The 72089-nt window shown below is 43.0% G+C and overlaps 3 protein-coding genes across 3 annotated transcripts in view; 1 reads left to right on the top strand and 2 right to left on the bottom strand.

The window, feature by feature from the left end:
* The window catches only part of mchr2b (melanin concentrating hormone receptor 2b), a gene marked incomplete at its 3' end in the record, with an annotated part of 3841 nt that extends 3616 nt beyond the window's left edge, over positions 1-225 (top strand). The window contains exon 2 of the mRNA XM_084549442.1: positions 1-225. This exon is cut by the window's left edge and continues 415 nt beyond it. Coding sequence (XP_084405568.1) covers positions 1-225 — 225 coding nt within the window.
* Positions 226-35568: 35343 nt separating this feature from the next.
* Positions 35569-53192, bottom strand: tspan17 (tetraspanin 17). The gene is made up of 8 exons (XM_084549557.1): positions 52221-53192; positions 43555-43605; positions 41082-41228; positions 40191-40361; positions 39575-39700; positions 39286-39333; positions 37637-37753; positions 35569-37375 (listed from the first exon to the last, which is right to left on the bottom strand). The coding sequence occupies exons 1-8, from the start codon at positions 52305-52307 to the stop codon at positions 37310-37312; spliced, it is 813 nt and encodes a 270-aa protein (XP_084405683.1). The 5' UTR covers positions 52308-53192; the 3' UTR covers positions 35569-37309.
* Positions 53193-54826: 1634 nt separating this feature from the next.
* synpo (synaptopodin) lies at positions 54827-70678 on the bottom strand. Its single transcript, XM_084549702.1, has 4 exons — positions 70541-70678; positions 65953-67115; positions 59768-61854; positions 54827-57973 (listed from the first exon to the last, which is right to left on the bottom strand). The coding sequence occupies exons 2-4, from the start codon at positions 66125-66127 to the stop codon at positions 56639-56641; spliced, it is 3597 nt and encodes a 1198-aa protein (XP_084405828.1). The 5' UTR covers positions 66128-67115; positions 70541-70678; the 3' UTR covers positions 54827-56638.
* Between the last annotated feature and the right edge of the window lie 1411 nt (positions 70679-72089).

The following is a 72089-nucleotide window of genomic DNA, read 5'->3' as shown; positions in this document are numbered from 1 at the left end:
CCGACCGTTGCGTTCGTCTACGCGTACAACATCAGCATCTGCCTCAGCTACTCCCACAGCTGCATCAACCCGCTCATGTTGCTCATCTTCGCCCAGAACTACCGCGAGCGCCTCTGCCGCAGGAACGCGCTGCACAGCTCCCAGCACTCGTCCAAGGTCACGGTGGTCAAAATGGACGGCTCGAGCACGACAAACGACCCCAACTATCGCTCCACCGTCATCTAATCAGAAAGAGCCCCTTTCTTGTACATACACATGTAAATGTTTTGCTGCTTACCACAAAAGGAAGTAGGTCAAAAGAGCGGTGTTGTCTGCGAAGTAAACTGATACCACAAAAAAAAAAGAGTCGGCTCGAAAGCACGAGCGGTCAACTCAGCTGCCGCCGCCGCCGCCGCCGCCGACTGGGAGCTTTCCATTAACCTTTATCAACCGCGGGCTACATCTTGTGCCACGCTGGTCTGTGACAGCGCTGAAGTGCAGCTTGAGAGCTCTACGGCGGGCAAACATTAGCATTGTTGAGTGTGTGTGTGAAATGTTGTGATATTTAGGAGTCTTTCACTAGGTGGGAGCACGAGTATGAGCCAACTCCCCGAGGGCGTATGAGGATATCCAAATCCACCACACAGCTGTATGAGCAGCTTGATGGATAAATTTAGAAGTGCGCGCTGTAACGTCTTCGGTCGGAACAGATGTGAACAGCAGCGAGACAATTACCAGCACCACTCTAATTCTGATTAGGGTTAATGATTTGTAACCAACAGCTTTAATAATGGTTAATACATCATTTACTAACAGTTCATAGCCGGGTCAACCAGGTCAGCTCTTATTGAAGGTAATAGATTCATTAATTAGGCTTATAACGGTTCATCCTTCACTTACACACGCTGTCAGATGTAGTTTTCACACCTTAGAAGCTCAAATTATTATTTATTTGTCTCAGAAAAGAGTATTCATTAACCATTTCTAAAGCGTTAGTCACAAATGATAAAACTTAAGCATTTTTAGATTGTGGCACTCAGTTATCTAATGTGTATTATTATTATTTTTTATTGCTGATAGAAATGGAAAGCACTTAAACACCATTTTATGGCACTTTCACAGCCGTCAGTTATTAGAAACACAGTTAAATTGTGTCTCTTACTTTGTAATTCTCGTGACAGCCCATTCAACAAACATTCAAAGCCTGTTACTAATGTAATTACAAATCGCTGTACAAGGAACTGTGTCTGTCTCTTGAGCGTTCGATAATGACTCTAACGCCGCCAGTAATGGGAGTGAGCGGTTATAGCGCGGAGTTTGATGAGACGTGTTTGTTTTAAAGGTCGTACTTAAAGAGGAACGCATTTTGTGCTGGGCGGAACATCTGTTTGTTTTTGACTAAACTGCAGCAAAATGCAGCTTAAAAAAAAAAAAAAAACTCCAGCCTCCACAGCCGACGTCTCACCGAAATCTAGAGTCTTTCAGATCATTAACGTACGCCCGTCCAAAACAATATTCATCAGGACTTCATGTCTTTCATGCCTGTTTGTTCTCAAGCCTCCAGAGCTGGGGATACTATAATCTGAGCTACACAAGCGCTGTTATCCCGTTATCAGATGGGGATCAACTAAAGGAAGTCTTCTAAAGGCACGAACACGCACATAAATAGACAAGCGTACAACTGACAGACTTATTACTTGGGAGAAGCTTTGCTTTAACGATGGCGATACTACACAGCATAGGATCTCATGTTTCGATGTAGAAATATGGTGTGTGTTTTCGGTGTCTGGTGGTTGTCTGACGTTTTGGTGTTTATCCTACAATGTATTTTTAATGTCTTCTTCAGATTCTGACTTTGACGTGTGTTTTTGCGAGCTTTCTTCACAAATCACAAATGACAAACAGAGTTGGGCTGCAGGCAACAAAGACACAGTGAAGGGCAGGCAGCGGTGCTCTCGCGTCATTTGCCTGATTTGCATAATGAAAAGTGAGATGAAATGTACGGGAAAATTGTATTTGCGTCAGCTTTTGTCACCTGACTCATCTGGAAAGAGCGTGGTAAGAATTTGCAGGAGCATATCAGGAGTGACCTGATAATTATTGAATTGTCAGTGAGCAGTTGAATCACTCTGAACTGAGGAGTGTGTAGTAGCAAATACTGTGGTGGAGAGTTGGTCTGGAGCCACCCCGTTGGAAACTGATCACGCTCTGGCAAAGATCTGCTGGGTCAGTCGCCAGCTATGCCAGGCTAGCACAAACTAGTCATCAGATATAAACCCCAATCACACCCAACCTGAACCAAAATACAATCAGCCACAACATTAAAACCAGTGACAGAAGAAGTGAATCACACTGACCATCTTGTGTGAATGCAATGTTTTGCTGGGAAACGTTTAGACCTGGCATTCGTGTGGATGTTACTTAGACACGTACCACCCACTCAGACCAGACTAGACACCCCCACCCCATAGCAATGACACTCCTTGATGGCAGCAGCCATCTCCAGCAGGATGCAGCCTGACACACACACAAAACTACATGAAGAACAGAACAAGGTGTTGACCTGGCCTTAGGGCTGGGCGATAAAACGATAACGATATCTATCGCAATAGACACGTGATCGATATCAATAGAAACTACGTTCGATAGAATGTTCGATAATTTCACTTGAACTCCGTTTGAGAAAAAAAACCCAAGCCAGAACTGCAAGTCATTCTGGGGGATGTAGGCAGAGGAAGGGCTTTAGCCTCTCGACCTATCAAGGCCCAGCTAAGCCAGGTTGGTGGCATCAACAACAACAACAACAACAACAAAAAAAACGGCGTGGAGTAAAAGGATATGAGTGCGACAGCGCGAGAGGAAATTGTAGATAAAAAAGGAAAGGTCACGTCACCAGTTTGGCAATATTTTGGTTATTTTAAGTCAGACAAGAGTCAGACCGTCTGCAAACTTTGTTTATCTGCCGGCCGAGTGAGTGGCTGCTGACTCTCGGTTAAACAGGGATCCACGAGCAGCGGTTATGAGTCGGTTAAGTTTTGTTTCTCTGCATATTGTGCGTAAGTGAGTGAGTGTCTGAATGCCTTAGTTTGCTAGTGGTCAAGTCGGGTAGTACGTTTTGTTTCTCTGCCGAGTGAGATGAAAGATGTTTGGATGGTGCCGTTTATTGATTATATATCAATCAAACGCGGTAGGACTCAACTGAGCCGGTTAAATAGACTCTAGATTCATGATTCGTCTTTGATGGCCGGTTATATGAGCCGAATCTTTTTTTCCACCGCGACTGATTATTAATGTCATTGTTATCATTTTAAAAAAATTAAAGTGACGGGTAAAAATGGGTTATGACGGGATTTTTATGACCCTGTCAGTCAAAATGACAGACAACGAAAAAGTCTGGAGCAACCTCTGATCAAGAGGTACACGGCAGCAGTGCCGTACGACAAAACGTCAAAGCGATATAAAGAAATAACGGACGCAGTGGCGTATCATTTAGCAAAGGACATGCTCCCGCTCAGCACAGTTGAGAAGTCCGGGTAGAATAGGTTAAAAAAAAAAACGAATCAATAATTATCGATATCGACTGATATGAAACATTTTTCAGCCATATCACCCAGCCCTACCTGGCCTCCAAATTTACTAGATCCCAAACTGATCAAGTATCTGTGGGATGATCCACAGAGTACCCTCCCCTCAACCCATAGGACCCAAAGGCCTCCACTGACAACACTGTGTTTCCAGACACCACAGGACACCCTCAGAAGACCCATGTCCATTCTCTGATGAGTCAAAACTGGAAACCTACACAATATTAGGAAGGTGGTCATAATGTTATGCCTGATTGGCCTAACAAGATACGTATGGCTATATTGGGGAAAAAATACTGTGGAGAATCAGAGAGAACGTTAATTATCAGTTCATACCTGATCCCTTTGTCATTCGTTACTCTGTATTTTACCATGTTTTGTTGTACCGTATTGTAAAGTGCTACCAAGTTTACAGTGCCTCTGGATACTTAAATGTGATACACCGTGTGTCCTGTACATAGATCACCACGCACCGTCATACGTGGTTGTCCGTGCCCTGTGCGCTTTGATCAAGACTGGATTACCCGCTGGGCCCCGGGAATCATACGTTCTGTGGAAGTTAATATTTGATATAAACTGAACAATGTGAGGTTAGGGAACAAATGCCACAATGGATCACAATAATCGAGGCTGACTGTTTGAGGGAAACGGGAGAGGAACAGCGGTCTACCAAGTCTTACGTTTTGTTGACTCCTTCATCTACCCTGACCTCCTCTCTCTCACTCTCTATCTATCTCTATCTCTCTCTGGGATTTGGGACATCTATATCGCCACACTGCTACAACAAGAGTAATAAGCCACAAGGGGGCTTTGTCAGATATTGTGTTTGGACATTTGCGGAAATAACTGCTGCTTAATTGGGAGGACGGTTTCATTTTCACAGCTCGAGGAAGACAAGGCGGGATAATAAACTGACCTTTACGTGTGAAATTGGTGGAGTTTCCTTTTAATCCTTCTGTCGATAATCCCGCTTACATGCTGCATATTCCTGAACAAATCTGAGTGCAATCAAGAGCTTATTTTTGTCCCTGGGGACCCCATATTGGGTAAATCCAGCCCTGACTTTGATATGAGTGTTTGATATTGTTTTTTTTTTTAATGTGGCTGTGATGTTACTGTATTGAGCAGCCGATGAAGTCCCTCAAAGCTTACGTGGTTCTTGCGCTGACGTTACCGGTCATAACGTATAATTTCACAGCGTATGAGTGATCTAAACATAAAGATTTCAGAGATATTGTAAAGTGTCCTTGTGTACTTCTGAATGTTTTCCTGTAGTCGTCAATGGAGAAACTGCAGCCTGTACTTTCTCTAATTTAATAGAGGTCACACAAACCGCTACAGAGACTTCTTTCAGTTTTTATTTCATACGCCGGGGCTCTTGTTTCTTACTTTAATGACCATGAAGAACGCCTGGATGAGAATCAGACTCGCTGATTGGTGCAGCGGTAATGCTTCACATGTATGTTTGACTGTCCTCAGCCACGACAAGCAAAAACACTCTGCCATTTGCAGTGTTTCTCACGATACTGGGAAAAGCCAAGGGCCGGTTGAAAATAAACAAGTGGGACTGCTACTTGTAGGACTATCATGGATGTCCATTTGCCCTCAGGTTTATCTGATGCACGGCATTCCTGAAGCCGGAGTCAGAGCTGGGACAGCAAACAAAAGCGAACCCGGATGAGACCTCGACATTCTCCGATTCTCGCGTTAGCAACATCTGATTCAAGCTGCGGAGAATTTCGGCAGCTTAATTAAATTCCGTCTGAAGTCATGATAGCAATTTTGTGTTGCCGTGTTTCGAAGGTTCAGCACACGGTCCAAGAACATCATCAGGGAAGGCGAGAGAGCAGCTTTTTTGTTTTTCCATATTAAAAGAAATTGCCTCAAGCGTTTGGTGTAGAGGAGGGAGAAATGCCACCCTCACGTCTGTCTGGTTAGACCAGCGTAATCTAAACACGGAGAAAACAGCCAAACTGGCTCAGATCAGCGTTAGCCACACTCCTGCAAAAACCACAAGCAGAACGTCCAGAGAAGTCACTGCTTAATCAGAAACAGGCACAAATGTTAAGTCACTTAAGTTATTACATTTCTGTTCGTACACAGATATTTAACAGAATTAATCAGTGTCCGTTTAAACTATATAAATACATATTTAAACCTCTGGACGGAGCCAGGCTATTCCTCCCTGTTTCCTGTCTGTTCAACTGTCTGCTGGCTGCAGCTGCACGGACAGAAGACTGTTATCAGTGTTTTCATCCCGAGCTCAGAAAGAAAGTGATTAAGAGTATTTCTGAAAATGTCAAAGTCTTTCAGCCCTGCCAGGACGTAATTAGATATCGAACTGTCGACCTTAATTAAAGTGGCGGGACGGGATCAGCTAAAGACAATCACCTCATAGAAGAAAAATCCAGACATAATTAAATGGCCAAATCTGAGATTTATTTTGCAATTAAACTTTTCTTTTTTTCTTTTCATATCTCTGCCTGAAATCATGACACAGACATGTCCAGCAAAATACAAAGAAGCGGCTGAGAGAGAAGACGGGTCCATTCTCTGTGTATATATATATTTAAATCTGTACCTTCCTGAGGAAAATGTACATTTTAATTCTGAATGGGAACTGGTTTTATTCCAATAAAAGTGAAAAGGGTTCCTGCTCTTTTTTTGTGCATGGAAACTTGCCTCTGTCAGCTCTTTTTGAATATGACTTCCAGCTCTTTATACAAAGTGAAATCTTACAGCGTGTGATGCCGTGTATAAGATGTAAGACGTCCATTATTAAAGGTGTAAGAGTTCAACGTGTCACCCTGAGGTTCTCTTCTTATTCATTGTGCAAGCAGCACCTGCTCTGCACCAAAAACACTTTCTGAGATTGATTCAGTACGGGGCTGGACAGCAGTTCTTTTGTGATCTGGGCTAACATTTAAATCACATGATTTTCTGCACACCTCTCGTCTGCAGCGACTCCCCCCCCCCCAATCTATCCTAGTGGAGCAGATCAGTCCAAGCCTCAATGGAGAAAACATGAATCAAATTTTTATTCTTTACACTCAAGCCTGGATAAAAGAAGCCAAACTTTTCTATCCCCCAACATTACAAGAAGAACGACCGTCACGAAATCATAAAAGGTGCACATCTGACAAATTTTCCACTCGACCGCTGAAACATTAAAGAGGAGCCCAGAACGCATAATAAGTGGACTGGCTTTACGGTCATTACGAGTTATGCCTGGTGAACGTGCACCGACTGTGAAAACACTTGTTAACTCTGAAATGCAGCAATACTCACTACAACTGAGATGACATTTGAGAATACTGCCCAGTGGAAGAAGTGGAAAAAGTGGAAGTGTGGGCGTCTCCTAATTTTTATTTTTTATACATTTCTCCTCATCCGCCATCAGCACGCAAACTACATTTGGCCGTGCTCCCCCGTATCGCTGCTATTTCTGTGTAGTCACACAGTTTTGCCAATGATGACTCACGGGCCTTAATGACTAAAATGAGATTTTGATTAATTTTAATAAACTAAGGAAAGTGCTGATTATATTGTACATTGTTCTTATTGTCAATTGCCATTGTTGTCTCAAAAAAGCACACTGTTAACTGGTACCGCAACTGTTCTGAGTTAGCCCTGTTTGAACTTCCTGCTGTAAATAAAGACTCTGTTTCACTTTGCTTCACTACAGATCATAGGATACATGAACTTAAATGTACTTTATAGCTCATTCCCCCAGATTATCCAGTTGGCCATTCAGTTTAATGTGTTGTTTTACTTCAACATTTATTATCTAATGTACTTCTCCACTTCACGGTGTATTCATTCATTTATTCGTCTTTGGTATCATCAGGACCGCTTGTCCTGGGAACCTGTCCCAGCTGTCATCAGGCGAGAAGTGGGGTGCACCCTGGACAGGTCACCGCAGAGAGACAGACAACCATTCACACTCACATTCACACCTACAGCCAATTTAAAATCACCAATGAACCTAACGACCATGTCTTTGGACGGTGAGAGGAAGCCGGATCTGGGAGCTTTGGCTAAAAACAACAACAATAAACGACATTCGCTACTGTAAAGTCCCTGTCCTTGTGCTACCAGTTGTTGTTTACAGTCAGGCGCCCCTTTTGGCAGCTCAGATGCGCTGTTGTGTTGTGTTCCAGTGGTGGTTGTTACCGGCTGCTTCATGTTTACAGAGACTGTGTTCATGAAGAAAAAAAAACATTAATTCGATCATTCATTCAGTCCTTCGTTCATTCAATTATTTTCTTTTTTTAATCATTACTATTATTATTTTCATTCATCCAACATCTTTCATTCTGCTTTCCTAGTCCTGTTCCCATTATGTCATTAATATAGGGAGTTTGATGTGAAGACAAAACAGTTCATTGTATCTGCCTCTACTCTCTGACCTGAGTTGCTGTTCTTAGTATTCCCAACCCTCGCCATTGACTTTAATCTGAAATAGCATTACAAAACAAAACCAAAGGCCACGAGAGTTAAATTTGTCTATAAGACGACCCAAAGACTCTCATGTTAAATAAACACGTGTCTGCCTGCCGTCGAATGTGCAAGATACAGCTAAAAATCCTAATTTGATCTTCTTGTATTTCAGGATCAAAGTGGTGCAACGACCCCCTCAGCGGGCAGAAGTGTCCTATGTGGACATCTATTTTTATATTGAGTCCAGGTCACCACATGTCCAGAGAGATATTTGACTTTTCAGTCCTGCTCTACAAACAGTATACCAGCTAGTTCTGCTATAAGTTCGGCTGGACGGCTTAGACCAATCTCTGACAAAAAGCAACCAAAGACAAATAACCTTCCTGCTCTACAATCTGTTCCTTATAATCACGTAGGCTACAGGAGGCTTAGCCATGCTACTGACATTATTCTATAGGCGTCAATATCACTCCACAGTAGTGAAAAATGGTTTGTCTTTGCCGCTCTGTTTGGCTAAATTAATCTTACAGGGTGAAGTAACATACTCTAAGTGACTCATTTCACACACTGGCGTATCAGCCGCACAGCAGTCAATCACCCTCTCATCAGAGCTCCTGTCTGCCTCCTTGTCAATAACCCTATACCAGCTGTGTTCAAAGACGAATGATTATTGGAGATCGTTATTTTTTAGTCCGTTGTTGGTGGAAGTAGCTTCAAGTATGATTCATTTACACTGGTATGCTTAAAGGGTTTGCATTGTTACCTTCATACCTTCAGCGGGAACCACTGAGCTGGGGCCTGATTGCCACAGACTGGAGTGCACAAAACTGGAGACTATGGACGGACTGACTAACACAACGTTGGTTCTGGTCCTTTAACAAGATTTGCTGACAACCAGAAAAGCACCCCTAGACACTCTTCTTGTTACTTTAAGCGCTTGAAAGAACGGACGCCAGAAACATGTCTTCTACGACTCCGTTTCACTTAGACAGCTCCAGTGGAAAAGATTATTGTATGAACGCATGTGTACTGTGTTGATATTTGGCACAAGTCAGGTGTGTCGTTGTCCAAGAAGTGACAAGACTAAGCTACAGTTGGATGGCGGTTGAAGGAAAGATTTTGAAGACAGAGACAGCAGCAAGCGTCGGCAGACATTTCAAGTGAGCGGTGAGCAGAGGACCCGAAAGCTGAACCACCACCACCACCGTGATAAAAAAGAGCATGTTGGACATGCTGCTGCAGTGAGAGGAGTATACTTGTTGCTTGTCGCCTGAACGAGCTCACAGGGTTTACTTCACGGCTGGTAAGTGAATATGAGCCACACTTGTTGTGTGTGTGTGATATGAAAAACCACAACGATGCAGATGCTCTAAAAACTGAAATGAATTATACAGCAGGGCATTTGGAAACTTTAAGTAAATGGACTACACTGCACCACCGAGCAAAAAAACAAACAAATAAATAAATGAGATGCTGCTGTTGGTGAGGACAGATTAGTAACATTTACATGCACACCAACGGACTGATTCCTCCACAATCACATCCTCACTGTTGTGAATACTTCGACTTCGACTTAGATAAACTTTATTGATCCACAAGGGAAATTGCTTGGTTACATACAAAACGCTCTTTACATTTCAAATGTCATCAGCACTCATGCTGTTAAAACTTAAGTGAAAAACATTTCATTCTCTCTCTCTCTCTCTCTCACACACTATATATATATATATATATAAAGAGTGCAACTGAGAAGTGTGGTCAAGTCAATAGAACTGGAGGGGGGGCACGACTTCAGTGTGATCAGCTGTACGATAATAATCACAGCGAGGGCAGGAGGCAAGAATAAGCTGGTTCATCACACCTTTGAAGGTAAATAGCTGATGGGCCATGGCATTATAATCCCTCACACACGAAGGGAATAACTTTGATTATCTCATGAAAATGAAAATGTTGTACGTCAAGGTCTGGAATATATTGGGTGTTGGAGCATCTCCAAAATTACTCAGCCTGCGGGGTGCTCCCGGTCTTACAACGGACCATAAACCACGACCTGGCGACAGGTAAGTTATCTGCTGCGCTCCCAACTTGCGGCTTAAAGGGACTACAAGGCTCTGCTGCTAATGCCTCGGTGCCGGATCCCACAGGGCACCTCCGGAGCTCTCGTTGAGTCCGTGCCTCTGCGTGTAGGAGCAGTTTTGGCACCACACTGGGAACCAACATCATTACCAGGCGGGGGGTGAAGCTCAAATTAAGTGATTGTGGGAGGTGTTCTCAAAAAGCCCGATTTTAAAGCGTGTAAAACATCAGTTTGGTGTGAATGGAAAGCCCAAAAGCAGAAAAAATGTATTTTTCCTTCATCAGCGCGGACACAGCTTAAAACCCCAGATTACATGCAAGTGGTCACTAATCAGATTTTCCGCTTCTCCTCTGCCACAGAGATACTGCTCTGGGTCTTTAAACCCCTCTCGCATATCTCTGTTGTTCATTGTTTGCTTTTATCAGAGCTCAGGCTCTTTTTTTTTTTTTTTTTTCCTTTCCTACCAATTCTTCAGAATTTGAAAACTCACATTCCAGCTCTCTTGTCGGGCATCCCAGAGACCGTCTTGTGATGTTGTTTGAATTTTGTTCCTTCTCAAATGTTCCCAAATATGTTCACTGGGGCTGAGGTCTTGTGACTGCTGACGGAAAGCCATGCGAGCAACACTTGTTGCTATTCCTTGGGCTTTAAATAGCTTTCAAGCATGTTTAGGCCTATTGTCTTGCTGGAAATGAAATCCCCCGTAACACCAGACAGGAGGGGACTTAACTGCTTCCACAGGACAGAGCTGCCCGTCCCTTTCATCTGTGTGGGGATGATCCTTGGAAAGTCACCAGTTCTGGATATACCAACCCAACCCTCCCATACTCCCTTGAAGGGGTTTGACTGTGCATAATAAGCACTTTTGCAGCCAACTGGCTCTTTTCACACTCGCTGATTCCACGGACCAAAATGAAAGACAGTCTTTCAGCTGTCAAATTCAGGTATTCTTTTATCTCCCATTAAATCCACAGATCGCCTGTCGTCTTTTGACAGCAGCAGCATGTTAAGTCAGTTTGATTTGTACATCTCCTTGCCATTACTATCGTGCGATAATTATCTTTTCTTCGGCTTGTTGTCAGTTGAAGATGTTTTTTAAAAATTGTTCCAGAAGGAGCGGCCCTTTAAACTACGCTGCTCTGGCCCTGAAAAGCTTTTTAGCACTCAAGAGAACAATATAAAACAAAACAACAAACAACAATTTAGATGCACTAAAAAATCCCTGATTCAGTTTTCTCCCCGCACCCTCCGCTTTCCCTCCTCGAGCTTCAGTTCCGTGCATAAATCCGTTCAATTAGGCTTCTCCATCAATCATTAGAAGCCAAACTCGTTTAGTTTTGTCTTCCGTAGTGGCAAATACCGGCAGACGACACACAGGACATGCTGCAGCTACCCAATAACACCAACACACAAACTCATCCTGGTCTAATGCATCTCAGAAGATTAGATTACACTCCTTCAAACTCACTCAGCCCAATATCTATAGTGAGAATTTAAACGTTCAACTGTAGGGCATTTGTAATGACTGTGGAATCAATTTAAATACACGGGCAGCTTGTTTCAGTCAGATTAATCAATGTTAATCAATTGAATGAGTCTGCAGTGACAGACGGAGCAGCCCCACGCAGCCTTAGAACATGATTTTCACTTACAGTAAAACTAATTTCTACACTGCAAGTCTAAAAAAAACGACAACAACAAAACATTTTCCAGTTTAAATGACAAAACAAATCACTCATCACTGAGAAGTAGGGGTTGTACCGACTGGTCGACTTTACTCCTGTGCCATGACGCCTCCTAGAAGACCGGTGAGGAGCCCAGAGGGTCACTGCAGTAAACTAGCACCGGTTCATCAAGTGTGTGGAAATACTTCACTAAAGATGAAGCACATTCTACCGTGATATGCAGAATATGTAAGTCAGTCCTGAAATACAACATACAGTAAGTACTACTGCAATTCACACCATCTGAAAAAGCATCCGCTAACGCTAGCTAGTAAGATTCACATATTACAAGTGTCAGGCTGATGGTGTTTATGGTGTTGGCGTGGGCTGTGGCCGACAGTAGCTCGTGTTCAAGCTTCAGTTACCTTGCAGAAAAGCTTCTGTAGCTTCTTTTTACGATATGTATTCAGGTCAAGAATATAGATTTCATTGTTGCAAAGCATTACCTTCTACTGTGTGTTTATGTGTGACGTCATCGACTAGTTGACGTCGACTCAACTTTCACCACATATTTTAAAAAATCGTTCAACCCCTCCTGAGAAGTAAAGAAAACATATACTCTACCCTTAAAGGGGAATTACCGTTTTTTTTACAACCTGGACCTTATTTCTGGCATAAAATACGATCATTTACGCACCCATATAACTTCAGAAGGAGTTGTTCAGAAGATATTTAGATCCAGCAGTGCGCCGCGTATATCCATATAGTGGGAGTGACTGGGGCACCGAAAAGCAGCCTCTAAATAACGCATTATCTGCCGTGGAACTCGTTCATTTCACCAATATAGAGAGCCGAAGTCCCGCCCCCTCTACTTCCGGGTTATGGGACCTATCTTTCGAAAAAATATGAACAGCAGTCTATGGCGAAAGATAAATTATTTTCTAGTCCCGATCGACTTGTGCCTTGGATTATACATATGCTGTTTTTCAGAATAAAAAATGATTTTATATGTCAAGAATGTCACAGTTTGTCGCAAGATAGTTAAGTAAAACGCTATGGAAAATACGTAATTAAACGAACTACAAGTCCCGCATGCTGGCGCGTACAGAACCGACCAAAACTCCCTTCGTGTAACTACAGCTCTCGACATGACCAGATTTATAATGATTTTCACCTCGTTTGATGCTTCTGCCTTCGTCCTGGAAGAAGACGGTAAAGCTCAACAAGGAGACAGCCATAGTTCTCTAGGGATCTCTAGAGAGATGTAGTTCACTAAGCGATCTCATACAAAACCTAATGTTGTTCAGCTTATTTACGTCAAATAATTTATCTCTTGACGTGAAAAATTATCTTTTAAATTCACACACATCATATGTGAAATTCATGCCACAATTCGATCGGGACCAAAAAATAATTATTATCTCTCCATAGACTGCCGTTCATATTTTTTCGAAAGATAGGTCCCATAACCCGGAAGTAGGGGGGCGGGACTTCGCCTCTCTATTTCGTTATGATACGTTAGTGATGTTCCCCATTGAGTCTGGAGTTACCTGTTATCATCATCCAGGGTCTGTAGATTGACCTACTAACTTCTGACCTGGATGATGTCATCTCTGAGCGCCGCGCACACCCTCGAAGGTCGGCTTGTTTACCTGTAATTTGCTACTGCTAGTTTTTTGCAACATGGCTCAATATTTTTCCGATTCTGAGGTTGTGGATGACGACTTTGTTTATGATGGACGTCCTTACCATTTTGAGCCAGAGTATCGGATGAGGAGCTCGTTGAAAGGAGGATGCGGAGGCAGAGAGAGGAACAGCTGGCCAAAGAACAACAAACCACTGCATGTCTGCGAATAGATAACAGGTAACTCCAGACTCAACGGGAAATAGCACTAGCGTATCATAACAAAATATTGGTGAAATGAACGATTTTCACAGATAATGCGTTATTTAGAGGCTTCGTATCGGTGCCCCAGTCACTCCCACTATATGGATATACGCGGCGCTCTGCTGGATCTAAATATCTTCCGAACGACTCCAAATGACACCAAAGTTATATGGGTGAGTAAACGATTGTATTTTATGCCAGAAATAAGGTCCAGGTTGTAAAAAAACGGTAGTTCCCCTTTAATATGCATGGCCTATGCAGTAAAACACAATATCAACCCACCTTTAATGTGTGGACATTAATACGATAAGAACAGAGTTTTTTTGTCCTAAATGAAAAGTGCCCTCTGAGAGGAATGTCCGATCGTTATCTTTGTAGTTACTAGAAAAATGATTCTGGGATTAAAAGCGAAGCTGCTGGAATGTAGTTAATTGTCTGCATCAGTGATCCACACTGGAAGCTGTTTGTGCCGAGGCTCATAAACTTGAAAGCATAAGTCATGCCCTCATTCGTGTGACATAATGAAGAGCCACGTACTGATAAACACCTTCCCGCGGGGCTCGCCTGAGAGGAATCAACAGTTACAAAGCAAAGCCTGTATATCCAGTTTCACGCACTCTGAAATAAAAGAAATATAGAACTCCGTGTTGAAAGAAGGTTTTGTGAAATCCCTGCATGACCTAAGGATCGATAAAGTGTACTGTGGTCTCATGAAGACTTTAAACAAAATCACACCCGCTAGTAAGTAAGTCCTGTCTGTGGTTCTTACTGAGCATGCAGTAAGGACTGAGGCAGTAAACAGAATATTGTTTGGCAGTGTTTTCAAGCAAGGTCAAGTACACAAGGTTTGATACATCGTGGTCCAGCCATATAAATAATGAGTAAATGCAACATGGCAGCATTGAGTTTGTCTGTAAAGGAATGGTTTGTGAACATCTTTAATCACTTCTAAAAACCATTGCTGCGTGACCCTGAGGCTGTTTCTGTGGAACATTCTCAACGATATCATTTGATTAGATATTTGCTTTGTACATATTGCATAGTTCCCCCCGTGGAGTTGTACTTCCCACGAAGAAAACGTGCCTGAGAAGATATCTGATTTGAGTTTGAAGTTGTGAAATTAAGATAAAGACGAATACGCAGCCAAATGAAATAGAAGGTCTGTTGTTTTTGTCTAGAAATGGAACAGTTTAAATGGGAATAAATTAAATCACAGCAGGAATTCAGAATAACAAACCAACAAGCTGGCCCGTGGTGGGTTTGTTAGGTTTGTCAGTGAAAGGGTTAATCAATTAAGGGAATGTTCCAGGCGATCTAATGTGCACAAGCCATTAATCGTTTTGCCTTACAAGCACATACTTCATAAAAAGTTTGAGAGAAGCAAAAGATTCAAACTAGAATTGAGTTTGTCTTTCACTCTGCCAAGGCAGAGAGGGGTGTTATGGGAAACCGTGAGAAAACCGTAAGTAAACTACACAAAAGCACAAAAACAGCAAAATGAATGTAAGTTTACAATCCCCACATTGGCTTATGTGTAGCCCTGCAGGCCACTGAAGACTAGTACTTTTTAAAAAAATAAATTAATTAAAAGAAGAATACCGCAACACCCAAAACAAATAGGGGGATTGACAGCAGGAAAGTGGATTATTGTTATTATTATTATGAAACAGTATAATTGCAGCCATCCAGGGCTGACAGCAATTCCTTTTAGCACCTGTAAGTTGGTCGAAAACTGCACCAGGTTAGTGTTATGCAACAAATTAGTAATTCAAACTGAGGTAAGAGCTGGTTCAGAGGGTAGACCACATAATGAAAAATTGCAGTGATAAAGTGCTGCTCAGGCTCAGACACATGAAAAAAAAAACTGCTACCTCTTTGCTTCGTCTGTGTCAGCACCAATGAGTGTATATTAAAGAGGTCAGTACCTCAAACGCTACTTCTTTATGCAAAGGCACGGGCTCACTACTGCTCCCACTTTGTTCTGAGAGTTTAAACAAAAGCACAGTGAAGTCACAAACAGGAATAATTGTACTTGAAAGATTCAAAAAATTCACAATCAACTTTCCTTTGACACCACCCAGACACGTTCTGTTTTCATTTGCTGTATTTCCTGTGATAAGTCACTATAAGCGCACTGTCGAGATGTATATCTTGCCAAGTTTCAAGTTGTGCATATGTAGCTGATCCCCGGGGGTCGGTGATCCGACATCTCCTTCTACTAAGGGCTGTGACACACCAATCCGACACCCGTTGGCGTCTGTGCTCCTTGTGTCCTGACCTGTTGGCACTACTCGGACTCATGTAGGCGGCTTATTGGCAGACTGAGCACGTTCATCGTCATCATCTCGTTTGAACGTTCCAGTGCACAAAATATCTTTACAACAACATGGCTGCTTGAGATGAAAAAAAAAAAGTCAGCCATCTAATCAGTGTGTTTCAGGAGAGGCCAGTTCTTTACGATGGTCTGTAATTCTTCCCAACCTCCTAGCAAGTCCTAGCTCGTCGGTTTTCCCGCTTTTGAATACAAACTACTGCCACCTGCTGGTTTGGAGAATCACTTCCTCTCACGTGGATGGGTTTGGGTTCGGATTAGGGTTAGGTTTAGGGTTATGTGTCCGGACATTACAAATTACCTGTACAAAGACGACAACAATTATCCTGCTAGATAAATAGCTAGCTACACTGACTGCTTGCCAGCTTTCAAAAGTCCTCATAGACCATAATATGGTTCGTTGATTGTTCACAGTAATGAGGAAAGTTTTGTTTCAATAGCGCTTGCCTTTTCCAAATGGCTTTTATTGGCGACTGTGTGTAACAAACCATCTTGTTTATCAGATTAACTGAAATGTCCGGCATCTTTCAAATAGCTATTCGGGACTGTGACATTACGCCCAATGCTCCTCATTAAGGAGCAGCTCACAACATTTTCCCACAGCACTTCCTTTCAACTGCTCTGCTCACAGAAGTTTCTCTAACGCAAGTGTTTTCAAGTCACGTAAAGTTACCCACGGAACAAACACATCTAATAGGTAGCTAATGCATCATAAATCTATCCCCATAAACACTCACTCCAACAACTGCTGAAATCATTTCTCTGACATCCTGGAGGTATTGGAAGAATCCTCTTCAATTTGTCATACCGCTTCAAAGGCTCACCAGAATATCTCCAGCAGCTTTAAACGCATTAGCTAACATGCTCTTATTGACGCCAATGAATCTAGTTACTTTCTCTGATTAAGCGATTCTCAGTCTGGGTGAGCAGCAGTGGGCCTTCCAGTCATCAAGCAGCACTGTGTGGGATGCTAATGCTGGGTGAAATAACTGAGATTGAATATTGATCAGGTGCTTGTATACAGCCCAGAGGCACCTCAATATAATCACTTCCACACTTGCTCTGTCTCCTTCTGAGCGTGCCTGATGGAGTGATGACAGAGGATGCAACCGCACCGCACGAGGTGTGGTTTGTCATAATTCAATGCCCGCACACCCGCACACATACAGACACGTAGGAGAGCAAGATCAGGTTACACTCGAAGGCTGGTCCAGATGCATCATATTTTAATCGTTTTAATCATCTGTATGTACGAAGGTGTGAGATTGTAGATTAAATATCAGGGAAATGATTGAGTGTGCTGAAATTGAAACGAATTAGACTCCCTCCTCTGGATCCAGACTTTTTTTTTCTTACATCTGCACAGCACAAGCTTAATTGAACTGTGTCAGCAGTGCTAAAAAAATAAATAAATAAAAAAAAGCGCCACTGAAAAAGAGAGTGTCTGAGAGGCATATTGATTAGCTGCCCCTGGACAAAAGGATTCTCCTCATCACACTTCCAGGCATCGCCTCCCACAGGGTATCCATCTTAATGGAATATGACAACCCTCAGCCATATCAAAACTAAATCTGGACATTGATTTTGACGTTCAATTTCTATGCTGAAAAACACTTTTCCGCTTTCATAAGTGCAGCGAGAGGCAGGGTGGTTTGTCTTGCTGAGAGGGACTCCCGCTGTGGCCTTCCACTGTGCATGCTGGAAGCCGGGGCCGACTGCTGGTAAATACATGTTCGACAAAGTTTCTTTTCGTGGTTTGTATATTATTTTCTGTTAAACTCCATACCACCATGCCAATACAGGTAGTCATGAATAGATTTAAAGCAAGAGGCTTTTCAAAGAACAACAATTAAAATGTCAGCTTCTGTTTGTTGTCGATAGGAACTGTGGATCCAATAGTTACCTTTTTTTTTTTTATTTCTAACTGTAATAGTGTTCCCTTCAGAAAATAAATTCGCATAAAGGATACTTTTGTGGCTTTATTGTGGTACTGGAGGGAGACACAAAGTCATGGGGATAAAAGAAGTGACAAGCAGCAAAGAGCCACTTGAGCAACTGTAGTTAGGGCCATGGCCTCTGTAAAAAGGGATGCCAGAGCCTCCTCCACAGCAGCGAGGACTACAGCCTTGGTTCACGACGCGCCCGCTCAACCAGGCGGCCTATCAGGAAAAATGTATAGTCTGAGTCATAATGCTCCGCCAAGGGAAGGAATATGGTTTCAGCCATTGGCTCGCACCTAAGGAGGCAGTAAAAGACCGGAGGACGAAAGCTTTGGCAGCAGAAACCAATAGACCAGCTTTAATAGTGTATGAATCAGCTCTGAAGAATAAAGAATAGATACAGCCAAGGTTGGCGTGCTCATGCATTGTATAGTATACATGAGAGAAAGCTAGTACTTTAAATCAAAATTGTTGACCTATTTGACGTGTTTCAAAAAGTAGACATAACTAGACTAGGCTATTGAGCTTCTTTCACTTGATGTCTACAATATAAGCAATATATATATATATATATATATATATATATATATATATATATATATATATATATATATATATATATATATATATATACCTGTATATATATATATATATATAAGATAACCTTAACAATTTATTCAGTGGAAAAAGTAAACCCTGTGCCCTAGAAATAATTTCTTGTAGGTGTTTTGTAAGAGCATCCGCCAGTCTCTTTGTGGGCACTCTTCCATTAAAAATTCCTTCAGTTGCAAGAGCTCTTCTTGCATGTATTGCCTGTTTCAAATTCCTCAAAAGCACAAACTCAGCAAACCTCCATTTCTTCCCCACTGTGGGACAAGTTAAAGGATTATCTAATCTTACTTATTGGACTCTCTAGTGTGCTTAGGATGATTATCTTATAGAAAGGTTTACTCCTGGTTCAACTTCAACCTGCAGACAGCTGGCCTTATAGTATCTTTGAGCACCATTGCTGGTCTCATTAGATTTTGAGCTCCCAACATGTAGTATCAGGCATCACATATAGGATATGAGGCAGCACCCACAGAAAAATAAATGACTGCATGCTGCCCAGCCCCTGAGGCGGCAAAGCATCTCCAAACCATTAAATTTTAACCACAAAGCTTCACAGCTGGTGTGAGTTTCTTCTTCTAAAACGCTGTCTCTGCTCTGAGCCAAACATGTCTACTGTTACTGTGACCAAACAAATATGCCAAAAGCAGAGACTTTTTTTTCCTGGTACTCCTTCCAGACCAGTCACATTTGTAAAATCTCTTTCTGATTGGAGACACATGCACGGTGACAGTGAGAGTTAACAGAAGAGTTACCTGCAGATCCTGTCAGGAAATTCAGGGCGTCTTGGTGACTTAATTTTGCAACATTGCTCTTGGGCTGAATTGTCAGGGTTGACCATGGCTGCAGAAATGGGTAGATGTTTGAAAAGTTTCTGTAGATGATTTTTTTTTCTTCCAGTAGAATTATGTATTTCAAAGAATCCATAGCCAGGCATCCACTAACTTTCTTTCCTCCATAGGTCTTGTCACAATGACACCACACACTTTAATAGCAAAAAGAACAACAGAACCTGAATGTTATAGGTTTAGACAAGACAGGTTCCTGTCCTTAACAAACTTCTATCGTCATTTTCACTTCATCTCAAACGTACAAATTTTTTTTCCCACAAAATTTGATTTTTTGGGGGGCATCTTAATAAAAGCCCCTAATTAGGATGCTATCCCAACTATTAAAAACTATTTAAACAGTATATGGCACATGAAATAAGAGCATGTGGTTTGTACCAGTCCGTCTTTAAACACGGATATTGGATTTAGCGAAAAATAGCTGCAGCCTGTGCCGTTCATGTACATTAATACTAAACATAAGCTTTTGAAACGTGGTATTCTATGGACAAATGTAGGTAAGATTAAAAAAAGCAACGGCAAATAAAACGGATTTTAAGAAAACTGTAGAAAACTGAAGAACTTAGCTAGCTAGCGCTTATACAGTTAAGCTAGTTAACGGTACGCCTGGAGTCGTTTCCTCCGGTTCTGACTAATTCCCTTTAAATAATTATAAACCTCCATGGTCTAGAAAATCAAGAGCACAAAAATCTGGTTTTCAAAAGTCGCAGTAACGTAACATTTTATTAGGGAACAACACAAATAGCTTCACATGCTACGCGAGTGCCGTTTTTTCTGTCAGGTTAAATTACAGAGAAGGTGAGCGGCGGTGTGTGTGGAGGTTGAATGTTTGAAACGTGCAAAAATATTTCAGATTCTTTATGAGACCATCGCGGAGTAAATTAGACCCAGGCGGGCCGCCATTGTATTAACATTGTATGGGAAGCCCTGCATTGGTATGTGGGACATGTGTGTTTGAGTCCAGCTCTCTTTAATGCATGCAGCAGTTTATGCAGATACTCTTAAAATATTACTCTCATGTTCTTCTGAGGGAGAGGACTGTTTCTACAGCTGAATCTCATGAATTGCTTGGTTTCTAGTAAGCAGGGTATGCGGTATGAGTTGACTCAGTTGACAAAAAAAAATAAATCATGGAGGGCTTCAAATTAAAGTGTAAAAGGCATCGAAAACATATGTGAAGTCACGCATTTTGCACATGGCAGAGAAAGGGTAGAAGTGCATTGGGTAATTCATGTCATTTATATCATGTCTACTCAAGGACGGTGGTATATAGCGAACCTTAAATGATTCTTATTTGTCACTCAGACAAACAACATGTGTAGTGAAATGGGGCGTTACAAGAGGGAATTAGAAAAAGAAATGTAAGGGTAGGTGTGTAATTACTAAAATGGGCTTCGGCCTAGTGTTCGGGCTGTCTGAGTGTATAGAAATGTCACGAGGTAAACAATTCCATAACATTTCATCCACTGCCTGCGTTCAAACAAACAACACACGACGGTACGGTTCATTCTTGACCTTTAAAACTGCAGCTGAAAAATATGTGACAAAGTTGAAACCGCCAGAAACCCCTCGAAATGGAGCTAACCGCAGTGTTTACTCAAATGGTATGTTGCACTGTCTGAGCGTGTTCACGTGGGGGTCTTTTCGCAGCGCCGCATGCGCTTCTTTACCCCCCTTCGCTTTCTGACCGCTACAAAGGTCCCTTTCAGCCAGGTTGTCAGTGTTTGGGCGTCCATCCCACACACACAAAAAAAGAGTAACTCAGTTCATGCATCACTCAGCTTCAGCAGCTATTAGTCCACAACTTAGCTCAAACCAAACTCAAAGGGAGCGTGATTACATTTTCTTGTAGTGCTAAGGTGGAAGATTAACAAATCTGCACAACTAAAGAGGGCGAGGAAGCAGTTGGAGGTTTATAATCACCTGTTTCTCTCTAATATGATTAAGTAGAACTTGTTGGCGGCTGAATATGTTACGTAAGCTTGCCTTGATGATATATAGAGGAACGATGATTATTATGAGCATACGGCTGTGCAGATAGGATTCCATATTTCACGGCAAATAAACCTTAAACTCTTTGATACATGAAGTGTGTGAGAAACTCTTATTGGATTTCCGTTTTAGAGGTTTTAGCTGAGTGCCAATGGCTGCTTTGTTCATGGTGAAGTTTAACAGGATTAATATCCTGGAAATGTGGACATTAACTTGTTAATTAACATGATTCAAGGCCTTTAGAAGGTTTTACTTTCACAGCCTAATTCTTCTGTATTGCCCGAGTGAGACAAGACTTTTATGCAGTGTTAATTTGTGTGCTTAGAAGAACAATGGGTCTCACAAAGACCAACAGTAAGAAAGGTGAATTAAAGACACGCTGTAAGTGTTGTATACCGGTCAGACAGTGGAGTATGTTACATTCAGAGATGCAGGGATTCGGCTTTTCTGCTACCAGTTCTGATACTTGGCATTCAGAGATCAGTAGTTGCGGTATGATATTATGAGTCATGTTGCTGTGGAACTGAAATTGAGTCAGCAGATGAATCAAGGGCAGAGGCAGGAGAACAAGAGTGATAAACACACGGTATTTAGTATGGATTTGGTGCATCTCACTAACACACAATCAGCTTACTTAGGTTGGTATCTTAGCCGATAGTTAGATTTTATTTGTCTAAAGGTCTTTCTCTCTGGGAGTTTAAGGGGAAGATCGATAATGAGGAGATAACTGATTAGCAAATAGATTGGAAACAGGGGCCAAATGCTGGGCTGCTTCAGTTTAAGGTTAAAACAAGACTCAGAAATGCAAACGTTAGCACACCAACCAATGCTGATGTTGTGCAGGCATGGTGTTAGCTTGTTAGCATGCTAATATTAACAAAATACAGCAGAGACTAATGGAAAATATCCATTATGCAAGAACATATTGGAGAATTTTTTATTTTTTTACCTAATTGTGGTGATAGATTTAAATTACACCGATCAGCCACAGGTCACCGGTTCGAATCCATGGGTCGGCTGGCCTTTCTGTGTGGAGTTTGCATGTTCTCCCTGTGTCTGCGTGGGTTCTCTCCGGGTACTCCAGCTTCCTCCCACCATCCAAAGACATGCTCATTGGGTTAATTGGTGATTCTAAATTGGCCGTAGGTGTGCGTGTGAGTGTGAATGGTTGTCTGTCTCTCTGTGTTAGCCCTGCGAAGGACTGGCGACCTGTCCAGGGTGTACCCCTGCCTCTCGCCCGATGACAGCTGGGATAGGCTCCAGCAGACCCCCGCGACCCTTAACAGGACTAACCGGGTATAGAAAATGAATGAATGAATGAACGATCAGCCACAACATTAAAACCACTGAGAGGCAAAGTGAATAACATTGACCATGTTGTGACAATACAATGTTCTGCTGGGAAACTTTTGGACCTGGCATTCGTGTGGATGTTACTTAGACATGTAGCACCCACCTAGACCAGACCAGGCACCCCCACCCCATAGCAATGACACTCCTTGATGGCAGCAGCCATCCCCAGCAGGATGCAGCCTGACAGGCACACACACAAAAAGGGTTTAACTAAAAAAAACATGAAGAACAGAACAAGGTGTTGACCTGGCCTCCAAATTCCTTAGATCCCAAACTGATCAAAGTATCTGTGGGATGATCCACAGAGGCCCCTCCCCTCAACCCATACTAACAACAGGGAGACCTACACAATATTAGGACATAATATAATGCCTGATCGTGTATATATAAATGACCATAAGGGTGGCACAGCAGTGCGGCAGTAGTAGTAGTAGTGTTTTGCAGTGACACCTCACATTAAGAAGGTTCTGGGTTTCCGCCCATAGGCTGTGGCCTTTCTGTAATAGACTGGGTGCCCAATACAAGAAAATGTCCTCACCACGGCATTTGACACTCGGTTGACGTACAATAAAATGGCGGATCGACGTGCGGCCATTCTGAGATCTCCCCACGCATGTGCGGTCAAACGCGCAAGCTGCTGCAAAACTCTAGCGAGCTAAGTAGTTAACCTTTTAATTTATGTCGACCAAAGAAGGGGGATAAAAATGAGTGAGAGTGCTGGACCAAGTAAGAAACCAGTGCAGTGCAAATCGTCAGAGTAAGGTAAGTCACCATAAATGGATTGCACTCCAAGTCTAAAGGATAAGCTGTTACAGATAATGAATAAATGAATGAATGAGTAACTGACCAGCAGGCTGCAAAGCATGGCTAAAAGTCCAACCAGCATATGAACAACACCCTTAATTAATACAAATACAACTTAATTATTTCCCTAATTCAACTCTGGCTCTAATGAAAACAGATACCGGTTTACACCAGTTTAAACAGGATTAATGTACAATGTGAACTGTGTGCTAAAAGGTGGCCTAGTACACACACATACACACACACACCTAACATATAAAACAGATAAATATTCCAGCTAAAAGTGTCTGACATGCAATTAGCCCTTGTGTGATTCTGCCTTTAAAGCAGAGCCACTTGGGTGAATTATGGTTGGTCTGAGAAGCTCTCTCCTTCAGCTTAACCCCATGGCACGCTCCTGTGACTGAGGTGCCTGCTGATGAAGAACAATTCAGAGAGATTTGTGCTTGGGCCATAATTCTTCTTGCCACTATTTAAACCGGGCTCTGACTCATTCTCAGTTTTTTTTTTTTTAATGTAACTAAAGAAACCTTCATCCATCATTAGGTCATAACAACCACCACACAGCTCAGACATCACGGCCTCACTGGATGTTTACGTCTATCGCTCTTGCGCAGCACGTGGACGCCGTTCCTTTCCGACGCGGGGGTGGTGCATCACGTGGCGTCAGAACTACAAGTACAAGAGACATCAATTGTATCGCCTTCACACAAGTGAGAAACGAAAACAAATGAGATGCGGCTGATCTCACAAACAGGACAACATGCCTTCAGATCCAGATCAGTCATCTTCATGTTTTGCTTCTAATATTTAGATTTCTAGTAACCGCAGTGTGTGTGTGTCGGTAACTCCCTAGTGTTCCTCCATCTCTGCCTTTGCTGCTCTGAAAGAGCGCCTTTAACACGCCACATGAAAAAGCTGAAGAGCTGAGTACTGTCATGTGATGTCTGTTTCTCCAAGTTAGCTGACGCAGATGTGACGTCACCTCCTACTGAATGGGCTCCATTGACAGTTTGGCGGGGGATAGCTCCATCCGCGGAGCACATCAATACAGTCAACTGCTGTCGATGCCGGAGGGACCAACGGCCCTGTCTGGAGGCTGACATGATCCTTCCCCTCGTGGAGAACCACAGGGACTTTTCTCCACTGCCTCTTAATGTTATTATTGTTCCTTGATGACCGATGTGTATCTGCGGTCGCTTAAAAGCTTTCCACCTATTACCCCAAACTTGTGGGTTTCATTCTCATGTGAACCATAGGAAAGTAATGCCATGCTTGCTGAGATGGCGTAACCATATTTGTGTTTTGCTGATAAAAACAGAACAGACTTTTGTTTTTTGCACATTAGATTATTTCCTGCACGGATACAAGTTTTGCAAACCGAATCAATTGAGAAGCCTAATTCGTCCTGACATTTGGAAGTCAGACGCAGTGTTTTAAAAGTAATCCACTTCAGATTCAGCAAATCCAGGTGGAGCTCAGGGTGACACACCTCCAAGAACAAGAGGCTTTTCTTCTTTGAGTGTCAAATGAAGGCCAGCCTTAAAAACTACAAACAGTGGCTCCGTCGTGCCCTTTAAATGGCTAATTACAAACTATGTGGATCCAACTCAGCTGCTCAGCCAAGGATTAAGACAACCTGGGCACTATTTATTATTATTTTTTTTTGTGCTGATTGACTACTAAAGGTGGGCCTACACAATACTATATACTCTGCTGTCATTTGCGTGATCATATCTACATGGAAGTGAAGTGTGGGAACAACAAATTCTTAAGAGGAAAAAAAACTCACTGGACTTTATGTGACAGGGGTTAAGCCCCGCTTGGCAGAACAACACAAAGCCTACGGGTCAGAAAATTCCCTGAAACACAGATGGAACAAAAGAGCTGGGGAAGGTGTCATAATTCTACTGGACAGCAAAGTAAAGGTGGTATCTGAGAGTTTATTTGGAGGTTACTGCAAAGCCAAGTCATGTTTCAAATATAACAGCATTTTAGTTTGAAGTATGATTGATATATGTTTATATTTTATGGTTAGAAAATGTATATGTGCCTATTCCAAATGTGGAACACCTCATGGACCAGGCAAGAGCTAATTAAATGTTACTCAAAGCCCACTTGGGCCACCCTCAGGCAAAGAAAGTTAAAGCTGCGTCATTTTTTACGATTGCCCCCCCCCCCCCCCCCTGCAGGCCTATAGTGGAACAGCTGCCATTTTTAGACTTAGAAAAACTTTTTTGATCCACAAAGGATATTGGTCACAGTAGCTTAGTTGCACATAAAAAAACAGTCTTAAGAACCGCAAGTAAAAGAAAGATTAAATAAAAGCAAAGCAAAAATTAGCATATGAACAAATGTACAAGAAATAGAGACGGAAGAATATATATTATATACACAGGAATGATAGTAGGGTGCAATAGTGTCCATTAACATGAATAACATGGAGCTATCTGTTACAGAAAGGTGAGTTGTTGGACAGCTGGACTGAGGTGGTATGAAAGAAGGCGATGTCTACTTTGTTTTGAGGCAAGAATCATAGGTCTTGAGTTCAGTGGCGCAGAGATCGAAATGTGGCTGGTCGCATGCCGGGCGTAATGTGGCGTGGCATACTGACAATGTGCCAGGAGAACATATTTTGTTTTTTTTTTATTCACCGTACACACTTTGAACTGCCTAAGTAACAGTTTGCTATCGTGGTGGGAAAAGCCGTTTCCTGACGGCTCCTGTGATTGGCATCGACCTTTGGGTATTTTGTTACTGATAGTATCTTTGAATAGTCTTAGATGGTTTATATATAACTATTAAGGTTTTACTATAAGTGCCTGGTGTAAAACTACAGAATTCTAACCACGAGGCTAGATCGGCATTTCGGTTTTCAATTACTACCGTGGCTTGACCTAGTGCTAAGAGGCTATTACCTCTGACTACATCAGCAGGACAACAAGGGATAATAAGACTGTGGGCATAGCATTGCATGGCCTGCTACATCAGTGTGGCCTGGCACATAGTCAGTGTGCCATGCATGCGATAAGCCACTTTTCGGTCTTGGCATCTCTCGTTGTCCTGGGTCTGAAGTTCCTGGCAGGCTCTGACCATATTCCACAAGTGGATGGGATTTCTACCACACCATCAACAGGAGAAACAAGCCCCAGCTTCACTAGCCATGCCATGTAACTTTTAAAACGGGAAAAAAAAAACAAAGGAAGAAAATAAAATGCAAATCACGTGTGTTGTTATCAACAGGTTTAGAGCTTCAGAAAAAGCCGGTACAGTCTCAGTTATGTATGGCTTCAATAATGAAAGAAGTAGAGGTTGTGTAACGAAAACAAACTAAATGTCAAAAAAAGAAGAAAGATTAAATAATTTACTAAATCGAATTAACTTTTTTATTGTATTTCTTTTGTATTTAGAGCGCGAGCAGTGGATTATTTTTTCATGACATATATTACGTGAAAGCTTTCATGTTTGGAGTCAAAGACAAAGAAATGCCATGACTAATCTGCACAGGCACTTTTCATATCAAGAGAGCCTTCTCCTCTACAAACTAAAACAGCTGATCAGTCACATGAGTTGAATCTTTGCTACACCAGACACTTCAGAGGAAGGGGATTTTTTTTTTTTTATTCTTCTTATGTTGGACATACTTTAACCATCCGATGGTAAACATTCAAAGTGGTGAGAAGACTGTGAGCAGTGGGGCAGCCACGTGCAGGGCCTGGGGTGCCTCATGGGGTTAGATGCCTGCTTAAGGGTGCTTCACATTAGTCCTGGGATTCAAACCAGTTACACTTCAGTGTGTAGCATGACTTATTCAGAAAATGTGTTCTGGCCTTTGTGCAAATTTATTGTTTTTTAGACAAAGTCAAATATAAAACCTTTTTGTTTTTTTGAATTCTGCTTTTTCTAACAGCACACTTCCCAGACGTTATGGAAAGCAGCTGAAGACGTCCTGCCATCTGATAAAGGGAGGTGCACTTGCGTTAAACCCCCCCGAGGACTATCACTCTTAAGGTGTCGTGCACGTCAGTGACAATAACACATATGTAATACTGGAGCAGAATGCCACTACAGCAAGTGACAGATTGTAGTCGGTATCACTGTCTTTACCCTGGAGAAACCACAACTTCTATTTACGGGTTGTCAAAAATACATCAAGATGGTAGTAGCATTAACGCTGAAAAAAACACATTGCAAAATACCTGGCTATCATTTTAACACCTTTGGATGATAATACTGATCACTGCATATACAATTCCAAGGATTTGTTGAAAAAAATCAGACAGAGACAATGGTGTGGAGATCTTGCACACTGCTTGTGTGTGTGTGCGCCAAGAGCACTGGTGGTCGAGATAATGAGGAAAAGATGGAGCCAGGACCACACACAGAGTGACAGGGCACAGCTCAACTCTAATCAGGTGTGCTTATTTCTGGAACTATGCACAGCACTTAATATGTAAAAAAAAACTGTCGTACAGGAGAGAAAAGCGTTGAACATGTACAAGGCAGGGATTCCCCCAAGCCACTTGTTCAAGTATGTGGATGATGTATTGTTGAAGCTCGAGTGGATGAAATCATCAGGTCTGGAGAAGCGATGAGTCTATTTCTGAACCGTAAAGGTGAGTAAAAGGAGCAACCTCTTGTACTGGAAGCTCACCCACCTGACACAGGGACCAATATCTCATGTTTGAGAGATGCCGGGAACTGAAACTCGGATTTTTCTGGACCTGCCTGATCAAGCACAACATTATGACCACCTTCCTAACATTGTGTAGGTCTCCCTTGTGCCTCCAAAACAGTTGTGACTCATCAGAGAATGGACATGGGCCTTCTGAGGGTGTCCTGTGGTGTCTGGCAACAGAAAGTAGTTAGTGGGGGCTTTGGGTCCTATGGGTTGAGGGGAGGGGTCTCTGTGGATCAGGCTTGTTCCAGTGTATCCCACAGATACTTGATCAGTTTGGGATCTAGTGAATTTGGAGGCCACCTTGTGCTGTTTTTCATGTTTTCTTTTTTAGTTGTTGCTAAATCGTTTTTGTGTGTGTATCTGTGTCAGGCTGCATCCTGCTGGGTATGGCTGCTGCCATCAAGGAGTGTCATTGCTATGGGGTGGGGGTGCCTGGTCTGGTCTAGATGGGTGCTACGTGTCTAAGTAACATCCACATGAATGCCAGGTCCAAACGTTTCCCAGCAGAACACTGAATCGTGACAAGATGGTCAACGTTATTTACTTCTCCTGTCAGTGGTCATAATGTTACGCCTGAGGGGAAATGGTTTGTAATGTCAGAAGCTGCATACAGCTTAAATCTCATGCTTCTGACAGGGTTTGGTCTGTCCAGAGGAACAGAACGCCAGATGTCTCAAGAGCAATATTATATACGCAGAGCAGTGCAAAGACATGCATGTGGGCCAAACTAAACCGAGGCAGCTACAGAAGACGGGTGAATTGAAAGAGGAGTCAAGGACGGCATCTATGCTGAGGTGGAGCAGCCTTCATTGAACAAAATAGGGGGTTAAGACACCTGTAGGAACTGGAACAGGTTAAAGGACCCGAGCCTCATCTGCCCTTTCCTCAGCGGGCCTCTGTGTTGTCTGATCAGTCCAGTTCATCGTTTAGTTGCACCCCTGTGTGTCCTCCATCTTCTGTACCTCACTACTTAATGGTGACAGGGGCGGGTCCAGAAGTCCATCAGCAGCTCCTTGGTTTTCCTGATGCTGTCACACCACACCCCCATGAGGCTCTCTCGACGGTAAACAGAGCTTGCCCCACCTCACAAATGGGAGAAAGGACGCCACTATTTTCTGTTGGAAACACCACCCTTTCTGGAAAAGTCACACGTCTCATGTGCTGATAATGTGACTGCTTCGGAGGCATTTCTAGCCAGAGATAGTTCCCGTCACACTTTACAACTGATGCTTGTGTTCGGATGAACGCAGATTCTGTCCATTGATATGAACAAAAACTCCTTTAACAGCTAAAAGAGGGCAAAAAAAACAAAACGTCTGTATTCTTGTCTGTGTTGGGGCAACATATCTCTAGCACTTATTTTGGTGAATTTAACATGTAAAAAAAAAACGCAAAAAAGAATAAGGGTTGGGCGGGTGATGATGGCTGGGGCAGGTTTTAAATGATAGGTACTGTATCAGTGATTGCATGGCTCTGAGTTAAGGAGCAATCAACGAGTCAGCAGTTGGCGGCTAAGAATCTATTCTTGATATATACTATTTTAGCTCCGATGCCCCTGATGACATCCCTCTCAAACAAAACAAAGGACTGATTTACAATTCTTCCGCTGAACTGGATAAGCCTTTATCTCTGCCTGAGGAGATGAGCCAGATGCGGTGTCACAGGGTTGGTGGCAGCAATGCATGACCTATATCTCGTTTTCGCTCTTGCTTTCATTCCATTCACATTTTAACATTTTCCGGGAGACAGAAATCCTTGTCTAACGCCAACAAAGGTGGAGAACAGACGGAGGAAAACACATTACTAGTATTCCGTTGCGAAGAAGCCGCCTTGAAGGGCGCCTGCCTTTCCATCTGAAGAACAAGAGGCAAATTGAAGAACTGAAATGCGAGGCTGCTTTAACAGCACACGCTGAAGGGAGAAGACATTTTCCTCCTGCGCACAAAATCTCACAGATCTACAAACCACTGCCTCCTCTGACTCAAGTGAGACTTGCTGGAGCTCCAGTCCTGACAAGCTACCAGAGTAATAGCAGTCTGAGGTCAGAGGTCAGATGCACTGCCTGCTCTGTATAAAAGATGAAACGCAGTGCCATAGCACAGAGCCGGCAGAGCCTGATGTGGCCTTGCAGATGTGCGATACAATCTGACGATTAAATCTCCTCCTCTAGAGGAAATGGAGTGCGTATCTAGCAGTGGTATCTCTAAACTGTCCTTTAAATTATATTAAATGTTCTGGTTTTGAATGACAAACTACTGCGTGGAATGGAAGTTGATCGTTGGTGCCTGGTGTACACGATGCTTCCTGTGCCGAAAAGACAAAAACAAACCATAAGGCCAGTCGTATTAATTGGTCTGATAATGGTCTGTCCAGCGGCTACTTTAACTCAAATCAAAGACTGCGCGAGCTGTCCTGGCGGCTGTGAAGCTGCACGCTTTATGTAAACAGGTACGACACTAGATATATGAGTTTTCAAGGATGGATAGGTTTACAAATTACTATCGCTGCTCTTCCTTGTGGCCAGACACTGGAACATAAAGACCGTAAGAGCAATGAAGCCTGCGTCCATTAAGTCATTCGTTCGTCGTCTAGGAAACAACTCCCCTTGCTCGGAGATCTCGGAGATGTGTTGCAAAAAGGAAACGTAAATACCCTCCCTCTGAAGTTTATGGATTAATTCTCTCGATTCATTTTTCTTTTTGATCTCATCTCACGGCGCCGCTGTAGTAGCAGGTAACTGAATAGATTTGTATGGATTCTTACCGCTCTTCAAAGGCCATTAATGGCAGGAATATAATACGTGCCTTTTGTATTCTCTCCGGTCCCACAGGCTTAATAGAGGAGAGTCACAGCAGCAGAGTGTCTGAGGTCTCCGTCACCGTTTGTCTCCCTCTATTGGCTAACTCATCCCTAATATTATAAATTACAGTCGTTTGTAATCGCATAAAACCTTCCGGTGCAACATGGGATAAATAGTGGAGCGTTCATCCTTCAGCTTCTGGCAGCACGGGTTTTCTTGAGAGGAATGGAGTAAATTTTTAGATCACTAGTAACACCACATTGTAAATATATACAATATAAATACAGCTTTAAAAAATACTCAAGTATCCATTCAGATATCCTCATATTATTATACATTTGTTAACACTGCATTATTTTTTAGAGATGCTTTACCACGCAGGCTGCTTTTTATTTCTCTGCAGAGCCTTTGGATTATATATGACAGGTCACACATATTCAAATCTCAGACTGCAAAATGATCAGTAACTAAAGCATCTCCATAAATGTAGTGAAGCAAACAAAGACACCTCTGAAACGTAGAGAAGCAGGAGAATGAAACAGGGTGAAATCTGCCGTCTGCGGTTGCTCCAGATGAAAAAGGAAAGAGATCAAGCTTGTCATCAATAATGCTTTAATATATGAAAGAGGCATGTTTTAACAGAATATACAGTGTAACAGACCTTGTCCCACATTTTTCATTTACAACATTTTCAACCCTCAGAGCAGGCAGGTATATACTCAAGGACGAGATACACTATATTACCAAAAGTATTCGCTCACCCATTCAAATGATCAGAATCAGGTGTTCTAATCACTTGGCCTGGCCCCAGGTGTATAAATTCAAGCACTCAGGCATGCAGACTGTGAAACAAGACATTTGTGAAAGAATGGGCCGCTCTCAGGAGCTCAGTGAATTCCAGCGTGGAACTGTCATAGGATGCCACTTGTGCAACAAATCCAGTCGTGAAATTTCCTCGCTCCTAAATATTCCACAGTCAACTGTCAGCTCTATTACAACAAAATGGAAGCGTTTGGGAAAAACAGCAACTCAGCCACGAAGTGGTAGGCCACGTAAAGTGACGGAGAGGGGTCAGCGGATGCTGAAGCGCATAGTGCAAAGAGGTCGCCGACTTTCTGCACAGTCAATTGCTACAGAGCTACAAACTTCATGTGACCTTCAGATTAGCCCAAGTACAGTACGCAGAGAGCTTCATGGAATGGGTTTCCATGGCCGAGCAGCTGCAGCCAAGCCACACATCACCAAGTGCAATGCAAGGCGTCGGATGCAATGGTGTAAAGCACGCCGCCACTGGCCTCTAGAGCAGTGGAGACGCGTTCTCTGGAGTGATGAATCACGCTTTTCCATCTGGCAATCTGATGGACGAGTCTGGGTTTGGAGGTTGCCAGGAGAACGGTACATTTCAGATTGCATTGTGCCAACTGTGAAATTTGGTGGAGGAGGAATTATGGTATGGGGTTGTTTTTCAGGAGCTGGGCTTGGCCCCTTAGTTCCAGTGAAAGGAACATTGAATGCTTCAGGATACCAAAACATTTTGGACAATTCCATGCTCCCAACCTTGTGGGAACAGTTTGGAGCGGGCCCCTTCCTCTTCCAACATGACTGTGCACCAGTGCACAAAGCAAGGTCCATAAAGACGTGGATGACAGAGTCTGGTGTGGATGAACTTGACTGGCCTGCACAGAGTCCTGACCTGAACCCGATAGAACACCTTTGGGATGAATTAGAGCGGAGACTGAGAGCCAGGCCTTCTCGACCAACATCAGTGTGTGACCTCACCAATGCGCTTTTGGAAGAATGGTCAAAAATTCCTATAAACACTCTCCTCAACCTTGTGGACAGTCTTCCCAGAAGAGTTGAAGCTGTAATCGCTGCAAAAGGTGGACCGACATCATATTGAATTCTATGAGTTAGGAATGGGATGGCACTTCAGTTCATAGAATGAGTAAAGGCAGGTGAGCGAATACTTTTGGTAATATAGTGTAGATGGATAGCACGGTTCCGTTTGTTGTATTCTGCAGCAATTGTGACAATATAATATTTAAGTTAGGACGACAAACCATGTTGGCATCCCTTCTGAACAGAGAGATGTTTATAGTGGTTTCTGCGGGGCTAGCTGATCATCAGCTGTGTAAATATCCTTCGACGGTGGAGCAAATCCGTAAAACCACTCGAGGAAGGAAAATGCTCACGTGTGTGTGTGTGTGCCCCGATCAGCTGTCACGGCCTGGTATGGAAACGTCAGCACTGACAAGTGTGGTATTGCTATTAATATGCTCAGGAACAAGTCGATTTATGCTGCTTTTCTCTGTGCTCTGATGTGGCCGGCGCCTGCACACGATGAGGTAAGACACGTGAAATGTCTGATGTGCTGCTCGCCTTTGTAAGAATAAAAAGAAAGAAAAACAAACAGAAACACAACTATACGCTTTGAAAGCTTTTAAAAAAAAAAATAAAATAAAAAAAAGGCTCTCGGGATGGATTATCAGTCACAACGAGAGCCACGTTTGAATAATATGCATGAAGGAGACACTGAATCATTCAAAAATACGTAATCAATAATGGATTACCAGAACCTGTACACCTGTGTTTTAAAGATATTTTAGAAATCATCCACATTTACGGGTGCTGAAAAGAAATTAGGCTGCTTGTATCTTGTATAAATATCTTGTGATTGCATATTAAACGTCCACTTAGGTCCGCACACGCGCCAGGAAACAGAAGAAATGGAATGCTTGTCTGTGTTCATGCTCACGAAAACACATTTAAAAGAAAAAAACAAAAAAAACAAAACCTGAATAACATCTACAGCAACACTAAATACAACTCTGTATTCACATTCCTAAAAATGCATTTAGTGTTGTGCATTGCACTGCATAAGGGCAAAGGGAATTTCAAAATGAACGCGGAGCTGTAGGTCCAATGCCGAAACAGACGTGTACATTCATGGTGTATGCATAAGGCTCCTCCTGGGGAATGATTTAAGTGCCCTCGGGGGGAAAAGCAAAGAAATTAAGAAGGTGTTTCATGAAGCAAGGCCATTATGATAAAGGACAAAGCGTAATTAGCATTGTTCTCTCTCCCTCTCCTGTTTCTTTCCCCTACAGTAAAGGACCATAAAAGCCGAGTTGTACAAGGCCGTTAAAACAAACATATTCGAGTAGGGTCACCTCTGTAATGTGTGCACATTAAAGTCCCGCCTGGCCGCTACTCCAAATAATTATGGTATTATTATGCTTATTATCAAGGTGACTGTCTGATTATTGGCACATCCATCCGAACGCTGCGATGGCAGCAGAGCGCGTGGGAGTGCTTTTTGTTTTAGAGCTGTGGCTCTGTAGTGCAGCAGAAGCGACACTCGCGGCCTCCATCTGCCTTCAGCCAGATCCTCAGCGTAACTCATAAGGTGGCCTCATTTCCTCACCGACACCTCAGAATCTCTGAGCACGCGTAAGATGTGCTGCTGTTTTGTTTTGTTTTTTTAGGGGAAGGTGTGTACGAGAGCCTGAAGACTTCCAATTAAGAGTGATTTTTTAAAAATGAAAAACACTTCAAAGATTTTTTTAAATCTGTCATTTGCTAATTAATGACAAATTATCTGCTTCAACCCACATGTCAAGAGATTAAACTTGAAAGGTGAATTGGGGGGTGAGAGAAAATCCTGGTTGGTTTCATCCAGATCCTCGAGACTCGAGTGGGACTGATTGATTTACAACAGTTTGTGAAATCAAAGAAGCCCACACACTCCCATTTAGACGAAAAAGGATAAAAAAAAATAAATCATCATGTCGCCCCCGGCGAATGTTTCAACCTTGGGTGAGAATTCACAACAACTGTAAGTTCTGCGTTATCCTGCAAACGCTTCTATATGCGATCTAAAGGAAGCCAGCTTTCTCAGATTACCGCCGGCTCTCACTCATCGATTACACCTAACGTGCCGAAACAAATGAACTTCTCGGAAACACGCCCACGTGAACGGAGAGAAGTCATTAAGGCTCGGTTTCTCCCAATGCAGATGAACTGCGCTCCGTTGGCGATATTCTAGTCGTGCGTGCGCGACATCTAAATTCAAGTTGCTGTTGTTTTTTCCCCCCCCCCAAAAAAAGAGCCCAGTGTTTAAAAATACATCAAGATGGCAGGCTCTGGAACAGGTGCGCTCAGATGAGGCAGAGTTTTGAAGAGGGGAGCGTGTGGGCGAAAGCAACATGTGACATGTGAGCACAACAGACGATCATAAGGTGCCGTTACTGAATAAACTCCCATATATATATATTCAACAGAGAGACTTGGGGGAGAAGGAAAAAGTTTTTGGTGCACTGTTCACAGAATATTAATGCTACACATCTTTCACGGTGTGCGCGCTGCTGTTGAAAACATCGCTTTGTTTGTGTGTAGGGATATGTGTGTGTGGTCAAGTGAACCCAGTTTTATCATTCACTACAAGATGAAAAGCTTCGAGGGCAACTTCTAATGAGAGCTGTCAGTTGTTATAATGAAAACCAGACACCAACTAAAGCCGAGTACAAAGCGTACACTTCGGAATAAACACGTAATCTGATATATTTCCTCAGCCTGGAAAGAGTAAAAACACAGATTTATTTTTTTAACTCCATGAGTTAGCTCGATTATTGTACAACACATCAATCACCTAGTCGAAAGTTAAAGCAGCATTCATGTTATATTGAGACTTTTGCTAATATAAACGCAACAGCATGTATTTACTATTCTATTTAAAACCCGGCCCAAACAAAAGACAAAACGTTGAATTAAAGATAAAAAGCGATACTGTGACGTTTGTGTTTGATATTTCAGTTCAACTGGCACATAAAGGGACTGTAAATTCACATTTTGGCTATTTAGAAATGCTCTTTGTCACCGTCTGCATTCCTAATAACGTCACAATTGCAGCCAGACAAAAACCTTGGCAGTTAGCTAGTGGCCAGCTGATATTATTTGGTCTCCTTTGGGACTGCTAACATCATCGACAAGATGTTTCGCAGCTGGCTGATGTGTTAAGAGGAAAATCGTCCGCCTGGTGAAGTCTAAGAATAAACCACGAATATAAGCGTCAACAGGAGGACAGGAAATAAAGAATGAATGAAGGACGTCTTTAACGAGAATAAAAATGTTCCTATGAAGGAGGACAAAATATAAGACAAATATGGTAACACACGTCAAGTAAAAAAGGCCCCAAACCAGCGATCCCATGTGCCTGAGGGATGCCCGGAGATAAACAATCTCTATCAGCAAACCCCTTCTTTCTGTATTAGAGGTCCACAGTCCTAACCCCACCAGGCAATTGCGCGCAACACAATTCAACATCCTTCAGTCAATCACAGATAATACAATCACTACAGGGCAACTTTGGAGGAACTGTCATTGTCAAGTTATTCTATTTAAATTCAACAGACATGGATGGAAAAAAAATAGACAAGCTTTTAACCGGTGGCAGAAATAATATATTTTCAGCCAGGCCCTGAGGTATTGGAGGGGCGGGGTGCAGAAAATCCATGTAGAGAACAAGAAGGAGACAGAAAAATATCACCGGAAAGTAATGGCACTTTAAAATTAGACTCCGGAAATGACTTGAAGTTGCAGACATGACCAGCCAGTGTTCAGAGTCCTTTTTTTTTTTTTTTCTTTGTCAGTGGTCATTAAAGGTCACGAGGGAGAAGAGGAAAAAATAAAAATTAAAAAAAGACACGCAGAGGAATCCATGTGTTAAGTAGCCGGCCGGCCAGCCGCCCACCTTCCTCTGGAGCAGGAAGAGGGGATAAGCGCGATAAAAACAGGCTGTTTTTTTTTTGTTTTTTTCAAGAGGAGAGGGACAAAGGCTCTGTGACAATATGATGCTTGAAGAAAAAAAAAAGAAGACTTATTGTCACTTTTCCTTTGCTGTCTCTTATTTTCATTCATGGCTTCCAATCTCCCACTTGACAGGAGTCCTTGTGCAACAGCGTGCCATAAATACATTTGTCCAAAGAACAAAAATCTGAGGAAATAGAAAAAAAAAAAAAAAAGAAGAATCTAACTCTGAAGAAGGCAGGACTGTCCTCGGTATGTTCAGGTTAAAATCCCACCTGAGTGGTAAACAAAGTTTTGACAGTTTGCTTAGGGGGAATATTTCCTTTTCCTCCTTACCAGCGTCACTGATAAACAGGAAAGTTCGGGTTTGCTCATATTATGCATCAGTGTGAGAGTGTGTATGTGCTGCTTAGCTCTGTGGCAAAAGAAGACAGAGTCGTTGGCTCTCCGCTCGTGTGCTGTGTCGACCTGGCAGGGACCGCGGGGTGGGGCTGCCCCGCTTCACTTCTCATGTCACCAGTTGGCCATGACAGCTTTGATATCACTCACCAGATTTTGAGCAAGGCAGATACCAAAAATCTAGAAACAAAAGCCACAGGAGGGGGGGGAGGAGGTCAGGTCGGTCGTTATGGTAACAGAAAGATCACTGAGATGATGTTATTGCTCAAAAAACACAGACGACTGCTGTAACGTAAGCTTTGATTGATGCTGCAAATTCTCACCGCTAGGTGGCAGTGATGACACAACATCAGAACGCAGACGTGCTGTTTTTTTAGTACACACTTCATTTCAGATACAGCAGCTTCCCTCTTGTGAATGTTTGCAAAGGTAACTGCTTACCTGTAAAAGTGCAATGCCAACAAAGACTCCTGCTACAATGATCAGGTTGTCCTGAAGCCACTTCTCAAACTGTCCCACGCAGCCCTTGGTGTAGATGTATTTCTGCAGGTCCAGATTCTTTTCAAAAACAAAAACAGATTAGACAAACATTAAAACTTGCACAGACAGAACATCCAACGACCAGCTGCCCGAGAGGACATTGGCCTTTTGCTTATTTTAAACAAACATCTGGACTCTGATCCATGACCAACGCTGGACAAATAAACAACGCAGGTTACATTTTGCCCACTGACTCATTCAGCTTTGAAGAGGGCACAGAGACTGCTCAGTCAGCACAGATTACAACAGGATATGGAGAATATCAACGGCGGAATATTCACTTCCACCGAGGACACTGACTGGACTGAACAAACAGGCAGAAGCTGTTTCCTGTTACCGGACAGATGGATGTTTGTGTTGTCAGATAGAATTGATGATGGTTTATTCAGGGAAATAAATAAAAAGGTGTCGTTTATACGCACATACATACACACACATGCACGCACACACACTAAAACAGGGTGGGATTGGGTGTCTGTACAATGCTTCTTTTGTTACTCTTGAGGACAAGTCAAGCAGGCAACCCCTTTGTTCTCTTACAAAACCTGAAAGCTAGCTTTCAACCAATGGGAGATAAAGCGAGCCTCTTGGTAGCCAATAAAATAGCAGGAAACACTATGTTGTTCTTGCTGTGAACTTCCTCTGAAGCTATTTCAGCCCACTGTCTTTGTTGTGCTTGGGCTCTCCTCATGTCTCCTGCTCTTCCTCTTTCCCACCCTGCACTCCACAGACAAGCTACACAGGAACTTACTGCACACTGCTAGATAGTCTGGGCAAAATCTCAACGGCCCGGGGCTTCAGCACGAGAGCCCACAGAAAGAAAAAAAATGAATTCGTACCAACTCAGCGGCAGGTGGTTCACTGTACTGCAGTTCGCCTAGCAACAGCAGCCTTTCTGACTGCAGTGCAGTGAGTTGTAACCACCACACCCACACACAGAGGGAAAAGGAATGGACTGGCATAACCCACTGAGTTGCCAATTACAGAGTGTAGTAAGGCTGCTCTCTAGGCTATAACTGGAGCCTAATTATCCCCGTTAGAAGAACAATCTGTTATTAAGGCAAGAGGCATGCAGCGAAGTCTGTGCGCTATTTAACCCCATATGTTCTCTCTATGTGTCTCCTGTGTTTGTCTGTTTATAGGTATGCATGCCTTTCAGCAGCGCTTAACAAGAATGCCAGCGAAGTGCTTGCGTTTGATTGGCATTTCAAACACTAATCAATTCTTTTGCTGTGCGATTGAGACGAGCAATACGCATGAATCTGATTGCCACTCCACCCTCAGCAACTTAGATTGCTTCAATCAATCAGACAGGTTTGCAGATTGTCAATCAATCGGCCTCAGAAGCAGCTCCACTCAGCAGTGTGGCTTCATTTTAAAACCTCTGCCAATGACTCAATTGTATGAAAATTGGCTCAGTACTATATTTTTGTTAGATTTCTTAAATTATATATAAAGAGAAACAATATTAATTTCACCATCAACATTTAGATAACCCTGAAAAGAGACAGAGACATCTAGAAAGCTACACAAGTGATAGAGATACCAACCCCTTTAAGCCGAACATCATAACCACATTGCGTGTTGATGACGTCCTCCTGCAAAAGACAACACACACACCCTTTGTCAGAATTCAATATCTCCAGGTTAGAGTGGGACAAAATAAATTATACAAACTGACTGCTTTGGAAAGTAGCTTCAAGTAGAAAGTACTTTTTTTAATATTTTATCATTCTGACAATGTTCTGCTATGATCTGAATACCCTCAGCATGACATACTAATTCAAATGAAGATATATGATTATGCACAGTCATTAGTGTTGTTAATGAGTGACTCACTGCAGGGTCTTTGACACAGCAGGAGAAGGGGACTCCGCAGCGCTCCCTACTCGGATTCTTGTCAGTGCAGTTGAAGTAGATGTTCATGTTCCAGTCCTCGGGCCCATGTGCGCCGCAGCACAACCACTGAGACAGAAGCAACAACAGGTCAAGATTAAACAGTCGACTCCGGCTAACAGATGGATTTACTTCCTCTGATCTGGTCTTGAAAGAGCTTTTCAGATCCGGGCTCAGGTCAGCTTGGGTGGTTTGGCAGATTACTGTGGCGGGTAGCGACGACAGATAGTGAGACTCGGTTGGTGAGACAGCGGTGGATCTAATCGCCTTTAGAGCACGTCATGACAGAGCTCAGAGTTTACACACAGGAGCCAATTATCTGAACAGATTCATTCATGTAATTGGATAATCATTTATAGGAAATGGAATCACATTAATCACGAGATTTCCTCCACATTCGCAGCGGATGACTCATCTGTCTCGTTTGATTCAGCATCACTTCATACATTTCATAATTTAAACAACAATCTTCCGAAAGAAGGGAGTGCCTTCTTACAGCCAGGAGACATGAAATGTTAAAGGAGGCTGGAAGTGTTTCGGTAAATAGCTGTTGACTCACATATTCCTGGGCAAAGTCAATGAGATTCTGCAAGTCGATGTCATCGCGGTAGGCCTTGACATTATTGTTGATGAAAAAGTTGAGCTGGTCTTTGATCCAGTCCTTAAAGACGAAGGCGAGGATCCCCGCAGTCAGCTCCAGAAAGAAGATCAAACCCAGGAACACAGAAAACTGGAAAGTACATGACGCACAAGAGTAAACACACAAACACAAGACAATACATCTGACACTTTGTTCCGAGAATCTGGGCGCACCAAAGAAAATGCTCCACTTTTTTTTCTGTGTTATTAAAAGAAATAAAAGGACAGCTTTGATGTACGGTGCATCCAGTGTGCTTGTAGGGCCTGTCCAGATTCGCTAAGTGAATGTGTGGAAGGAAAAAATACAATCACGGTCCCACAGGTACCGTTATATCATCCCTTTACAGTAAATGTAAGAGGAAACGAGGCTAATGATAAATGCACAAAAGCCACATTAGCTACTCGGTCTGACGCCTGACTTATTGCTGCTAATGGACATCGGCTAGAGTTAATAGCTACTCAGAATTGCAGCCAGCAACAAGACAAGCTCGTCTCTGTCAGTTACATGTTATCTGCACAGACGAAACCCAAATAAACCTCTAAAATAGTGGTGGCTGTGGCAAAGACGTGCAGACAAGACAAGATTGCTTGACACAGGAAAAATGCTTTAGTGGATTATGAGGCGCTCGTTTCTGATCATCACTTTCTGGTGAACTGGGAATTCGTCTAGTGATTATATATTTATGCCATGTAACCATTTGGAGCGGGTGAGTCAAAGTAACACCTGCTACACTGACAGCCTCAGCTATGGTGTGAACTGCAGATCTAAGGGGGTGTGAAGTGTTTAAAATGGTGTCAGGAGCTGGCTTACAAATTTAAGCAGGACGGTGTTCTCTCTGAGCGCTCCGATGCAGCCGGCAAAGCCCAGGATGAACATGACCCCTCCTACGACGATAAAGAGCCACACGGGGTCGAAGCCTCCAAGATCTGTGATGGTTGACAGGTTGGACAGCACGCCCTGAGGGATAGGAAGGAAGACAAAAGAGTGGTTAAAATTCTGACTATAATACTTTCAAGATCAATCCACGCTGTTCCTCTTACAAGGTTTCCAGCATTTCGTTCGCTCCACAAAAATACCCAGCTAACCTTCAAAGTGGCTTGTGATGTGTCACAGAGAAAATGGGAGAATGTAACTAATGTCACAGCAAAGAGGCCAGCTGGGTTTTGCCCTGCTCAGGGATTCAGACGTACAGCAGAAAAATCTATTAAACTGCGGTACAGTTATTTCATTAGACTGGTACCTATCAAGCCTGTTCCTATCCAAATATAATAACAAACCCCCAAAGGATTTTTCAAATCACATTATGTACAAAGCAGTTTCACTCTTTGGCAATTTTCTGCTAGGCCCATATAACAAGTCACTTTTACCAGAGCATTCAAGATATAGTTAAAAGCTTTTTGAAAACATTCTCAAACAGACATCTATCATTTCTCTGAATGTCCTGCCCTGCAGTCCCAAAGCCATAGTGTGTCCAACATGTTTTCCTGTCTGTCTCTAGTGTGCATCATGACATACGATGACAGAAACCTTATCTGAAGCCATGGACCATTTTTTCAAACATACGCCAATCGGCCACAACATTATGACCGACACCGACCGACAATTCAATGTTCTGCTGGGAAACTTGTGGACCTGGCATTCATTCATGCGGATGTTACTTAGACATGTAGCACCCACCTACACCAGACCAGGCACCCCCACCCCATAGCAATGACAACCCTTGATGGCAGCAGCCATCCACAGCAGGATGCAGCCTGACACAGACACACACACATAAAAACGGTTTATCAAAAAACATGAAAAACAGCACAAGGTGTTGACCTGGCCTCCATATACCCTAGATTCCAAACTGATCAAGTATCTGTGGGATTAACCTGGAACAAGCCTGATCCACAGAGGCTGAGGAGTCAGAATGAGTCAGAACTGTTTTGGAAGCAACAAGGGAGAACTACACAGTGTTAGGAAGGTGGTCATAATGTTAAGCCTGATCGGTTTATATCGCAATACCTTGATGCCACACACTGGGATCAGTAAACGTTGCAAAGCAGCACACTACAAGAAGGTACAGTTTGTATAAACTGCACAGAAGCTTGTTCAAATATGTGTTCTGTTTTTTTTTTTTTTCCCATACCTCTCTCGTCTTGAAAGAAAAAAAAAAAAACCCACAGGAGTTGTCCTACTCTCAGTTTTGACATCTTGTTTGCTTGACACATATAGTGCACATGTCAAACACTTGCAGCTGAAGCAGAAATCCCATACCGCTTACGTTAATCTCTTTCAGCACAGAGCAAGAGGAACACTATGGGACAGTGGCAATTCTGCTGTCTTGTATTTTTGTGGCAGAATGGTGCAGAAAAAAACTGCCCTTCATTTGAATTTTAGCATGAGGCCATGAAACAATAATGCAGTCTGGCTGTGCACAGTGGGCTTGAAACTAATCATCTTAGTCAGTGCGACCAAAACTCACCATTACGCCTTTCCAGCAAGCGCTATTCATCATTCGTTCTAATCCCTTTAAATTATTCACGCTATTTCACAAAGGTACTCCAGAGCAGGCCTGTTTGCCCAGAGTTCATGACCAGACGTTACTAATCAGTACATGCTTCCACACTGGTGCTGCATTCGCTGAGCCGACTGGTACAATTTCTTGCTAATTAATGAACAAATTGACTGTTAACTCAATTGGAGGACGTTTTGACTGTTGCCATGATTCACTGCACACGAGAGGTCGGTGACAACACCGAACCTTTGTAGCCTGTTCGGTGTGGACGATAAACAGCGGCCAGTTTCCACGCAAATATGAGCTCCAATTAATCTTGTGACAGGCTGTATTACTGCAACACAAGGCGTTCAATTCCAGATGACTGTGAGTCAAACGAGTGTGTCATTTTGGCCTCATGGCTCCTTATTTGTAGCCATAGCCATGTTCATCTCCAATTCACCTATTGGAAAAACAAAGTGACCTTTCGCTGGAAACTGGCTCCAGAAAACTGAGTTACACATCACGCCGGAGCTACAGCCGCATAACTCATATCCTGTGACGACCGAGATGTGTTTACCGTGACCATTATCTGGTAAGTGGTGAAAAGTGTTACAGGAACGGTGCTTCTGTTTTTCCACACCACTTATCTCAAAAGCTCTGTTTACACCTCAACTCTCTCCTGCATATCGTACTTTGGGCTGATTATGGCTGGAACGGCTGGGAGAATCTTAGCTATGCTCTTGAGGCAATCCCGTTGTACACCAACAGTGTGTGTTTGTCTTTGAGTGTGTTTATACATACCTTCTCCGCCCATGCCCACAAGCCTATACCCAAGAATGCTGCTCCTAGTAACTGTAAAACAAAGCACAAAGAGGGTTTTCTGTGAGATGGAAAGCAACAGCACCCAAACACATTCAAATTATTGATAGCATGAGATAGTTGCTGTGGCTGAGGAGCAACAAAACTATCTTTACGACAGAGGAAATATGTGCAGCTATAAAATAAGAAGTTCAAAACATTCTTCTATCTAGATAGTTTCGGGTGTGGTATGGTTTGCTGTGGTGTCTCCATGGCGACGTATGCAATCTATGTCAGGTTTTTATTTTGTTCCGTTGATCCGCAATAACCCATGACATCACAGTACAGCTTGAAAGACATTACACACATGGGAAGCAAAGAAATACAGTAACCTCTCATATGAATTAACCAGCATTCTTCTCAAACTAGCAGACAATCGTGTGCTCATGCAGGACCTACCACCTATGGAAAGAAGCTACGTGTCTTTTAACTTGCTGTGCAACTGAATCACTACATCTGCAGGTTACAGCAGGTTAGAGACATTGCACCGGGCAGATTAAGAGGATGTAGGATCTGATACATCGGGAGTTAAGGAAAATCCCTCCGGTATTAGCCTCCGGGAAAGGAAGGGTGGAGGCTGAACGGATGGGTCAGAATTTAAACATGCCAAAAAGAGCATCAGGCCCACACTATTAGAGGACCATGGGTGAAGACGTAAAATGAGACAAACACAACAACAAGGCTTCAGGATTACACAAATCAGTCTGCACGTCAGGAAAATCCCCAATTTGTTGCCTTGTAATTTTATTGTCTAATCAACCGCTTAGCTGCCACAAAATGTCATTCATACGAGATTTAGAACGGTAATGAACTTAACTCTAACGGCAGAGCCTGAAAAATAATAGCTCCATTGAAATTGTGTTAAATCATATCGTCGGGAAGCTGATTAAATCGGGGGATGTTTGAGGTTGTGTGTGTGCGCACTAACAGGTAAACCGATGGCAACCTGTTAGTGCACACACACACACACACAACCTAACACAACAACAACGGCATTAGCCGTGTGTCGGCCTTGAGGTTACATAAGTGAATCGGATGTTGGGTGTGGTGGTTTTGGCTGGAAAGTGACCAGATGAAAAGTCAAGGTAAGCAGGCAGACATCATGTACAAGAGATCAGACTGAAACTGTGTCAGCATTCCTAGCATTTAGCCTCTGATTCTAAATAATCCATGTAGATTAAACTATGCAAATAACAAGCAAATAAGTAAAACTACTTTCATTTTACAGCAGCAAGTGAGAACACCATCTACGGTATGATGTTCTCAAGACATTGCGGTTAATTAACAATGTACCCATTCTAAATCAAAGATGAGGCTAATGTTATTAGTAATTAACCATGAATATTTTATTAATGATAACTGAAATATTCACTGTTGAGAAGCTCCTTCAAGACTGGTTTACAATGTTACTGCTGCAATTTAGGGACGTTTTTAAGACTGTCACTTAAATTTTCAACAAGACCAACATGTGAATATGTATTTGGTAATATCCAACAAAGGTTCAAAAAAAAGGCAACTGGACTTGCAGAGTTTTTTGAGAAGACGTTTCACCACTCATCCGAGTAGCTTCTTCGGTTCTAGGGGACTTTTTGGGAAGTCTGAGGTTTAAATAGGAACTCCCCTAGAACTGAAGAAGCGACTCGGATGAGTGGTGAAACATCTTCTCAAAAAACTCTACAAGTCCAGTTTCCTTTTTTGAACCGTTTGTTGGATATACCATGACCTGGATGACTGAGAACCTACACAGACATATTTGGTACTAGACTCTTAAAGACTTTTTGGGTAAAGCTATCTAGGTGTACCCAGACTCAGTTCTTATCAGAATACGAGTCAGCTAACACACCATTTTGAAATTATGACCCACCCAAATGATTTAAATGGCCTGGCAGATATTTGCTGGACCATAATCAGTTCTCAAAGAGGGAGTCAAAAACAACTTTCAGCAAAGAAAAAAAATTGTGGGCGGAAGGTTGAGCTGCACATTTGAGCTATCACTTTTCACACTACTCTGCCAATCTACAAGTGGCAGGAGAATGCCAAGAAATGCAGCAATGTGGAAGGGAGGATGACGTCCTAATAAACATGCTTACAACTATTACAGAAAGGCACTCGTGTTTTTCAGACCTCAAAACCACGATGCTTTGTGAGTAGAGTTGAACGTAAATATTCATGCTATGTTAGGCGCAATATTCTTATGACCTAGCTTGTGTCTTGTGTATTTGCTTTTATATTTAGCTTGTAAACTGAGCTCTGTTGTATCATCTTTGTTGTATGCTCTGAATGACAATAAATTACTTGGATAGATTTGGTAACAGTTCTATAGACAGTGTTACACACCAACAGAAAAGTAAAGTTACATCTGGGAGTCATTTCACCGAGCATTGCATGAATGTCTGTATTCTGTATGTTTTATATAACTGGGTGTGACTTTTTGGCTTCCAAATTGTGACTTGCTCCTTTCTAATTAAGGGCCTGCGACTTTCTGAAGATGAAGCTTACGAATAACTGTAGCTGAGAGAACCTGAGGGCTGAGCTAAACGCGTGCCTCCTTTCCAAATGCAACACAGCAATCTCACAAAGACCAGAAAGAATGTTGCATTAACACAGCCCTCAGAGTTTAGAGATGAGGCTGAGGTTATTACCAGGAAGCTGCCCACAAACTGTTCGACAAAATGGAGTGAAACCACACTCAAAGAATTTCCGAAATCATAAATAAAACGCTATAAATAAAACGCTAAAATTACGTGCCGTCTCTATGAGAGAGGAGGTGATGCATTATAAATTAAGTTACATATGAACACCAATGTACCATTTTGTATTTTCTAAAGCCATTTCTAAAGCTACTGCAGTTTTTGTACATACCTGCATGTGTTTATCGTACGTTTCCTGAGGTAATTAGAATTTTATGAACAATAGTTGGCACACTTAACTGCTGATGTTTCCTTAACTAGAGTTCACTTGCTCGACTGCTACGCTTGAGAAACATTTGGGGTTAAAATTAGCCACAGGTGATGAAGGGACACGTGGATTTCAGTAAGAGAGTTACAAGACTTTAGAACTGCTTTGAAAAACTGGCACTTGACAAGAAAAACAACGGTTCTTGGGTGAATGGTCAAACAATCAATTCAGCTCGGATACAACCCCTGTCTTTTCCAAACTTCCCTGTTTCTTCTCTACTGTGAACTATCCAATAAAGCACAAAGAAAAGAACCGTCTCTTCACTCTGGTGCTTCTAAAATGAAACACCAGCCAGAAACCGGGAAAGTGTTTTTGTTACTTGGCCAATTGTGTTATTATTTCCGGTCAAGAATACTTCAATCCACATTAAGTTGCACTTCCCCCCAGCCACAGTTTGAGGCAACCTTGAAGGCAGAAAGAAAGTATACGTTCCTGGAAGTCATTGGCTTACCACTTCTTCCAATATTTCTGTCATTCTCAGTCAGAAATGTTTCCATTAATTTTATTCATGAATTCATGAATCTTTTGGAGAGGACAAAAAAACTCCAATCAATTAAAATTGAATTATACTTGATATATATGTCCATATGACACAGGCCAAATTCGGCTTGGAGCTTTTTCGAGAACAGCTCATCCAAACGATTTCCTACTTAACAAACAGGGCGCATTCTTGGCTGTTTAGTAATACACCTGTTGGCTGCCTAGTTGCGTGCCCTAGCAATGCTAAACCTAGAATTTGCTCAAGGCACAACAGCATTCCCACAGAGACTGGCTTGACCGCGTTTTTGTATTCGGTGGCTCACGTTGCTGCAGTAGTCTGAAGCGCTGAGCCAGCTATTGCTATATAATCAAACAGAATCGACTTTTATTAGTTGCTTGTTTTGACACAGCCACAGTGATCATAAAGTAAATATCGAGACAGCGAGTACTTACTAATGATAATGTTCAAACTACTTCACTTAAGGCAGTATTGAGACTTTTATTATTCGCCTGGTTTTAAATATAAACCACAGTGAAAAAAACAAAAAGTGGGAGAACTAACAGCTTGTAAAGATAGCATCCAAAAAAAAAACTCAAATGGGGCAGTAAGTTTGGCTAGAGTCTGATATTAGAAGTTATTAAGTTGGGCAACTACACATATACATGCCGCAACAATACACCTGTCAGGTCTATACCTGACAGGTGAGTAAAGTCTGTTAGCCCTTAGGGGGCACGTAACGGCCTGGGGCCCCATGCGGTTGCCCATTTGTCCTGTATGAGGTGTCTGTGAACACACAACGGGAAAATATTAACTACAGTAGTCCCTCGTTTATCGCGGGAGTTACGTTCTAAAAATAACCCGCGATAGGCGAAATCCGCGAAGTAGTCAGCTTTATTTTTTACAATGATTATAAATGTTTTAAGGTTGCAAAACCCCTCACTACACACTTTATACACTTTTCTCAATAACTTGCAAACATACCGCACTTCAGTCACACTGCCAGCGATCAAAGATACTGTATATGTAAATCTGGCAAGCTGAACGCATTCTGTACGGTACAAGACACACCGTACGGAGGAGATTGATTGACAATGGTCTACAGTCCCTTAGCCAATCAGGACGCAGAAAACAATGCGCTGTAAAAAAAAAAAAAAAAAAAAAGCTTGCAAAATTGCACTAAAAAAATCCGCGAAACTGCGAGGCCGCGAAAGGTGAGCGAGGGACTACTGTACTCATCCAAGCGATACCAAAATCGACACTGCCCTTACTTGGGCACTGCAAACCACCTACAAAGTGTGAAAAACATCAGATGAACAATTGTTGAGAAAAGAGAAGGACAGACAGGAACACATATATAACGGGATTCCTTGCTTCATTAGTGAAATCTTTCCTTTACATTTTAGAAGACTGACCAACCATTACCCCACTGCACCTCGTCGGCTGTATTGTGAAGCGCCTGCAGTGTATAAACCCAACACAATATTTAACTTTGACGTTATGTAAGCATGTTGTGATACCCCAGACTATGTTGTTTTTACTCAGTACTTTTGAAGCCCTATCTGCAAATCAAACTTGCTTCATGGGACAATACGGTTCGGGTTGTAGCGAATTTGAATGAATGAACGCTCTGATACAGGACTCAACCTGCCATTGTACAGTGCTTGAATTAGTTTCTTTTCATCTGACTTTTCCCACAGTGTAATGTGGGCAGCCAGAGTCAAATTCAGGTCAGCCTGTGGCAGTGATACACACTACCAATGCCACACTGCGGCAAATAGTTCTCCAGACGGTTTGTTCTTTTCACTGAGCTATAGTTGACGTGTGACAAAGTGAAAACTAATCATAGGATGTTAAATTTTATCTCCTCGTATCTCCCAACAATTAAGCAATAAAGAAGCACAGTTTTCCATCCTTGTATGTTCGGGCTTAGTCAACACTTAATTTCTTGGTTCTAAAATACTGATTTGTATATTTTAAATCTCTCCTGTACTATTAAGTAACTTGCTTCCCTTAATTTCAATCTATCTATTCTGTGTTTTTTATCACTGCATTTCTATATGTTATCACTGAGCAACGTTCTACATGTCCTTGTATCTGCCTTGTTATTCAAATCAAGCTTTCCTGTCAAGTGCTGCTGTAAGATCTGTGTGTCCCAGAGAGGGTTTCCTTGCCATGTGAACACGGAGATTATCAACACTTGAGAAGACGCCTCCCTAAACCAGCTGATCCCATGAACCTCAACTAACTAGCAGACGAATCAAGCTCCTCACTTCCTTGATTCCTGGACACAAACACAGACATACACATGCGCTGGGAATAGTTTTAGTCAAATGTGGCTGCCGTTTTAAATATCTACTGTGCTAACACAGTCATTGTCGATGACATTAACTGCACTGCCAACACGTCCAATAACTTGTTAAAGTCGTCTGACTCCACAAGAAGTAAGCACTTCTGCTGAGTTTGCTTTCACGCTTCTGTCCATGTTATATTACAGAGTCAGTGTATTGATTAATTACAAAAGCATGCCACTAAAACAAGAGTTAGACTCATATTCCTATTAACATTCAGCATATCGGACGAGAACAGTCTATAAACATAAAATCGAACAAAGGTTATGTCTTGTTCAAAGACATTTTCGGGCACGCGTAGCCATGAGACAGAGTGAATCCGTCTCTGAACGAACTCTGCCTCACTATTTACATTGCATCTTATCTGTGGGAAAAGGTGAAAGCAGCTAAACACACAGCAGTGGAAAATAACTGTAATCTGTACCCTGCCTCTGATAGAGACATAAACTGTGTTCAGAATTTATGGTGTCACTGAAACGTTTATAGTTAAGCTGCTGATTATCTCTTGTTTTCAAATCTTTAATTGTCTGGACATGAGTGTGCATTTTGGTTTCCCACGGCTTAAGATGACATATATTTAAATTTCTTCTCTTCTCTGATCACACTCCAGACGCCAAAGACAATTCACACAACCGTTCTATACGGCAAACAAACGACAAAACACCCGCTATGGTTTCCTTCAACGTCAGACACGTACACTGCATACACACATGGACACCTGACTAACCACGACTGCGACTAGAGTGGCGTGTACATAATGGCTGAATTTACACTTTGTTCTTTACAGCCGTTCACCTGTGATGTGTTTCCCCACCCGACGTTGATTTTAGTGCCAAGTGTGAACAGACACTTAGCGCTGTAGCTGGCTAATAACACTCTGCCTGCATCCAACCAACTCAGCAACTTGGTTACAGCTTAACAAGCTTTTAATTACAGCAGGCAGAGCTCCCAAACATTTCAGCAGCTCAGGCAGAAAATGTGATTAATTAAGTGGATGTGAGGAATGTGTCTATTCTAGGGACGAGAGAAAGTGCGTTGTTCTTGGGTGAGAATGTCTGGCTGTCAACAGCAAGCTCAGGCACTGGATGAATTCATGCAGAAAAAAAAAAAGCACTTGGTTGTATTGCTCTATTTTGCTCACAATATTTATGGCCTTACAGGCATTTTGTCTCAATTTAGGCAGCATTTTCAAGCCTGACAAGATCACTATAGGAAAGACAAATGGGTTGATTTGTGGAGAATAAACCCCATCTCTCTCTATTTCAGCAATGCGCTGGCTTGTCTGTCAAATCCAGTACCACAGCACGCAGACAAGAGCAGAACATCTTCCAGTGATTATTAACGGAAACAGCCAGCGAGCTGGAACTTGTTCCACGGTTTCACAGAGAGCTCAGACACAAGGCTGTTAGCTTGGCCTGGGTGTCAAACAGTCACAAGAACATAATAAATATGAGTCAGACGCAACACTATAGCGCTATGACTCAATATTTCCTGATAGATTGTTCGGCGCAACTGAATTTGAACATTTGTGAGGCAAATTGCACAACTTAATTGAACCGCTTCCTTTAACTAAATGACTTGTAGCATATTTGTGAGTTAATATTTCCTCCAGTTAATAACATGACAGAGGTATGGCGTAATCACATACGTTTCGAAGATGAGTGTTGGAGGAATGAGGAGGTGGTGACAAAAGCTGGAGGAATAGGAAGAGATCCAGCTGAACGCGGATCCAAAGTACCTGGTAAGTCCGAGAGAACAAGCATACGGACGGGCGAAAACACAGAATCACACCCGGTAGCCCCCACTCCAGTCTTTGTTCTCGCCATCACTCTTTGTGCGCCTGTGGGCGTGTGAGTGAAGAGAAACAATGGTGTCCCACAGAGCCCGAGCACTATAGACGTGGAGGGAGTGAAAAAGGTGCTTGAAAAGAGATGGGCCGGGTGGCATTCAGGCCGTGTGGCCTTTTCCTCCCAACTGTGTGTGGGAAGACCCTCTGGGGCGCACAGACGCGCCATTCCTTCACCCACAGACATTATACCGGCCCCAGCCGCACAGAGGCAACGCAGACGGGTGAGGAGGGAGGGCGAGGGAAGGCTGAACAGAGGAACTTTTCAGACTGAGAAGGGACGTGGATGGAGAGGGGGGGTTTGTTGTAAAGGAGATGTGGGATCACTTGCCACTGCTCGAACAATACGCACGCCATTTCTCAAACTCAACTCAACAGTGTGAACACTTAGGACGATGTCAGAGAAGGAACCACTAAGTCAAATAATCATTAAAGTCTCCCCTACCCTTCGGGACACTTTTATTTAAAGTGACGGCAAATATTTGTGTCTTACCTGTTACCGTTAAAAAACAAATGTGGACATCTTTAGCTGCCATGTGATAAGCAAATGTAGAAAAAATAGACTTAAGCACAGGTATGCCAAGAGAAACAGAAGTGGAAGGGAAGTCAATACTGAACTAAGTGTAAAATCGTTAAGTGCTTTTGCTCATTTTAAGATAATGTCCAATGTCCTGCACCTCAAAACAAATAATTAATTACTTGTTAATAAAAGAAATAACAAGCCCTATAATGGAAGACACCAACAGCCAAACCAGAACAAACCGCAACACATAGATAAATTAAATAAATGCTATGTTTATTTTTATTTTATAGACTGACTTGAATAAAACATACAGTGAGAGCTCATTTAAATCTACCAACACCAACGCTGAGCTAACTTCACCAGAGTACTTACTGTTACTTCTAAACAGCAACACTGGCGTTGTTTTTCACATGATATCAGGAATCAAACTGTACCACAAGAGTATTTACTTACCCAGAAGATAATGTTGAATCCGAATAAGAAGTATTTGACACAGCAGCTGACTTCGGCCCCTTTAAAATGATGATGTTTTCTGCTCATTCTTCCAGTGATAGTGGAGGCTAACTAGGAAGCTAAGGAAACTACTACGGTTTGTACTTGAAAAGCTTAGCCAAAGCTACACTTCTTGAACTGCTGGGAGCGAGATTAACTGGCTCCATTAGCTAAACTAAACAAAACGAGTTCACTCGCCGGACAACGTCCAGTAAGTCCAAATAAACAAACCCGGATATCTGTCTTTTCCTGGTTTTAAGCATTAGCTCGCTAGGCCAGCTAGCTCGCAACTTCTTTAGTTAGCATTAGCGGCTAACAACAACAAATCCGGGGGCACTTAACTAAGGCACAGGCGTTCATCGGCAGTTTCGTCGGTATTCAACTTGCCGTCGGCGTTAGTTTAGGCTCAGATCGAGACAAAGCTGGTGGCCTTTCAGCTGAACCTCTCTGATATTATCCCTGTCGCTGCATCGTCGCCCGGAGTCTTCATCCTTGTTGTTTTGTGCTGTAAAACAAGCCCCTGCTGTCAAAGAAGAAAACCACTTCGCTGGCTTTCGCCCTTTTCACCTCAAGAGCGGCCTCTCGTGTCTCAGTGAAGCTTTTTCACCTGAGGTACAGGAGATAAAGAAACGTCAGGAATGTCCAAATTAGTCAATTTTTACTCATCCGGCTTGAAGCACAGGGAGAATACGTGTTAAACAGGATTAATTGATCCACAGGTGCAGCAGGTCTTGCCAGAGTTTATAGCTGAATTCACGATGAATTGCGGGACCATGTGTTTTAATTCATTCATCAATTACAGACTACATTAATCTCTCCATCCACAGTTGTCTTTAAACGCTTTCTCACAAACCCTCGCCTTTTAAATCTTACAGTTGTGTCCATTTTGACAGATGCAATTGCCGTTACAAAACATGTTAATGTCACAGTCATGTAATGAATATGGGCTTCGGCTCAGGATGCAGCTATGTAGTGTTAAAGAGGTGTTATTTCTAAGCCCTTCCTCCTGTTTGGAGATAAGCATCCTCAAATTAAGGCTTAGAGTCTGCACTCTGAGCCCATCTAACATTCAGGCATGCAGTCACAGAACCAGAAAACCTGCAAGCATCTGCAGTGTGCAGGAGGTCAAGGTAAGGTTATCAGTTAAGCGCAACATATTATTGCTGAAAATAAACGTTGCTGCAACATCCTTAGGTTTTAATGTGCCGCAGCAGGACGTAAAATTAATAATATTGACATTGTATGCATGATTATGCACTGTTAATAATAAAAGAGTACGGATTTATGATTAATTAATGCTCATTTTCATGCTATCACATGTGTACTCATTTATATGTTGATGCTGATATTTATTATTTTAAACAGGATTTTCTCTCGCCCATTTCTCTGTAACTTATTGGTCCAAAATATTTGAAGCACGGCACAGATACTCTCTTGATAAAGTTTCGATAATAGCACTCTTTGGGATGATCCAAGTTGCAATTACTCCCCGAAAAGTTAATGTAGACCTCACAGCCTTCCTGACCCTATTAGCCCAGACGGCTCACACTATTTAGCTGAGAGTCTTGAGTCAAATATGTTTTTGGGATTCAATAAAATGCACTTTATGTGGGTCCACTGATAAGTTTTTAACATATTATATATCTTCTGTCATATCAAAACTCTGCAGTTCGTTAATCTACCTCAGTGAAGCTGACTGTCTCCCTCACCTTTTTATGTATTTACTGCCTTTACACTCAATTCACTTTTCTTTTTTTTTTAATACATAGCCTAGGGGTCAGCCTAGAGAGTTAGATACATTTATACTCTCCCTTTCTGTAGTGATTGTTTCTGTACCACGTCTGTTTTTCGAAGACATTGATATTTATAACTTGTTTTATTCTACGAAGTGTTTGAAACTTGACAAAAGAGTTTAGAAAAAGATGAAATTTCCAGCAGGATAAACCCTGATATATTATTGAAAAGGAGTGTGAAATGTTTTGAAATATTCAGAGAAGCAGATGCACAGTGCAGTGTCTGTTTCAGCAGCGTTTCCTCATTTGAACTTCTGTCTAGAGTCCTACAGATGGCAGTCTATGAACTTGGGATAATTGTAACTTTAGTTTGCTTTTCACCTCCGGGTGCTGCTGTTCGGGTCATGCCAGCGAACTAACTATCACCACAAATATGCGGTAGACTGTGTTGAACGTGAACACAACACAAGACTGTAAAACCAAAGAAACAACCCTACAAATGTGGCGGTTGATAAGACATGTGTTATTGCTGTGTGCAGTAAACAACTTGTGATAATATCCACCGGTAAACAGCATAAAAGCATCAAAGTTAATTATTTCCGGCCTCTACTTGCAGATTGTTCTCACTATAACTTAAAACTGGATAATTGAACTATTAGTCTGTGAGCTGTAGCTGCATTACTCTACAGTTTTAAGGGGCTGTTGAAGTGCCTTTAAGTGGCCAAATGAAATATGAATCCTTGTTTAGGTGGCACTGTGCAGGATTACTGTGGTCCTTACATATGTTGCATAGCTGCATACTTTATTATTCAATACTACTTAAATAAAGAATGAAGACATAATAAAGACACTATTTTGAGTGTAATTGTTGTGCATCCAGCTTGTTTTATTATTCATAGTCGCAGTATTTTATATGCATGTTGCTAGGAAGGAAAATAACAGACAAACAAAAACTAATATTGGTGTGCCATCATTGTTTTTATTCAGAAATCATACAGGTATGAAATGCAACATGAGTTATATGAATACAATGCAGGCATGCAGTCACAGAACCAAAAAACCTGCCAACATCTGCAGTGTGTTCAGACGCTGAAACCAATCCATGACAGCGATAGTCCCGCTGAAGGAGCCAGATCACCATGTAGCAGGAGTCCCTGTCACTCAAAAGACAGAGTAAATATTTAGAAATGTGCTGATGCTTTTGGCCTGCATGCCAGGGAATAGAGGAGTGATCTGTTGTGCAGGTGCAGGACTGGGCAAGGTGGGAACTTGAAACAGAAAGTTAGTTCTGGCAGCCATCACAGATCCAGCTGATCTCCACCATCACGGTTCAATTTTTTTTTACAGTACATTTGCTGGTTAATTGTGAAATCAAGTTTGAAACAATCCCAACTTCGTCACCAGAGTGGAATGAACAGGAGTGCAAATCAAGTATAAAAAGAAACTTTAGAAGTTAAAGTGAATGTACATACAAAGTTTTATATGCATTTGAAATACATATCATTGATTCCTCTGATCGTCTGTTCACGCTTTTCAACATACAACATTCATCTAACCCTCTTTTTTTCCCCCGAGTGGAAATCTAACAACAATATCTTGCACCTTCTTCTCAACCACATACAAACAGGCCTTTTGCACAATACAATACACTTTGGTCTATTCCTCAGGACTGTTCGTGGTCAGCAAAAACAACAACAAACTTTGAAATTCGTCTCCTGAAACATGGAAACGGTATTTGCATAGTCAGATCCATCATCAATGCCTCATCTCACCCCCTCATATTCACTCTTCATGTTCAACACTCCCTTTTTCCTGTCTTTCTTTGTCCGTCTGTTTGTTAAGCTTACATTCATTTTAGCAAATTCAGTACTTAGAGCAGCATATATACACTGTGTTAAACTGGTTATTGCACTGCGATAATTATGCATATGATTTACTTTATATCGGTTACAATGGATAATAAACTGCGGTGAACCCCTTCACCATGTGTGATAATGTGAACAGCATGTGTCCCACCTACCACTGTGTCGCTGGTGAGGCAAAACGATGTCAACTCATTTCGCCCAGTATTGGATAAATCAGTATTCATTGTCTGTTCCCTGTATGAGTACATTTTAGCAATTACTAATGAAAAACGATGAGAATGCCACAATCCAAACGCTGTATAGTCCATGGAGCTGTGTATTTACATATTACTGCATGTGTCCCTTCTACGCCTTAAAATGCTTAGCTCTCTTCTCTTTTATCTTGCATCAAACCAGCAAATACAATAGTAATTCCTAAATAACATTTCAAACTGATTCTCCGTTGAACACTGTTTAACTGTAGTAGTGATTGTGCATCGTGTATAATTAATATGAGGGTGTGAAAAATACAATATTTATTAAAAGTGATTTCAGATATCTTTGTATTTTTTAGGTGTTTTTGGAATGTAAGAAGCGTACAAGCCACAGCAAATGCGTTTTGTAAAAAGCTTGTTCTTGTCAGTCCATGCCATACTATGAATGTGGAGTCATATAAAATACTAAAACTACCTTGCTACAACATTTACCATTGTCTAGGATCAGCAATGACGGTTACAGAAAGGCTTTTACTGGTTGATCCAATGCCCCAAATGTTTGCTTCAATTAACATCCAGTAACACCCTCACAGGTCTGAGGAGACCTGTGAGGGTCTCTTCACCCTCAGGCTGCCACCCCAACCGCGGGGACACGTGTTGTAGGACTGCAGGCCGGGCGACCGGAGGCCTGAATCTTCAGACTCAACGGAAGCATCAGAGTCGGTTAGTGAGCGTGTGTTGTAGAGCCTCACAGGTGAGCAGATTCTCTGAGTGGGAGTGGGAGGAGGGCTGGTGAAAGTAGGGGACTGCACACCCAGCGCCCGCGACTGAAAGGGACTCATTGGTGGCTTGTGACAGTCGTAGCCATGGTGGGAGTTTCCCAGAGGTGAGATGGGGAGACTGTGACCGCTTAGTGCGCCAGGGGAGGGGCTGTTTTTACGTTTGGCTGCATTGATGATATTCTTGGCCAGTAGGCGATGGTTGGCTTTAGAGTCTTGGGTATTAACAATGGGGGACATGCAGCGACTGTCTTTGGGTGGGAGAACAGGAGAGGAGGTGGCAGACAATGTGTACTGAGGCTTAGTGGCAGGTAAGGACAAACTGGTCTGAAAGGATGAAGGTGACTGAGATCGTGAACCCCAAGGAGCCGAGACAGGAGATGTGGCTGAAGATGTTTGGGAGGGTCTGGTTGCAGAAAGGGAAGTGCCTGAAGACTGGGAATTGTGGCTCACCAATGGCGACTGACATCTTGACCCCCAAGAAGGTGAGTGTGGAAAAGTGGCTGTAGATGTGTGGGATAGTCTTGATGTAGGACCAGGGGACATGGTGGAAGCTGGGGTACTCTGACTCACCACTGGGGACTGACTTCTTGATCCCCAAGGTGGAGAGCGTGAGGAAGTGGCTGTAGATGTTTGGGGAGGTTTGGGTGAAGAAAAGGAAACGGCAAAGGGAGACTTGTTATTTTGGTTTACCCCTGGAGACTGGCACCTCGCACTCCAAGGAGGAGAGAGAGGGGAAGCAGTGGCAGAAGTTTGGGAGGGTCTGAATCCAGGAAGGGAGGAAGTGTTGGAGGTCTGGCTGACCATTGGGGACTGACATCTCGAACCCCAAGGAGAGCTTGAAGAGTTGGCTGTAGATGTTTGGGAGGGTCTGGGTGTGGAAGTGGAGGAAACTGTGGAAAATTTGATATTCTGACTGGCCATAGGGGACTGGCATCTTGTACTACTGGGAGACGATACAGGGGAAGTGACTGAGCGGATAGAGCTGGAGACGGTGGTGGAAGGGTTGTTTGTTTGGCGGCTGGAAGTCCAGGTTCCAGTGGCCGGGCCTTCTGGGGTGCTGAAACGTCTGGTGAGGCTGGGTGTCCTGGTTGGTGTGGGTGTCTCACAAGGAATTTCATCAGATGAGGGCTCCTTGGATGTCTGTTGGACCATAATAAAAATGATTTTAAAACATTTGAAAAACATGCATAGAAAATTGCAACACGTAGATTTCTGACACACTATATCATAGTACAAGTCTGGAATAAGTAAATCTCCTTGACCGTTTTACTGTGGTTTGCTCAAACAAGTCCATGAGACCAGTTTAAAATTATGATCAAATCTGTTTTGACAGAATTGTGTTTATGTGTTCAGCTCCGGTAGCATTCAGGTCAGGAGTACCCCCTCCTACAAACACATGCAGGTTCAGTCTTTAGTGTCTCTCTCAGGTTACTGTCATCTGGCTTTCCCGAGGTGGTTAACCTTTGCAGGGATATGAAGTTACTCGACTGAAGCAAAGGTTGCATTCCATCTTATGGCCATAATAATTAAGAGATAACTATCTCTGCTCAAGATAATAATATGATGCCAGCGTGTAGTTTTATGAGCTAAACTGCTGGGCTAATTTTCCTGAGAAGTTATAGTCTTTTAAGATGAATGTCAGTGGTCATATTGGAAGAAAAAAGGTAGCGGTCAAGGGTTATAACTTTTGTCTCGATGTCTGAACCCCTCAAGACCAACAAGACCCAGTGAAGGTTCAGGTCTTAACATGAACAAACTAAATTTTCTTATGTAAGTGTAATAATAATCTGTTATAATAGCGAGTTATGTCAGAACTATAAATGTGTTCATAAATAGATCAGCCTCCTTATTATCAGTGTCCTTAAAAGAGCCATAAAATTCATTTGCACATTCAATCATTCACCGTGACTTCACAAAAGGCAGAAAGTGAAACATCAAACACTTCACATTGAAACTGATGGCTGAAAGAAACCAGTGAAGTCAGGAAATTAGAAAAAAAGAGAAAGAGGTCACTGTAGAGTGTTAGCATAAAGCTTTAATCAGAGAAGGAAAGATTCAGTCTTGCAGGGGGAAAAAAAACAGAAAGACAGGATAACAGAAGAAGACAGCACTGACTCAAGGATCATGAAATGAAACACACAAACCCTATAGTCTGAAATAACAGAGATTGATGGTGGAATTACTGCTTTAAAGTCCTGAAAACAATAAGGGTGAGTCCATGATAGAATTGCCGCCTACTGTTTTGAAACACCAATGAATCCAAGCCCACACCATAAATTTAGGCAGAAAACGCTAGAAAGCAGAGTAAATTACCCCGAAGACATAAAGAGGTAAAAGGAGTTCTCATGCTGCAACTTTCATGTCAGTAAACAGCATTAAATTGCAAATCCCAGATCATAAAGCAGATGCTAGCCCATCTGTTAAAGTGCTTTGTGAAACAGAAGCACTCAGTGGAAAAAACTGTGAGGTTGTTTCTCATCATATTTTAAAATGTACTGAAAATGTAGGAGTGCTTAGAGACATTGGGAATGGCAGCTGATTGTGAATCCAGCAAGACACTCTTTTTATTTTCCGGTGTTAGGATAATGTTACTGTGGAAAATATGCAATTTTTATGCCACTAAATATTTAGGATGCACTTACTTAAACATTCCTGTGAGATGCAAACAAGGTCTGGTCAGACGTTTTATGATTAATGTGAGTATTATTACATTTCATACAGAAAAATATTTCACTCTGGTATATATTTACATTGCAAGAGATAGGACTAAGAAAAGGCACAAGAAGAAGAAGAAGAAGAAGAAGAAGAAGAAGGCACAAGTCAAGCAAAAGGTGCATTAAACCCTACTAAATCAGTTTCTGTTTTTCAGCCACATGTTTAATCTCTAATAATAATCCCAATTTTCTAGAAATGGTACAGTGAGGGTCTCCACACCTGTGGTGCAATCCCTGCCTTCTTGGCAGAAAATGTGGGCCTTGGTGCCTGTGCTCCCGACCGAGGAGACGCCACTCGCTCTGGAGAAAAGGCCGACATAGGAGAACTGATCCTTTGGTTCCCAAAAGCTGGATTTGGTGGATACTCAGGTCCTCCTGTGGGGCTGAGGGGAAGTTGAGGAGACATGCATTGGGTGCTGAAGTGAGAGGGAGTTTTGTTCGGTAAGGAAGTCTGTCTGGACAAAGTTTGTGTGGTGATCAGATTGCTGGCCTGTGGTGCTCTTCTGGGTAGAGTACTAAGTGGGTCCTTGACTGGGTTGAAGGTGAACAGAGAAGAGTTAAGCTGGTAGGGCCGATGTCTTGACAGATCCATCTCTATCTTGGAGCAGCCGTTCTCCAAAGGAGGAGGCTCTGGGATTGGCTCTGGAACTGCAGCTTTTGGCCTCGGTTTTTGCTTGACTGCTTGCTGGGCCTTTAGATTTTGTGACAGCTGAGCGCTCATGTCAGAGTTTTTGGCAATGGCCTTAACCCTACCAGGCATGTTTGATGGGTAAACCCAAGACGGTGGCAGAGACATTGTGGGAGATGGAGACCTAATTTGCCCTACATTCTGATTCTCAACAACATATTTTTCCATCCTGGACTGACGCTTGGCAAATAGTTCAGCACCTTTTCCAGACACATTGGTAAGGGTCTGCTCTGGCCTGTGCTCAGCCCTCGGTTGGGTTCTTGAGCTCTTGAGACAAGAGGCCCACTCTGGAGCGCTAGCTCCCTCTGCCTTGTCCGCTTCCTTGGCAAGGAAGTTGGAAGCCTCTGCACCCAGGGCCATCAACTCTTCTTCGGGTGCTGGTTCAGGAACAGATCTGTGTCCATGTTTCTTCCTTTCATCCACCCCCTGAACCAGAGAAAGCAGCTCAGGGTTTGGAGCTACCACTGGCTTCTCTTTGAATGTGAACATTGACTTTTTATTTGCCCTCCTGGCAGCGCCCTCCTCAAGTATTCCTGTTTTAATTGGTGGTATTGGCTTCATCTCTCCAGCAGGTTGAGGAACAAATGTGGTGGGCTGAGGAACAAACGTGGTGGGTTTTGGGGCCGTGGGGGGGCCATAATGGGGCATTGGTGGGTACTGAGCAACAGGAAAATTGGATGGCAGTGGAGAGGAAATCGGCATGACAGGAGACATGGGGCCTGGACTGGAGTGGTAGGTCTGTGGAGGCTGGTTTGTGAATGCTGGGAGAGGAGGTGTGGGATATGATGGAGGCGGCGGTGGAGGTGAGAACACTACAGGTTGGGGTGCAGTACAAACAGGGAGAGCAGGAGTGGAGTAGGAAGGAGGAGGGGGGATGTCCATGACAGGGCTGACTGCCACTGGAGGGTTCACTGTGGGTGGTGAGAAAAAGGGCCTGGCAGTTCTATTGACGATGGTTCTTGTCTGACTGGATGCAGGTGAAGACACTCTCTCAGGTCCAGAGGTGCTGTGACAGCCATTAAGAAGCTTTCCAGCAGGGACTGGCCCCGTGTGGCCCCCATTTATCCCTTCTTCTGCTTCAGCATGTCCCGTCACGATTGGATCAGCGTTATTACTTCCCGGGGGAATCTCATGCTTGACGTTGCCCTCTAGACCCTCATGGATTTCATCTCTTGCCTCTTCCTCTTCCTCATGCTCCTCCTTAACAGGAAGAAAATGTCTCTCCTGGATAACACTGTCCTCCATGTCTTCTTTTTTGTGGAAATCCTCACCTGGTTCGTCCATGATATCACCTACTGAATGCACCCTTCCAGGTGGCGAGAAGACTGCCTTGGTGGCTCTATTCTTCAAGTTCAGGTCTCTGTCCTTTTCCTTACTGCTCCTCTCTGCCCATGTTAGTTTGTTGGAGTCGGTTTTCACATTCTCAGCTTTGTCCTCCTCTGACCCCGCTCCAGAGCTTTTGAGTGTGAAGGCGTTGACTCTCTGCTTGCGCCGGTTGAATAGCTGCACGCCCCTGGAGCTGGAGTTAGAAGGTATGGTGAGCTGAGCAGCAATGATCTGACTCCTGACACGAGCTTCTTTAAGCTCCTTCTCTGATAAACTGGCACTTCTGGTCAGATCTAAAAATGACACAGACAGGGAGAAAAGGGACAATAAGTTCAGTGCGAGAAACTGGAGATTTTGTCTTTGTCTAACACAGATGCTTGACCAACAATAGGGGAAACTTTGACTTAGCAATGCGCTTCTATACAGGTCAACACCATAGGCATCTATTTAAAACTGCTTTTATGTACAAATGGAGAGAACCAACAAGGACAAATTTTTAACAAGTCAGGGATTTAATGTTCTGTCTAAAAACCACATAATTGTTTCTGCGCCATATGGTTTTGATTGTTCTTTGCTGTGTGTTTGATTCCAACCAGTCTAGCGAGAAAAATTAGACTTTGTGGACATTTGACTCAGCAGACCAGAGCTGCAGACAGTGAGGTCAGAGGCGTGGGTGGAGAAACATGTGAAATAAACATGTTAATAGAGAGTCAGAGGCACGTTGACTAAAGTTAATAAAAGATCAAGGTCAGTGTCCGCTACAGTCACAACGGAAAGTGTTGCCAGTCTGTGTCTTACACTGATTCTCCAGGTTTTTTCTTGAAATTACAAGATAAAACAAAATGTCTGTGTCAGAACTGATAGTTTGTTTTTTGAGCTTAAGAGCTCCTTTTCAGGCAAGGGAGCTATTTCCTCTGCCATCTGCAGTAGTCCCTCCCTGAGCATTCCTCCAGAGCTGAGAAAACTCCCTGCTTGTGCTTCCAGCATGCCTTTGGTTTCTCCCTCGAGTTAATTTGTGCAATACTGCAGCCCGAACCCTTAATAGACCCTTTTTACAATCTACAGCTTCCAAAAATGACATTTTTTGATTGCCGTCTATAAACATACTATACAATTATGTGTGCCCATCTTATATACGGTGACTACGTCATACTTCAACAAGCTGCATGTGTGCTATTTTTTAAACAAAATAAAAGTAAGAGACTCTTTGATGAGCAATTTAACGGAGAAGAAATCGTTCTGGTGACACATCTGGCAGATAATTCATCTAATTCAGATATTTCATGTCCCTCCAGGACGTCTCTCAGACAGCTGGCACAGCCACGGCTCCACTCACTTAATAAGGTGATGGATCCAGACAGCTACATTATTTGACGTAATCATGTGCCAATCACAATAATCATGCTTAAATCAATCACTTGTAAAGCTGTCCTATGGAGCTGATTCCACATGCAGTTTTTTTTTTTCCTGGCACAGAGCATAAAGCTAACATGATCAGTCCTCCAGTAAAAAGCAGTAATGCGCATCTGTCATTGATTTTGGAGTCTTAAGGTCTGCCCTCAGAGTAATTGAATTAACTCTTCGTGAGGTACACCTTGAGTTCATTTTACATGAGCCCAGACAAAGTTCAAGAGCATGTGTTTGACATCTCATTACTTTTATATATAAAACATGCACTAGAGGGCCCATTTGGATTATAAACGGTGCAGTACATTTCCATATACAAAATGATACCCCTTGGCGACAATGCTGGTTCTGTCCGCAAAGGAATTCATCAGTGTCAAACAGGTTAAATCACTCCACCTGACGTCCAGTGGAGATATATCAGTCACGTTGCATATTTGTGGCAGTATATCAAGGTTAAATGCATTATGACACAACCCTTTAAAGAAACAGTCCTCTCACCATTATTGGCATAGGCACAAATCACAATCTTTTATAGACTACTGCAGAGAACCTATCACACAGGTACTTACTGTACGGTCAGCGCCTTCCGTCATTATTGTCAATATGAGTGGGTGCGGCACCACAGGTCCCACTGATGACTTTTATTAGCTATTTACTGTTTATAATTCATTCTGCCCGAGTACACCGGAGCAGGGAGGCTTGAAATGAAATGTCCTCACTGTAAACATCTACCTTGAGTGAGAGTCAGCGCCGCTATCAAGTAACATGCAGGTGCGAGTGAGAGATCAAGACGCATGTTTTTTATTAATGCTTCCTTTGAGTAGATTTTGTCGCCCGTTGTCCTCAAATTCTCAAGTTTTACAGTTAGATTCACAGTAATTTAAAGAGAACGTATATATAAAAATAACACAAACTTCTATGGTCTGCTACACAAACAACATAGTGCCACTAACAAGTCACATTTCTCCACAAAAACAGACAAGCTCAAGTTGCTCCTCTCATACTTCAAGACTATAAAATACCCCCGTAATGTTTAGAAAGTTTGCCAAACTTGCTGTCTCCACTTTATTCCCTTACCTTTTTCACGTCAAAACTCAAGAGCTCCGCTGTTTTGTAGTACTTCCACCAGAGTTTTCAATTTAACTGCGTCTGATAGCTTCACACCCCCTTTCTAGAGCTAGACGCAGGATCGGATTTCTTTTTCTCCGGCAGTCCAGCGCACAGACAGGCAGGGAGGGGAGAAGGGAGGGGGGTTCTGTAGCTGGAGGCTGTGCCGTCTGTCACTCAGCCTCCAGCTTCGTTTCACTTTTTCAAATCTGCGCCGCCGCCACCTCCGCTAGCTTTTCACTAATTATAAAAACAGAGCCTGCGAGGAGGAAAAAAATAAAGCTTCTGCGGGGAAAGTATCGATGTGGCAGCAGCTGTGCAGGGACTACTCTTTGTTTTGACACTTTTGGAGAGGTGTCCAATCAATGGCAAGTATTGAGCAGCTTATCTCTGTCTAACGTCCTCTGATGGCAGGGAAGTGTCTGACCCTTGTCGGAGCCTTTCATGTGCAACCGAGAGATACTCAGGCTTGTGTTTATATGGATTAGACCGCTGAGACTCAAGAGCTCCACCACCTGACCTCTGCTGCCCTCCATGTCTGTTGGGGTTTCGCCATGTGTGTTTATTGTGCATACTCTCTAACCAGGAGTCTGGACTCTTTGAACTCTCTGGGCCCTAAACTCCAACCTGCAAGGGCAGGATAGGAATTTCCTGCCCTCCAGTAGAGACAAAACTCAGCCCTGAACAATGATGCAAGAACCTCCACATTATATTGTCCCCCTCCTTTCTCTTCCACCTCCACCACTAACTTTCTCCACCTCATATCTTTGCCCTCTGTCCCATCCCCTCATCCCTGCACGGGGGTTAGCAGACAGGAAAACTCCCCCCTCCCTCCCCAGCAGCAGGATTTAAGTCAGGGGGCCAACCCTGCATTTATGTATCAAAGGTCAGATTACCCTGTCGGATGTTATCTTTCTCCGGGTGATGGCTGCGGGGTGAGCGGGATGACAGCACAGGCCCCCGTGGGTGATGTGTGAAGCGGTATGGAAAGACGAGGATTAACAGAGGTCCTGGGATCTTACCAGACTGAATGTGAGCTAAACTCTCAGTGCATCCCATGGGAGAAATAAAAGACCAGCTCAGAGGTGGAAACCAAGCTCGGCCGCTCACATTGTTCCTTCGGTGCGTTACGAAAAAAAGGTCTCAGCAGAGGAGCAGTCAGCCTCTGTCAGTGCCTTTGTGTTGTTTTTGGTGATCTGTGTGTTCCATTTGAGGAAACTAATTAGTGAGTAATGAGTGATGGGAAGGGTGTTGGAAGTACAGGCTATAGATGTTTATCAGGAGCAATTATTTGGTGGCCGTGACCTTTCTGATACAAAACACAATCTCTTTTTACTCTTTGAAAAAAGAATCTTTCTTTTCAATTCTGTTTCAGTTTTTCCCATAGTTATATTTAACAAGAAGCTTTGGAGTTTTTGAGGTGTGTGGGTTTTTTCTGTTACGTCTTTGGGAGCTGCGCAAGTAAAAAGTTTCCAAACTGTTTTTCCTCTACGCTATCCCATCATTGTCAGGGGCTGTGTTGTATATTAAGATGGCACTTTCGCAGTGATGCTTCATGATTGCATTTCCATTGCTGCTTCGGCAGCCTGTATTTTTATGGAAACAGATGTTTCGCAGAGCATTTGACTGTGTCAGGTTGCAATGACGAGTCCAGACTGCCTATTTTCTCTTTGTGCTGTCGGCCCTTCCCAGCCATAGATTTTCCGGGATAATGATACACTATAGTGCAAGCCACAGTGTAGTATTAAAACAGCATGGGGAGCTAACCTCTCAGCCGCATTTCTGTGTTATGATGTAACGGAGTAACAATACGTGTTGTCGTCGCTGCTTTGGCTTCCCAAATAAGGACAGAAAATGGCAAATAAACAAACACTTACTTGTTTTCCGGCTCATGTGTTCTTTGTTGAATCCTGTCTTCTCCCATGATGCGTCGCAGTCTGTCCCGGGGGTGTGCATGTCTTGAGTTAGCAGGAGAGGTTTCCTCGACTCTCCTGGACTCCAGCTCACTCCTCTCCTGACAGATGTATGTCCCTTCTCCATATCTGTTGCCATCAGCTCGAACGTCTGTCCCGCTAAGATGAAAACGTCAGTCCAGTCGGAAGCCGGAAGCCTTACTCCTTAATGATAGGCAGCGAATTTGTTTGAAGAGAACACACAAAAAGGATCAGGGAGACGTGGTTGCTCAGGTTTCCAGGTCACTGCTTCCGGTCATGGCTCTCCTCACTGCAATAATCCGTCCAAGTGTGTTCCTTTAGTCGGCCCAAAGTTGACGGAAGAAGTGTGCTCTTGCTCTGGTCTTCATGAAGTATTTTGCTCTGAATAACAGGACCTCCCAGGAGGGTCAACTCCGATGTGCCTTGGATGAGTTCCCATGGACTACTGCCACGAAAATTGCACAAGTTTGTGGTGCTCTGTAAAAAATCTGGCAAAGAGCGCTGAGAAACAGTCCAATCTTCCCTATTTGCATTTCTCCAATACTCCTTTTTTCTTTCCCAGATGTTCCCCTTCCTCCCTTTCTATTTTGGTCACCAAAACATGCTTTTTTGTCTGCATCCCAATCTCCAGCCCGCAGATTACTTTTCTTTCGGAGAAAAGGAACTGCCCTTTATCACAGAGATCATAACTCTACGGTGACGCGAAGGGGAACTGTGTATATGGCGGCTTCCTGCTGCTAGGTGCATGTGAGGAATAACATTTCACTTTGGAAAGGTCATTTCAGAGCCTGGTTTGTGTTCAGCGTTCAAAAGCTTTGAATTAGGGCTGCTTTATTCTCGTCTCCTGTGTTTATTCTCATACATTAAAGCCAGATACAGACTCTGAGAGCAGGGTAATCAGTTTCTTTCCTCTGCTTTTTCACAAAAATGTGTTTTGAGAAGGAAAGTCCTTATTTCTTTTGGAAGGGTTTCTCATGAATCCAACAGCTCCACCCTTCAAGCACAAACAAAAAAACGACTTAATCTGTAGCTAAACTGATGGATGAGTGGATTGCAAGTCAGTGCCAATTATCTAATCACTTTGCTCCTTTTTTGTCCAGAACCACCTACGAAAAAAAAAAGAGAAATGTTCAAGTTAAAATGAAGTTGTGCAAAACCATCAGCAAAATTTATCCTAATGTTTTGTTAAAAGTGCAAATGATTTGCATGCAACGTCTCCTTCATTACTCCATTTGGGCATCAACCCACTGCTTCATGCACAATTTAAAGTATTATCCTTGATGCTTTTGTTACAGATGTTTGCAAATGTGGTAATATTCTGTTATACTCTACTCAACTCAAAATACTTTGGACGAATTGGTTAACTTCCATAAAGCATATGCTGTATCTCAAGTTACAGTATGTCCATTTTTGAGACAACAACAAAATCTCTTTAAAGAAAAAGACCCGTCGTCTCACTTTGAACTGCAGTCTGACTAAAAGGGCGGAGACGGAAATGAGGGGACGCCTTTATAAAAGTCTGAGCGTGATAAACTCTCCAAAGAAGAATGGAAGGTCACAATTTATTCAGGTTTGAGTGACGGAAATCTATATTAAATCTTCTGCCTCATCTCTGCCTCTGGGCTTGTAATGTGATACAGCATACTGGGAAAGTGAATGTAGATTGCAGATTTCCACGCAGTATGAAGAGACAAGTAGAGATCTGAATGTCCCCTCTCATCCCCCCGAAGCATTTCACTGGATCAGCGGTGTCATGTCAAAGCTAATAAGGGCCGCTGGCAGAGTCTGTGGTGATAAGCCGGTGTTTGCATATCCTTGTCCGTGATCAGACTTGCCTCTCCTTGAAGCTGATCAGGGTTGCATTTGTTTTTGATTCTGAGTCATGACTGTAACACTCAGCGGGAGGCCTGCGCAGAGAAACACACTAATTATTGTGTTTAAATGCCTTTTAAGAGATTCCTCTCAGGCATAGCAACCGTGCTTGTCTCCTGCTACGGTATGCAAGCACTGCAAACCTGTCTGCGCGTCCTGAAGACTGTCGTGAAGACGCTCAATGAAACAACAGCTGAGTCATGACAATCTGTGGGAGGACGGCTCACCGACCCCTCGAACACAATCAGCCCAAACAAAACACCGTTCCCGCCTCCTCTTTGCCTCTGCTGCAAAGAAGCCAAAATCCTGCACGAACGAACTGACTGGCGTGATCGCGTCGAGTGAGAGGAGATGAAGGCAAGTATTGTTTAAACACTCTGACAATGGCTCTTTGATTCCTCCAGATGTGTGATGTTTAGATCAGTCTGGATCTCATTTGGAAGCTGACATTGTCCTTTCAGTTTAGATTTCACTGGGTCCACTTACACGCCGGGGTTTATGACATTTTGCATTAGCCGTTCCAAAGTCTTAATATTCACTGTAATCATAGAGAACAGGGGTGAACACATGTTGAGGATGTGCCTTGACACCGATGTACCAGACTGAATGAAATATGGTTTGATCTTTGATCCAGTCCAAATATTTATTAAGTGCCAGACGGAGACTTGACTCCGGCTCAGAAAAGAAAACACCAGCATGTGGACTATAAAAATGTGCAGCTGCCTTTTTTTTATTTATTTTTTTTATTTTTTTGCCTCAGCTTGTTAATACACTGTTTGGGTGTTGTGTTTCTTCCACATTCATTTGTGATATCTTCCCTGTCACACTCCTATCGACTTGGCATGCACCACCGTCGCCACAACTCTGCCTCTGGTTACTCTGAAGTTCAAAAGATATTTTTCTGTCCCTACCTGTCCCATTTGACTTCCACTCCCTCACAGTCTTCCTGTGCCACCCACTGACCTCCGTGATCAAAACCAAGGATATAATTTACACTCTGGGCCCCCGCAGGCCATTTCAGCGTGTAATCACAGAGTTCCTGTACATCGTCAATGGATTCATATGCAGACGGCAAATCTGTCCGCAGCTTTCTGCAGCATGCCTCGCATAGTGATGGAAAAAAAAAGAAAAAAAAAAGTTGCTGCTCTGGCAGCTGCACAAACTGTAATTATTCATTTGTCCCCCATGGCCGTTGTCTAGCACGTTTATTACACATCTGCATCAATGGTCGACTTGTAGAAAGCATGTCAGCAGCCTAATAACTCACATGCTGCATGAATTTTAACCTCACGTATGGCATCTGCACATCATCAGCGGCTCTGGGCGCACATGTGTCGAGGTACGCGAGATGTGTGAGTGTCAGGTGAGCGTGCATACCGCCGACCATAAGACTTAAAAGTATATCAGTAACCGAGCTCGTAGCATCTGGTCACAACGTTGACTGGCGAGGCTTTATGATGGAGGCCCTCGGGGGGGGGGGGGGGGGGGGGGGGCAGGGCTGCTATGTGTCTTCTATCTCTTGCCTTTTCGTCTGGTTACTTTATAGTTTGGCACGCACAAATCATCCGGCTGTAAATGCTGATTAGCAGGGCCCTTTGCTCCCTCTCTTGCTCAGACAAAGAGCCATTCAAGGGCCACTGCAGCGCCACAAAATAATTTTAGGTAGCGCTCCAAACTGGGCATTCCTGGTTGATAATTCCTCTGCAGGCTGTGATAGTTAACATGCCTCAGCTTGTGCAGGCTGATGACTGACATCTAAAACATAGCAAAGAAGTGTCTCCAGTGAAGTTCACTAATGTCTTTTTTTTTTTTTTTTTTTTAAAGGATTCCTGCGAGTGAAGTCTTAAATCACAGAGTGGAAAAGCTTGTGATGAACTGTCTGCTCCTCGTGTTGCTCATCCTACTCTCACAGGTGGAGAGATTCAAGAAGCGGAGATAAATACTTGAAGTAGGTGTGTATGATCCTGTGCCAAGAGGGAGGAACGTTCTGAAACAATCAGAGTCGTAATCTGAAAACTGTTAAGGCATCAAAGGAAGAAAGCACTTTTGAAAGCGGTGAAATGCACCAAGGCGTTATGGAACGCTGCAGGAAATATCAGTTGAACGGTTTTGACTTATCAGAGTTACGCTGTTCACATTTAGACATTCAGCAAAGCGTCTTTCTGTGGTTCCAAAGCATCCTCCGTCAAAGCAAAAGCAAAAGCAAAGAGGTATCATTTACTAATTCATCTATGGCTGAACAAAACCTCCTGTTGCTCCCCTGTAAAGCAGTTAATGGGCCTCACCTGTTGTGTTAACAGGAAGCAATTACTTATATATGTAAGTCAATGCAGTCTCCAACCAGGACTTTAATTGGATACACCCTCTAAAGTTACACACTGTAGTTCAAGTCTATAACCTGGCGACACAGCAGGCCCTGCACAGTCGGGACAACAGGCCTGGATATCGGTGACCACACTGCTAATGTAGCCAGCCGACCCCCCGCCCCCGCCTCCCACCCCTGCAAGCCTGCAGCCTGCACCGAGAGGAAAACAGCAGCCACAGATGTTTGTCATCTACTCAAACAAAGGCAAAGTTTCCCTCCTCTCCTCCTCTCCGGCTCGCTGCATTCCTCTCTTTCTCTCTTTTTTTTTCACTCCAAACAAAGATTGCGTCTTACCCCGTAAAGATAAAAGGATAATAGGCCGCAGGTGAAAAAAAAAAAAGGTCTGCAGCAAACCAACAGTTTCGCAGCGGCAGATAAAATTCCGGGATTCGGAGCTCCTTCCTGTTTGGTGTGTGCCGGCTTTGTCACGCCGCTCACCTGTACTCCGGTGGGTCTGGCAGTGTGAGGCGGTGAGGGTGTGTACGGCCCCTTTTCAGTTCCTACGACTCCGCACACACACCTCCCCCTTTTTCACCTCTCCTCTCTCTTGCTCTCTCCCTCTCTAACTCACTCTCTCTCTCGCGCCGTCGAGGCAGACGAAGGATGGGGGTGAGGGGGGGTCAGTTGGAACACAGAAGGCTCTTTGTCTGGGAGCTTTTCATATGGTTTCCTTCAAGCTTGCATACTGAACACATTATGCTATAATATATTTTCATATTCAACACGGGGATGTTGAGGGACCAGCGGGCCTCACTCTGTTCTCTCCCCACTTCTTTTCCTTTCTCCACCAATTTTGCCGCCGCGCACACCGGGGCAGAGAAATCTAAATAAAGACTGAAAAATGTCCCTGCTATGCTCACAGAATTTGCTGAAGCAGTTTTTTGAATAATAAAAGGAAGTGATTTCCTCTCGAGAAACATCTTTCAGAGCTTTTCACTTCGTGTGCAGGACAGCGCCTCAAGGACCTCTACATTCATATTTGATATACGGAACACAAAGCACGGCCTTTCTGCACGGATTTTAATCTTTATAGTCCTCGCTCATGTTACTCCACATCTCATAGGACTGACTGACTGACTGACTCAAAGGACCCCACAAGTGCCACAAAATGTCAGCAACATCTGGTTCACCGTATGATGTCAGATTAGAGCTTTAGATTTTCAGAAGTACGCTTTTGCAGGGAAATGCTCGGACGCATTCGGCGTACCTTGAAAGTCCTTTGTTCCGAAAACCTGGAAGCCCTCAGTGAGATGAGGACTGGCTGTGGGCGCCGGATTGTTGGGTACACAATGGAGACTGCAGAGCTGAGCTATGCTGGAAAAATGTATCTTGAACGGCTGCCAGGTTTTAGGGGTAACATCTTAATCTCCCCCCAGCCATAGGACGAGCCAACTTTACTTAGCGGTGCAGTCATTCTGTTTGTGGTTCACCACTCCTTCAAAGAGCAGGTCGTGCAAAGTTTACCGAAAGGGAAGACTTCCTAAATCAGTTTGGCTCGGCTTTCAAAGAATGTAAAAAAATAAAAAATAAATAAAAAATGGTGGAGGTGTAATTTTGGTGTGAACATTTTTCTGTCCGAACTTTGCTTTTCACCACCTTTCCCCTCCAGATGGATGAGAGCTGTCAAGAAGCTCTGACGATCCATCACCTCAAGGCTACTTTATCGCTGCTGCTTCTCCTCCTTCAACATGTCTTTCCTCCTCCTCTTCTCCTCCTCTATATTCCTCCATCCCTGTCCTCTCCTTTCGCACACATCCGTCACCCTACACTTGATCTCTTTTTCTTTCTTCCTAGTCCAAATTTAGGCTTTCTCATTCCCCCCCCCCCCCCCCTTCAGTCTCAT

Source organism: Chelon labrosus (assembly GCF_963514085.1).
Source record: "Chelon labrosus genome assembly, chromosome: 8".
Taxonomy (NCBI): domain Eukaryota; kingdom Metazoa; phylum Chordata; class Actinopteri; order Mugiliformes; family Mugilidae; genus Chelon; species Chelon labrosus.
Note: the sequence above shows the minus strand (reverse complement) of the source record. Positions and strands in the feature narration are given on the sequence as shown.

Excerpts from the sequence above, each read along its gene's own strand:
- tspan17 (XM_084549557.1), bottom strand. The coding sequence starts at position 52,307 with ATGAGCAGAAAACATCATCATTTTAAAGGGGCCGAAGTCAGCTGCTGT. Across the intron at positions 40,362-41,081 it reads ACACCGTCCTGCTTAAATTT|TTTTCTGTGTTCCTGGGTTT; the intron begins GTAAGCCAGCTC and ends TGTACTTTCCAG. Across the intron at positions 39,334-39,574 it reads GCTGTGTCAAAGACCCTGCA|GAGGACGTCATCAACACGCA; the intron begins GTGAGTCACTCA and ends TGTCTTTTGCAG.
- synpo (XM_084549702.1), bottom strand. The coding sequence starts at position 66,127 with ATGGCAACAGATATGGAGAAGGGACATACATCTGTCAGGAGAGGAGTG. Across the intron at positions 61,855-65,952 it reads ACACATGAGCCGGAAAACAA|ATCTGACCAGAAGTGCCAGT; the intron begins GTAAGTGTTTGT and ends TGTCATTTTTAG. Across the intron at positions 57,974-59,767 it reads AGGCAGGGATTGCACCACAG|ACATCCAAGGAGCCCTCATC; the intron begins GTGTGGAGACCC and ends ATGGTCCAACAG.